The sequence below is a fragment of the Mytilus californianus genome, unplaced genomic scaffold, assembly GCF_021869535.1.
Source record: "Mytilus californianus isolate M0D057914Y unplaced genomic scaffold, xbMytCali1.0.p SCAF_68, whole genome shotgun sequence".
Lineage (NCBI taxonomy): Eukaryota > Metazoa > Mollusca > Bivalvia > Mytilida > Mytilidae > Mytilus > Mytilus californianus.
In genome coordinates, this window is record NW_026262721.1 from 363,029 (window position 1) to 435,117 (window position 72,089).

At 32.1% G+C, this 72,089-nt stretch overlaps 1 protein-coding gene across 1 annotated transcript; it reads right to left on the reverse strand.

Annotated features, from left to right (window-relative positions):
- Positions 1-747: 747 nt before the first annotated feature.
- LOC127707382 (uncharacterized) lies at positions 748-11,442 on the reverse strand. Its single transcript, XM_052211866.1, has 6 exons — positions 11,260-11,442; positions 10,097-10,222; positions 9,321-9,443; positions 7,235-7,354; positions 2,869-2,985; positions 748-821 (listed from the first exon to the last, which is right to left on the reverse strand). The coding sequence occupies exons 1-6, from the start codon at positions 11,297-11,299 to the stop codon at positions 748-750; spliced, it is 600 nt and encodes a 199-aa protein (XP_052067826.1). The 5' UTR covers positions 11,300-11,442.
- Between the last annotated feature and the right edge of the window lie 60,647 nt (positions 11,443-72,089).

The window sequence follows — 72,089 nt, forward strand, 5'->3', positions numbered from 1 at the left end:
AAAAGAAATATTTTGATAATTAATAATTAAAAAAAAAAATAAAGCCATTTAATCCACATTAAGCATATAAAATCAAACCGTAATAAGCAAGAATTCCCTTATTAGAATTTGATTTCCAAAAGGTTTTCACGAAATGTTATAACAACAATTCACTTGTTAAAAATAATCATGATAATCCGGTTTTTAGTCCTGAAAGGAAAACAATGACCGTTTGAATCTAAACAAACTTCTTTTTTTTGCCACATTAAAAAGTTTGCGAATCATAAGTTATGACTGCCACTAAGCTTAAACAACATTTATTATCAAACGGAAGTTCAAACGTAGACATCAAAATATAGATAATAAATAATTCTTAGTACAGTACTGCGGTTAAAAAATATTAGCACTAAATTTTAATGGCATTGGTCCATTCGTGAAGGTTGTATAGTGATATTCACATGATTATAATATGTTCTTTTGACTTTTTAGACTGTTGTTTTAGTGACAGTTATCCTTTATCTCTTTATTGTATATTAAACAATTAAAACAAAACAAAACAAAAATCGTTAAGTCCGACCGTAAACTAACAGTTCTAGTTTTGTAGTAAATCATGAGCAGCTATGTCATAAATAGTTTATGATAAAGATATTACTGTACAATGCCTACATCATTCTGTGTGCTTTTATAATAATTTCTATATTAACCTAATAATATACTATATTTTATTTTACTTGTATGATATGTACACAATAGAGGTCCATACATGTATTACCTTAAGATAATCATAACGACAAATAGAATGATCAAACAAAACAGTACAACATTCACAATGACGATTTCTCCTACAATTTAAAAACAGATATGTATATTTTTATTTTACGTACAACTAGTTTTATATATTATTAAGTGTGAGTGTGTTAATGCATTTAAATTGTACATGTTGTATATGATTTTGTTTCTCATAAGTATATTACATATACGCCAGAACAGTGGGAAATCTAGTGACAAAATATTATCTCCCCTGTAAACACTGAAAACTAGATCTTCTCAATGTTTGTCCCGTTTTAGAAAGGACGCTATCAATTATGAATTCACGGAAAAACGTTCTAGTAAATAGTGAAAATAGAAAAAAGTTGAAATAAGAACAAAACTTCCATTAAATGTATCATTTCCCTCTTAAATAGCAATCGACGAGTACAGCAGGCTATAGAAGCTTGATGTAAAATTGGTTTTAAATGTTGCTATGCGAATAAATTCCTGGAGTATCAAATGCAATTTATGTTTCTTCTGGCTGTATACCTCACTGGAACATGCTAATTATTCTTTATATTTATTCAGCTAGATCAGAGAAAATCAGGGGAAAAAATCCAAAGGAATCGATTGATATGCAGCAGAGACTAAACACTTTAATTTGAAATTAAGTTACTAAGCAAATTCAAACGAACCTTATCCCGATGTAAACATTAAATGTGAATTGATCGACAAGACCGCAAATACATATACAAAAATCGAGACGACCTTTTCTCAAAATTGCATGAAATAGTAGAAAGATACCTACTTTTTTAGAACAGTTTTTTTTAACGTTTTAACCTGCACAAACAGACTTTTAAATTGTTATGTTCACGAAAAGACAATATTTCTATATTGAATGTACATGTGAAGAGCAGATCGGTGTATTCGAAAACTTGGATGTGAAAAATAAATATATTTTGGAAAAATGTAACCTGCTAAGACTTTGGGGGAACACTCCAAAAATTAGTGACCGGATTCGAAAGATCTTTAGATTTTGTATGGACTTGATTTTTTCCATTTTTTTTTATCAATATGCAGCAAAAAATTATCATTTCTTAGATTTCAGTTTCACAAGCTTCTAATGCAATTATCTCCATACATACTAAACATAAAACGTCGTGTATTTGCATGTATATTTCTAATAACCCTTTTCAACAAATAATTTCTTTAAAATGTACTATTATTTTGAAATAACTTTTGATCAGTATCGTCGCCGGCATTGTTTTATTATTGACTTTCTGGACTCTATCATAAGAAGAGTGAATTTTCTTTTGTTTTTGTTCCGTAGATTTCCCACAGAGAAGAAAAACATATGGAACTTTGAGTTAACGGACATTTTTATTCAGTATTAGTAAGTGTATACGTACATGTAAAAGGCAAATTGTCAATTAACTACATAGACACAACTTTGTTAAGGTAATCAAGGATTATAACACTTTAACAGCATACTAAAAGTGAAAACCAAACAAAATTGACCACAAACCTGTCATAAGACAAAATAGTTGAGAAAAAAATTAGAAAAGAATAGATGTATTTACACTTGTATGCCATTATTTAAAACCACCTAAGGCCCAGCAAAATATGGCATCCTAATTTAAAACATTTGATATCATATATAATTGAAAAAGTTATGGTTGCGTGACATCAGAAAAATATTCGGAGACAAATATTGGGTCATTCGGAGACAATTCAGTTAAACCTCCAAAATGGTTAAATACATCTATTGGTTGAAAAGATCTCAAATTAACAATTGAAACGACATAACAATCATTTGTCAATCAACCAACCTCTGAAGTTATCAATGTTGAACTGATATCAATTTTGTTATGAGCACAAGCATTTTTTAAATTTGAGATTGGTTCAATGGTAATCAAGTTTACGAACGGAAACAGTTTCACACAAACCAGCCATCCCGCCAGCTAGCATGCTCTCCGCACTACCTAAAATTGATAAGCGGTAATTTTGTGGGAAAACGTGCTAAAAATACAGAATAATGTTTTTTCCTGATGCATTTACCAATATTACATTTATCACTTTGTTGAAGGGCTATACAGTTTGCTGGTGTGTCCAATATCTGACAGATTTAAATTATCATACCGAGTGTTTGATTCTTTTTGCCTGGATCTTGTACATTAAAAATGTTTGTAGAAGTATTTGTTGAATTTGAAGAAAACAGGCTACCATTATTCAAAGTTGTTGACGTGCTAAAAGGACCTACGAAATAAATATAAAAGAAAACTAAATTAATTATTAGCATTACATCAATCTAAGAACTCGAATTGTTTACAAGTAGAAGGTTTCTGTGTGGTATTTTATTTTTTTTTTGTTATGCAGGTAGAAACTAACGATGGATTGAGTGTTGAAAGATGGTTACCTTAGTCTTTCCTTCCTGCTAAGAACTGGTTCGATCCAACAAAAGCAACATTTAACCAGTCCAGACAAAAAAAAAGCTGTTTAAACAATCGATATCGTGTCAACACCAAACGATTTTAGATTACGACAAGCTGCGCCTAAATAGATTCAGAGCGCATATCCTGTACCAGGTTCCCAGTTTGTTGATCGTCCGTCCGTTTGTGAGATCATATCAACTTGACATTTAATACACATTTCATAATGACATGAAGTCTTGAAATATTTGTCAAATTTAGGTTCGACCTAAATTTCGTGGTTCAATTAACATAGGTATGTATCAGGTTACAGATTTAGGTTTATGAAGTAAACCATGAAATTAGGGCAATATAAATATAAAAGTCAGTACAAATGTTCAAATATATGGAAAAACTATGATTGTGTTTATTTTTCTGCGGAATACTTAACATGGAAATGATTAAGTGTGACGCGACATTGTGTTCTATGGAAACCACCTTTTTTAAAATAGTTTTAAGTTTTTTTATGCATTTTCAAGAAGATACTGTAATTAATGTAAAGCCGAGAATCATTTATCCAGTTTTTTATTGAATGGAATGTAACGAGTATCATTTTCTTCTACGGGCTCTGTACATCACTTATACATTAGAAAGGAAAATTTTCACTTGGTTGTGCAAGTACATTTTACCGATAAATAAATCAATGGCACAAAAGGTGGTAAAAATGCACGAAGTTTAAATTAACAATAAACTTTTACATGCCCCATATCAGAATAGAAATTAAAATAAGCTTTACATTATCATCAAGTTTAAACAACTTTTACATGTAAACAATATAAAAATACAAACACTATTTTCACATGCGTTATTACAGAAGTTAATGATAATTTCTATGGTAACCGTTGTAGTTAAGGAACTAGTTAAAAGCACAGAAAGAAAAGTTGTAGAACACTTACTAGAGGCCAAGATGAATCGATAGTTTACAGATTTTGTTTTAGTTGTTGAGGTAAGGACCTTCAGATGTTCAGAAGAGGCCTTTAGCTGATCAGATATGATAATGATATGATTGTTTACTATATGAATCTCTGTCGAGCACACGGACCTAAATATATAAGAATTTATAACTTCATTCTCAAGAAGTTCCGAGTTGTATTTACGTTATACCACCACCACATTGTTAGCTGCTTTGTCCCAATTAATTTCACGAAAAGAATATGTTTTCACATTAAAAAATCGCACATCAAATGACATTTTTTAAGGATAAATCCAAACAGTTTCACAATTAGAGAACAACATTTGAACTCTGATTAGTTGTCTCATTTACGATCATACCATATCACCTAATTTCTATATAAGAAATAAACAAATATATACACAAATCAAGCTAAGAAAAAGAAACCAAAGACATCGCATACACTTCAAAAAGATGCCTACCGGGTGCGTCGACAGGATAAGCATCTTCTGCTAGGCATGTATCACCCGCCATGCGAATTCACACTTAGTCAAAATATCATAATGAGGAATAGGACATAATCAGAGATTATGACACAATCAGTTAAATTACAGATCTGACTAATATAATGGTATCTAAAGATCTAACACCACGAAAGCATGTAGCTTATGGGTTAAGACACCGACACATCGTATCGGTCAACCAATTTGTGATGGTGACCGCTAAACGTAAGCAGTGTCGATTTCTGTCGTTATTTCTAATAACTCTGTTGGAACAGTTTTTGTGTAAGGAGCACAGCCCTTGTGAAAGAAGTTCGGATAGTGTGAACATGTACGAGCGTAAAATATTTGTAAATTAACTAGAGAACTCGTCATGTAAGAAAAGATCCCGCTTGCACATTTGCAATAGGCACAGTAACAAATAATTAATTTTGATACAAACAAAGAAATACATTAAATAGGGTTTCAATTAAGTTTTCTTAAACTAGAAAAAAAATCAGGATATTTTCTCAGTTAATATCAAGTTTCGTTAAAATCCTAACTGACTATGTTTTTTTTTAAATATATTGTGACAGACATTTCAAAAATGGTAGTAGACGGATAATTTTTGACATAGGGAACAGCATTTAATACCTTCAAATCAATTTGATTTCGAATCCTAGCACAACAAGATGATTTTCAAAATTTGTGGTTTGTTTTGTAACAAAAATCATTTTTTTTCACTGCAAATTCAACACCGAGAATACATTTGGAACAGCATGTCATTGTACCTATATATCAATTATAATTGCAATCCTAGCAAAAATCATGTTTCTCAAAATTTTAAATTCTTCAACAAAAAATAAGTTTTTACCACATTGAACATTATTAAAATATAGTTTATATGTAGGGGAAAATATCTCTTTTTGTAATCATTTAAGGCATTGCAATAATTTATTCAAAATTGATAAGATGTTGATGCATATCAATATCAATTGGACAGTGGTTAGTTTGCATCATCACATTGCTATCGGTGATAATTAAGGTTGCAATCCTGTAAATATAGACAATGCAATTTCCCATAGGAACTCCCTTTACGGCTAAAACTGTACCACTTTTACTAGGAAGTTTCGTAAAAAAATATATCCTAAAATGGAAATCTCATATATATATTATATATATGCACTACTATTTTTTCAAAGGTCAAAACATAGGGCTGTGCGGCATATTTTCAACATGTATATGCCCCGAACTTCTTAGAGTTTAAACTTATACTAAAATTCTGTACTACCCCTCCCTTCACTTTGGGTCTTCCATATATTTCAATTTGGACGCTATTCATGTTTTTTTATACTGATAACATTCCCAAGTTATGTCTCTACGAAGAGAAACATAGACATCATATCTGGGAACCAGTAGGTAAACAAAACAAAATATCTATGAATATTATATATCTCCCCAAAAGAGGCGTGGTTTTTGAAACAGCTGTATTTACAAAGTGCAACCTAAAAGAGTAATAAAAGATGAGTGTGATCATGTGTATAATTTCCATATATATATATATATATATAAGAAGCATATATACAATTTTAATATTTATATTTCAGATTATGTTTAAATCTATGTATTTCAATGTTTGGATTTTTACAGATAAAATAAACATTACAAAAATTAAAAAATACGCAAACTGTTTACTACATTTTTTTCTCATTTTGGCCTTGGGCTGTTTTCTGCTCTTGGTCAGGTTGTTGTCTCTTTGACACATTCCTCGTTTCCATTCTCAATTCTATTGTCACTGGGAATCAATTTCAAAAAGATGTTATTATACTGGCAATTTTTAATTTCGTTAAAACCTTTTGTACCCTCAAAATTGGTGTCATTTTTTTTAACAAATACCTAGTTTTTACTACAAAATTGACACTGGAATCAATTTGGAATAGGATATTATGCTTAAATATCAATTTCCGTTGCAAATCTAGCACATAAAAATGTATTTTCAAAAGTTTTTTTCACAATTTGTTTTTCAAATTCAAGAAAAAACAATTTGGAATCGGTATTATAATTTCAGTAAAATCGTAGAACAAAACAAATGTTACACCAAATGTAACTTTTTAACAAAAACTATGTTTTAACTGCAAATGTTTATCGACAGATATTTGACACTAGGGTCAATTTGGATGGCATATTAAACTTGCATACTAATATATCAGTTTTCATTGAAATCGTAACTCAAAACGATATTTCTCAAAATTTGTAATTTTTAACACAAAAAAATGTTCAACAAAATATCATATGCAAATATACATATTATGCACACCAACTGTGGAAAGTTTACTTTCTATTCAATCAAATTATACGTTGGATAGGTATGTTTTGTTTAAATTAAAAGTTGTAGAAATAAAATAAAAGTTACACCTTTTTTACAAAATTGCCACTTGATGTAAAACCTATCCAGCATTTTGAACATTTAAATTCAACAAAGCTTTTTACACAACAACGACTGGAATGACCCAGATACAAAAAGAGGTCTGACTATCAGACAGTGAAAATTAATTCATGCCTTGTCAAATAATGGTAACAATAGTAGCAAATATTTCCTCTTGAAATCTTCTGTGAACTTTTACTCGTAGAAATTTATAATATAAATTGTATACATGTTGACTTACTTATGTTGTTTTCGTCTTTACACAAAACAGCCAAGTGATCAGAACAGTTTCTCAACTGGTAGGTCAATGACTGAGTAAAATTGTTTCTTAGAATTGCAGCACACCTTTGATTTGCTTTGTCTAAAAGTGAAAACAAGACATTAATACTACATAGTTCCTGATAAAACAGATCTTTAATCATTACTCAATAATTAATCTATAATTATGTAAATTTATCTCTAAAACATAATCATGAACTAAAACGTAAAAGTTTCCTATCTAACAATCATGGTGCAACAATACTATATTGATTTGCAAAATGATAGTTTTTCGGTTTTTAAATGAAACGGCAACGGCAAAATCGTTAGTTCGATTCCATTGTGATAAAAATGAAATATTTTTATTTGATTTTGGGTCATGAAAAATCTTACTTTGGAAAGACCCATACTCAGTCCCATAATAAATACACCGAATATGATATCATTAAAATGCTTTAATTCTTGATGGACAATGTATTTGTTGAGTTTGGTGGATTGATATTTCAGTAGACAGTCGGTATTCCAGTTGGTACTAATTGTGCAGCACTACTTGCCTATTTGTTTTGTTCTTATGCATTTAAAACAGAATGTATACAGAAGAATCTAAAAGACAAAATTAAAAAACCCAATTCTTTCAAAGTTCATTTGTTTCACTTTCAGACAGATTGATGATATCATTTCACTCAATTACCGACATTTGAATGACGGCTTACATCATATACCCCAGTTAACTGGATATTAAGGATACTATTGAAAGTCCAAAGTCTGATTATTATCTTGATCTTTTCCTCAATATTGACACAACGGACGACTTCAAAGTTGAATCCATGACAAAGTGATGATTTCAAATTCTTAATTATCATCTTCCCATTATTTAGCAGTAACATACCATTCTGCTCCGTTGTATGGCGTTTAATATCTAATTTAATACGTTACGCTCGTGCATGTTCACACTATTTAAGGGTGTGCTTCTTACGCAAAAACAGCTCAAACAGATTTATGACACAGAATGACTGAATTCGACACTACATTAGTTTTACGTTACCATCACAAATTTGTTGAGCGATATTACAAATCATTAGTAATATGTTTTCGCGGTCATACATGTAGATATTTAGGTACCAGTATTATCATCTTATCTGTTAATTTTCCGATTGTGTCTTATTCACGATTGTGACATTTTGATTGAGTGTGGATTCGCATGGAGGGAGATGCATGCATGTAGGAGACGGTTACCCTGTCGACGCACCCGATCCAGCTCCTTTTACAGTTCATGCAGATGTATTTCCTAATTTGTTTTTACCTTGATAAGTCTTTTTTTAATTGAATTTACGATTAATTGAATAAATTAAAAGTAAGTATTACAAATATCTGATACGAGTTCTAAACTGAGTGCTAACAGTATCTCTTTATTTGATTCATGGTCTCGAAATTAGAATGGAAGGCAACGACAACTTGTACTGAATTGTAAGCCAACATTTTTGATTGGCATGATTGATACTGATGGCTATTATTTTAAAGGATCACAAAAGTAAGGTGAGTCTGACAATAACAGAAAATCATGTATTTTTTTAAGGGGATCTGCTAGTTTATTTGGGTGGTATCTTAATTTACAGACTCCATAAACAATACCTAGCCTTGTTGGCCCAGTGATCTAGGAAGCTGACACGATTTCACAGAATCATAGATTGAAACCTGCTGATGCAAATCTAAACATTGTTTGACTAAATTTCAGACGAAGAATTATGTAACTTACATAATCCCAGTGCATTTAAGTTTCTATTATTACCAACATGATCAGCAACTTTGCATTATTGAACAGAACAAATTAAAACTGAATACTATTTATATAATTTCATTCAACATGTTTACAAAGAGAGAATTCTCAACGTCTCCAGCACAAAAATTAGGTGATTAAGTCAACACTCTAGCAGTTGCAGAAATTAGTGTAATACCTGATTCTTTTCGACAAATTAAAATATATTGATAATGGTATACGTAATATGTTGATCTGCATTAATTAATGGCTTCATATTATAATGTAATGATATATGCAGTAAGTATGTTACCTTCTTCATACATGAAGTAGCCTAGCCATGTTTCTCGGAATGCGCTCTGGTTGTTCGAAACAGATTCGTTCTTTAGTAAACAGCTGTGAATAGTAAAAATCCATGTCCCGAAACGACTGTCACCTACAATATTATGTTATTTGAATTACAATTAATTTTAAAGCTTCTTGTAAATTCAAGGTAGATAAACGACAAAGTACAGTGTATCATGTATCCCAGCGCATATACCATGATAATAATTGCGATGTCAATTTCTTATGAGTTTTTTAAATGTCGCCTTTGTATCTTCCGCCACTGTATTACAAAGACGTGATCATTATTTTTTAATTGATTACTTTGAAAGATGTGATGATTACCATATCATTACAAAATCTCTATTTATTACTACAGCATTGGATAGTTACAAACCACCACGACAAACTATTGTTTATTCCATGAACATTGGTTTTTAAATGATTATAAATGAAATTAAAACAATAAAAGGGCGTATAATAATAGAAATAGTAACTGAAAGGATTCTGACACCAATCAAAGGGGTCATCAATACTGAATAAGAATCAAATGCAATAGTGCGAGGTTACATGTAAAAACCTGACTGAAGAATTGTTTTGAAAATTGTGAGGTCATGAGAAAGAAACGTAGACATTTAAAAAAAAAACAGTCAACCCGCGATAGTCGATCAACTAAATGCATTATAGACGGAACGTTTGTTAATTTTAAAACTATTCTGGCGAAAAAAATAATTTGTACACATAGACTCATATTAAAATACTAACCTCCTGTACAAACAGCCGTCATTTTTAAACTGCAATCAGCGGTTGTGAAAATACCATTTTTTATGGCGAGGCAGTGATGATTACGGGCGTCTTTATTGTCCTTTTGTATAGATTTATACCTAAATTCTAAGGTATATGCAATATATTAATGTAGCATCATGGCATACATCTGTATAAACGTAGCAATTGCATTCGTTGTAAATACATTGTACGAAAAGATAAACAATATATGACAGCCAAAACCAAACACTCAAACTTTGCAGTGATCTTCAGAGAAAATGAATGGAAATTAAATTAGCTTTTCACCTAGTACATCCAGAAGAATGTGACAAATTTAGGATACCGAACAAATTATGTTTGAATTGGAATAAACAAGTAATATGCGTAGCTGAATACACGAACGAGAGAAAACTGTTTTGTGACAATGGTACATTTTTGGTGAGCTTGCATGTTGAAAACTTTTTTTGTAAAAATAAACTACTTTAACAAATGTCAGTAAAGTGTATTTTACATACAAATATGCCAAAGTAACGCAAGAAAAATGTTCAAATAAAAAAGGTAGGTAAAACAGCGTCTGTTCACATACTGTTGTCATCAACATATGTTAGCACTAAGTAACTCGTCATTTATCTTAAAAATTTAGAATAACAAAAAGATCAACCAATGATTGAAGAAAACTATGGCAGGTAACCTGAGTGAATTTTGAGTAAATAATTTGATGTAAAAAAAAAAATTAAACATTCTATTTCGTGTAATATGTTAATTTTGGATTTCATTGGTTTTTTTTAAAAACATTTATTTGTCAACGCTTATAATACACACTGTAGTTTGGGATAACATAATTCGTTTATTAGTTATAATTGACTTTGAACTAGCTTTCAGATCTTATATCGATGCTTTGTGTCTAATGTGTTTATGTTACTTGTTTTGTGCCTCGTACCGATCTTTTGATTCAAACCAATGGCAATTTATTTTTACACGTTATTCTTATGGTGTGCTGTTACACCATTGTCCCAGAAAATGTACAAAGGTATGTCTTTAATCTAACGATGCACCGATACGTATTTCCAAAAGGCATAAAAAAACAAGGTAATTGTAATCTGTGTTTCAATCAAATATAATTGCAAGCGAGTAGATTTTAAAAATAATCTGCCATGGCATACCTGTTTCAAATTTGAAGATTGGAAGTGATGAATGTGACATTGAATAAACTTCATCAACATTTCCTGTATTTGTTGAAATTGGGTTAATGCATACTGGAAGCTTCTCTAAATCTGACTTCAAATCAGTCTTATGAATACACTTGCAAACATGTTTCTAAAATAACAAAGCTGAACAGTTATTTATAACATAAAAAAAACCAAGTCAAATCTCTATTTACTGAAAACTAAATTAACAAGTCACTTCTTTTTTTCTGAAAAGAATGTAAAGTAAATTATTCGTAGCCTAAAACTCAGGGTAATTTCTAATATAACCGCAATTTATGAGCTGCCTTAAGATCGTAATTATAGGTACGTGTATATTCAACATGTTTTACAAGTCCTTAGATAACAGAATACTCGTCTAATCTGTAATTTTACCGACTTTGTCATCTTCCCGATTGTAATGTTTTAACTGAGTGTATATTTGCATGATTCCCCAACTTTCTGTTTGTTACACTGATTCTCTTCTTAATCGATTTTTGAGATTTGAACATATAAGCTACTGTCGCCTTTATAAGTATACATTGGGAGGTGAAGTTATTCTACAAACACCTCGTGTCAGTAATATCCGACTCGGACAAGTATATGACATAAATGTAACTTTATTTTGAATTGCATAGCATAATTAAGCTTGATAGCATCTTGAGTTGTATAAGTAATAACATACCGTGAACTGAAACCATATAATCATACAGATGTAACTAGTTCTTAAAATCAAAATATAAACATGAAAAGACAATTATGAGGGTTATCATATCACATCTTAGCTTAAGGTCTCCTCCGACCATTTATCCTGAACTTAATTATATCTTTCACTTTGTTTCACCAGGCTTGTTAGTTGCGCCGTTTATGCAAATATTTAATTATCCAATCATTCGAGTGACAAAAAAACCTAAGAAATTTGAATACAAGTTTTCCATCCCTCCAATCATAAACTGATACTTTTACCTTTGTATTCATCAAATGTGTTTTTGACTTAATAAATTTAAATGAATAAAACAACGGAAATCAGTTAATAAATATCGAATCGACGTCAGGGAACTCCGGAAAATATTTTTGGAAATATTTAAGTTTACTCAATAATGTTTTTATTTTCCGTAATACGGATACCGAAACTTTTGTATGGAAACTAAAAGATAACTGAATATGACATCTTTTTGATAACTGAATCTCTTACCCGACTGGAAAAACTAACCTTGTGGAGCACAATGAAAGATCGGATTTTAATACGTTAGTTGACTACCAAAATGACACAAAAACAAGTAGAATATCGTTTTAGATCTGATTCTAGTTAATGTTCAACAACTTATCTTTCTGCCTTTTGAACAAGTTTACGGATTATCATCACTGAGCTTGATATTTAACCTTGTAACAAAGCATAGAAAAAATAGTTGAAGACCTTTTGACTCACTACACTACACTTCCAAACAATATCATCAAGCAAAAATGTATTTAATCAAATCTAAATGCATGTTTATTTGTTGGAACACAGTTAAAACTTTGTTCTGTAATGAAAAAGATATATATGCGAAATATAATTACTAGAAGTATGATAATAGGATTAAAGATATACACGTTCTCCTGAACAATAACTACATACGTTTCGCCAATTAAGTTAATCGATATGTTATGTATTATAGATACAATGGATAAGGGTTGATTTTTGAAAAAGAAACCATGAGCCTAGAGGACAAATTGTTTGTTTTCCATTGATCAATGCTTATCCATTGTGTATTTAACTTAAACTATTGTGTTGTTTTCTTTTCAAAACTAAACCCTTTTATTAATTAGAAGGTATTGTAAGTGTTTAAATAAACATGTTATCATGTTCAACGATGCATTAATAAATCAAAGTTCACAGTTAATTGGTTAGAGAAATAAAAATAAAACATACCACGTCTGTCTTTAAATTATTATGCATCTGAATATTATCCGTAATTTACACAATAAGACATATTCGAACTTATTTCTAAGTATATATAATAATTATGTTACCGCAATTTCTAGCAAGAAACCTAATTCTAGGCGCATCACGATTTACTCGCGGGATTAGCGGATAAAAATTTGTAAAGATATGAAGTAAAACAGATAAAATCCTACCATATTTATAAAACAAAAATGGACAAATTTAATGAAAAACTTTTCTTTTCAAATACAAGTTTTTGAAATAGCCAATAATAATCTATGTATAAACGGGAAACCCCACTATTATAACAAAAATATCCAAAACAATATACAAAATAAGAAAAACGGAAAAAATAAAGAATAGGGACAACAAAGAAAAAAACAGGGATTTGAACCTAAATCGACAAGTCTCTACTTCTTCTGGGGGGTTCGATTCCCAGTGAAGGCATATAAAAATTACAAAAGTTGAAGGTAAGTTTTTGAATTAATAACATTAGTGAACAGAAATCAGTAAATTAGCCAATTCAAACTTAATGAAATTAGACACAAAGGAAACAATTGAATATAATTTGTTGAGTCCATTTCAGCGACAGATTTAGGAAGAGTTGATTCTAGCAAAAGAAATGAGAACCAATTACTCTCCTTTGATAACAGACTTGTATCTTTATTATTATGAATGACACAATATTTCAAGAGCTTGCGTTTCCTATCACGATTTCCTCGATAGAGGGTTGTTGCTTTTAAGTAAGACATTGAACCAAGGGTTCCTAATGGTAATGTTGAGGTCGTCCTTTTGGAAGTTTTTCGGATGCAATCATACGTTGGTTGACCATTATAGAACATATTCGCCACAAATATCTACATATATGTCCCATTGTCGTTGCCACAATCCCTACCTCTCATAAAAAGATTACTTTAGTTGTATTTGGCCAAATCTATCGGAATTTTAGACCCTGAAAACTCTTCAACTTACATTTGTACTTGATTTTGGCCTTATAACTTTTTTGATTCGAGCGTCATAAATAAAACCCGTTGATAAAATTTTGAAACAAAGATTCCAACTTCCTCATGCAAAGTTGACTGTAGATGAATTTGTCTATTTTTAGGTCCCTTTTGGTCATATAGCTCTTAACATGTTTAGGTGTTATACATCCTTAGCTTTCAAATGTTTGGGTTTGATCGGTCCTGATGAAAGGTATATCCAGAAAAGCGCGTCTTTTGTAGACGAAACGCGCGTCTGGCGTAAAAAATTTCAGCCTGGTATCTTTAATGAGATTTTCCTCGTCTCAGTTCTGACATCAGTAAAATATAATTATCATCGCCGAATCTGCACTTACTATGAGCAACATGAGGGTTGCCACATGTGGGCGAGGATCTGCTAAATCATACGGAGCACCTAATATCAACCCGGTATTTTATTTGGGTTCATGTTTCTAATCAGTCTTTAGTTTTCTTTGTAATGTCCTTTATTATATTCCGAGCCTCTTTTTTCGCTCTGACTGTGTTTATAACGACGTTTGATATTTCAATAAAAGTTATAAAGATAGTCATTGAATTATTTTGTTACCAGTTGCTTGGTTGCTGTCGGCGATATTTATTTTTTTTTTGTATATTTGAAGTTTTAAAAATGTCACTGGTTGCTTTTTTGAATTGTTCACATTTGTCAACCTTAGTACTTTTATAGCTTATCATAGAGTATGGACCTTCGCTCATTATTGAATGCCGTACGATGATCTATATTTGTTTACATCTTTGAGTTTTGGTCTTTATGGATAGTTATCTCTTGTGCAATAATACCACATATGCTTATTCTTATAATGAATGGCTGTGTTAAAAAGGTTCCTTTTAATCCTTTTATGGTCAATCCTTTAATAGTGTCCGTTAAGCGAAGTAACAAAAACAAAACTTTATTTGAAATTATTTTAAACATCTGTGACAGAAAGTAAAATATGAAATCTGCAACATTGCGTTACAATTATAAAAAAATGCAGATTACTTTATATATTTGGTCTTAAAACCGTGTTTAATCTCATAGATTTTTGCTTTTAAACAACGAATATTAATAAAGGTTTCCAATGGGATAATGTATGGTTTTTTTTCAATAAAGCCATTCAGAACTTTTAGATTGAAAGACAAGTTCATCTTCTAGTACGTAAAATCTTCTCTGGGGAATTTAAGCGCAACCAAGGTTCCAATTTCCTAGGCAAAGTTGACCTTAGAATAATTTGGCTAATCTTTTAATATCATAAAACTTCTACGTATATTTACATCCCTGGCTTTCAATTTCTTTTTAAGTATTTCAGCGTTCCTGACGAAGATGAATCCGGAAAAGCGATTCGGACGCACGATACTTATAAAGAGTTATCGTCATTATATAATTGAAATAGAATTTATTTTTCTTTGATAGCTTTTCTGAAATTTAACATTGCAAGCTTTCTTATTTCTGATGCTTAAAATCTGATTTTGAAACATCACTAATCTTAATGTAAAACTTAAAAGAGTTACATTAAAAATTGAACATGGTTTTACATAATATGTGATACCTATGATTTTGTTGTATGGGCTGTGTCTGTAAACATTAATCATTGGATTTTTATAAAATGTGATAATTTTTCTATAAAGACACAGAGCTCCACATTGAGGGAAATTAAGGCTGCTGAAAAAGTAGTTCGCTCGTTAATAAAAAAAAGTGATTCAGTTGTATACAAATCAGCCTATACAAATGAACGACTTTCTTTGGAGGAAATGTATAGGGCATATCAAAATCGGTGAAAGTAATTATTGTGTATGTATTTCAAAGGACATTATATGAACTTTTGAATTTTTCGTAACGTAAATGCAGTACCAGATCAAATTTTGACCTAACGAAATATTGTTTATTGCTTAAGGTGGCTCGGGTGTCTTCCTCCATCTTGGATTATGACGTAGCAGATAACGTTGGTTAGATCTTTGATTAAATGTGCAAATTTTGAGAGTAGTATGCAATTTATGTGTAAGACTTTTGATATAATTATAGAAAATTGTATGTTTTATCATAATTATTGCTATAATTTCTCAAAAACACCTTATTTGTGTTTGATAAATTTTTTTTCAACTTTGCCAAATAAGGGGAGATAACTCCGATAAAGTCATTTTTATAATAGAAAGTGTTGTGAATTTACATTTGTATGTACATTAAAATAGCTTAATTTAACATTTTGGAATACAAGCATTCTAAGGATATATTCAACGTGTATTATTATAACTTTTAATTCTTGATAATAACAACGTTTTATCACGTATATATTTACCCTTTATATAATCATTTTGAATTTCTGTTTCGCGTCGTACCAGAAAATATATCTGTTTATTTATGTATTGCATCATGTTCACACGAAATAAACTGATTACAGTAGAAAAAAAAGATAAATTCATTGGAGTAAACACTATCGCAACCTGACACAATACCTACCGTGAATAAAGTTACCAAATGTTTTGGACAAAATATCAACAATTATGATAGTAAGCATCAGTAATAACATAACAAAGTAATTCATCTGTCTAAAAGTAATAACATATAAATTCGACTTCAGAATAAAACATCTGGAAATTATTTGGTTGTTATTCTTTACAAGGTTGATTGATTGATTGGTGATTGCTTTACGTCGCATCGCACCGTTCTTTACAATGCCTTTTCTTTGAATATCAATACTGAATACTTACAAAATATGTAAAAAAAACTGATTTTGATGTACAGAAATATGCACATTTGAAAACACTTCTTGAGTCAATGGCGCGTGAACTGTTTTCAAAATAGTGGTTTAAAGTTATTTTTATATCAGTAGAAGGAACAGATACGTCCAAGCAACCTGAAAATAAGTATGAATAGTGTGAAATACAAATGTAAAAAGCATGTTATATATAAAGTAATTTAGATGGACAATTCTTAAATCAACTTTTGCACAAGAATATAGTTATTTTAAATGTCTTATCTTAAAATATGCGGTATTTTGTATTGGTACTTTTATAATGTTGACAGGGGTCAGATATAATTCATACAATGCCAATCAATAAATTTTGCAATGAGGGAAGAGATCTTTATGAAAAGATTTGGTGTTCTTCTAATCAGGTGAGTATTTTTCACCATCCCCTTTGAAGAAGTGGCTTCTCAACAATATCAGTTCCCTGAAATAAATAATTAGCTTTGCATAGATGTGTTCAAAATTATTTGACAGTAGGCAGCTGTAAAGTTTAAAGAAATAATGTGCTGAAAGAGGTGGCAATTTCAAATGATTTTTTATCTTATTTACACAAATGAATAAACTTTATATTCGTCTGAGCAGAATTTTTTTACCGATTGTGTCCGATTCCCGATTGTGACATTTTGACTGAATGTGGATTATCATGGCGGGTGATGCATGCATAGCAAGGGATGCTTAACTTGTCGACACACCCGGTCTCGCTCCTTTTGAATTTCGCGCGATTCCCTCAGTCAATTTTTGTTTGTTACCTTGATTTGTCTTTTCTATCGCTTTTCATCGCTGTGGATAGTAAGAAAACAATTGATAGTAAATAAATGTTATTTCTGGCATATTTATGTAAGTGTAACAGAGAAAAGCACGAAAATAATTAAAATTAAAAGAAAAGAAAACAATACCGTTATTTTTAAAAGAGAAAGTGCAAAAAAATTGTCCTTTCCCCAAACACTGTTTCCCTTATTGAACATTAGATTATTTGTGTTTTATTACACTTCCCTATGGGATGAAGAACTAAAATTATAAATGTTTACGTGAAAAAGGTAAAAAAATATAAATTATGGAGTGTTATAAAAAAAAACTTGTTGGAAATATTAAATAAACTGCACTCGTTTGAAGGGTATTATCTGTCATTTGACAGTTTTGATGTCTGCGGTTTGTATACTACCCTACAATGCAATCTCATTAAAGAAATATAGAATTGTTCTATTCATTAAATTGTCATTCTGCAAATTTGGAATTTGTACGAGATTTTTTCATCGATAGTTACAGTATACATTAACACACCATAAAACGTTGCCCAGTTTGATGTACGACTCATTGAAGACGTCCATGCGGTGAAGTTATTGGGCAATTCTGTAGATTCATAATGATTCTTTGTGTACATGTCGACTACAGATGGAACTTTGTAGGTTTTCTGTGCGTCCGTCCATGTTACTGTATGAAAGAATATATTAAAATTCTGTTCAAAGTACAGTAAATGTCAAGAGAAATAAGATCACATGGAAAGATCGTTATTTTGAGACTACATGTTTTTCAAATAAAATGTTATATGATTCGCTAGTGAATAATAAAAAAGAACCGTCAGTAGGGATAAACAGGTGGCTTAAAATTCTACCAATGCAAGAAGCTCCAAATATGAATTCACTATATAACTTTATTTTTAAATATTTAACTGAAAATAAATTAAAAATATTCAGATGGAAATTACTACAGTTTATTGTACCAACAAAAAAGCTTTTATTACAATGGAAAATAACTAATAATGATATGTGTAATTTTTGTAACATAGAAGAAGATTATGATCACTATTTTTTCAATTGTTCTTATTTGACAAGATTTTGGCAGCAAATATACGATCTCTTAAAAAGGAGTAATATAGATTTTTTAATAAAACTACAACACCTGATATTTGGATACAAAATCACAGACAACAAGTATTACTCAATAAATTTTTTAATTACAATACTTAGTTTTTCAATATATAAATCATACTATGTATCTGAGCAGAAAACAAAAAACATAGACGTCTACAGAATTTTTGTCAATGAATACACTAAGAGAGTAGACACCAATATTAATGGACATAAGACAATAAGTCCAATGTTACTAACAATTAAAAGGAACATAATCAGTGAATAATTTTTTTTTTATGATGAACATATGATAGACATCGTTCATCATCAAAATCTGCCAGGAATCCATATTGATAAATCTCTTTCGTGGGAAAATCAAATTGACAAACTTTGTGCAGTAATTATAAGCAGACTGAATATTATGGGCCAACTCAAAGCATATCTTCCAGTAAGTGTTCTCAAACTATATTATGATGGATATATACGTTCATTTGCTGATTACTGCTGTACCGTTGGGGACAATGCTTCACATATATTGACAAATTATATAAGTTACAAAAGAGTGCAGCAAGAATCATTTTGAATGCAGGTTTTGATATATCTCCATCAGTTATGTTTAAAAAGTTAGGATGGCTTACCAGTTATAATAGAACTAAATATTTTATGGCAGTGACGGTATATAAGTGTATGAATAATCTAGCACCTGAACATTTATCTGAACTATTTTCAAGTTCTTCAGTTGTTAATAACTACGCATTAAAATCATCTTCCCAAAATAATATATTTGTTCAACGATTTGAAACTAATGCGGTATGGGCTTTGTTCATTATTGAAGGCCGTACGGTGACCTATATATAGTTGTTAATTTTTGTGTCATTTGGTCTCTTGTGGAGAGTTGTCTCATTGGCAATCATACCACATCTTTTTTCTTATACTATATGTATTCTGGAACCTTGTTGTGGAATTCCTTGTCTTTGACTTTGAAAGAAAGTAAAAGTATAAATGTTTTTAAAACAAAATGTCAAGCTTATCTCTTGAAAACACATGAAGAGACTTTTTCTCATTTTTACTACAACAATTAATATACTTTTAAGTCAATGGTATTTGTCTACTGTACTATATTTGTGCTCTTGTATACAGTTTATTAGTATGTTTTTGCTTATCTATTACCCTTTTGTTTTATTATCTTTTAAAAATTATGCTTTCTTGTATGTAGATGAAGAAGGGATTAAATTGAAGGTCACATGAATACGGAATCAATGAGGTCGAATTATTCACTTGCAAGTAAATAATTTTATAGCGATGTTTCTAAGCTTATTTTGACAAAATTAAACCGAATTGGCTGCTAAAAGCGAATTATTATTTCACTATTTCACTTTCATTAATGATTGAACAAAAAAAATCATATTTTTTTTGTTTATATCTCGTAGTTAATGCCCCTTTAACAAAATACTTGTTTTTAAATTCTATGTATGATTGTAATTTTATCAGTTAACTAGATTGCATTATATACATGTACATGTATATTGCTTAGAACAGAGAAGCTAGAAGTTGCTTATCATTTTCACGATATTCTTAAGTGAAAACAAAATCAGAATTTGAGGACTGATTTTTTGAGACCGTGTGGGGTCATATTGTTACAATTTAATCATTTAATTTAACTTATCTAATATCGGGCGATTTGGCAAGAATGCGCGTTTTTCATTGAAGACTGTATAAGATGACAATTGTCTTGTTCTTGCTGTCTGCCGTACGAAAATAAATCGGTGCATGGTATTGAAATTTATTGAAAGGTGCATTTCATTTGAGCAAACATTCAATATATTGAACTTATTCAAATAAAAAAAAATCTTGCCAATTTAAAACCTATCATCTGATTCAAACTGATTAGGTAAGCGTACTAGTTTAATCGACATGTTAAAATTATTTGCTACTTGATTTGGCGGCATGATAAGTATCATGCTTTAAGACAGACAACATAGCTGATCTGAAAAGTACACCATCTACGTGCCACTATACAACATGTACTGTGTTTCAACCCTAGGTAAAGCCGACGAGGAAAGACATTACTCAACCAACGAAAAAGTCATTTGCGCTGGACACAGAGCAGGCGGTGGTGACACGATGGTATAGAAGCAAGGGTACGAATCCCGCTGAGGGAAGAACAAAAATATGCATTGCAGATCTAACATTGCTGGGCTAAATTTTAGACGAATAATATATATTGTGGTGTTAGCCCTGTATAATCACGTGTTATTCGATGGAGAATGTCTGTCATAAAATTGTCACATGTTTAAACGTATATATTACTTCGTCTCAAATTTAGCGAAACAATGTTAGATCTGCAAATTTGCGTTAGCACATTTTTGTGCTTCCCTCAGCAGAATATCTATACATATAATATATATAGGTAAACAGAAAAAAATATGAACAGTGGAAACTAATGAATAAAAACAGAATACACACATGTTTTGAATAGTAAATGCATACATACAAATTCTGCAACTTATAGTTTAGCAACATTTAAACAATAAATCGGACTATATAAAAAGGGGAAGACGGTATAAAGACTGCAATTAAAAATCACGAGAACGGAGAAAACAGATAAAACCATTACCAAAAAGAAAAAAAACGAAAATACATTAACCCTAAAAAAAGTAACAGTAACAGCCAAAAAAGCACTGCACGCCACATACAAACAATGGGTGAACTCGTGTGCTCGAAAGGTATCGTTTTAAGGTAGATTCAATAGATAACGCCATCTTGGATTGTACAATAGCAGTACACAATCGGTCTAGTTCTTTGCCTAAATCTGCAAATTTTGAGACAGATTTGCAATTTATGTGCAAGACCGTTTATTTGTATAAGGAAAAATATGTGATTCATTGCATTCTCCAAAATGTTTAAACAAATACATGTACCAAATATTTGTGTTTTTTAAAATCAATTTTTCAACTTAGCAATTTAACTCTAATTATAGTAAAACTTTTATACTGGAATGATAGTGAAATTTTCAATTTTTCCTTGTAGCAAGAAAACAAGTTTGGTGACACCATTTTTCTTCTTATTCTTAAAGCATAGTATAAAACCTATCTTCTCATATTTTATTTCAAAATTCTATCTCATACATTTCTTTTTATTCACAAAAATTTGTTTTTTCATAAACAATCTATGCAAATTTGGGCAATTTTGCCCGACTTGTAGCTTGAAAAATAGCACGGTGACACATATTTTTTATTATATTTTTGAAAAAAGAATATTGAAATCTTCATTTTGGCAAAGTATAAGAAAATTCTATCTGAGGAAATATATACCGATGATCCACCTTAAGAAGAGAAAATAGACCTACCTCGATGTGTATTGAAATAATAATTTGCAGTCACAACATCGGTTTTTAAAAGTGAAATAGTCATTAATATTAAACGCCACATTTCTAAAATGGTGTAGGAAGTAATTATAAAACAGTTTATTTCCTGGTTGAAAAACGGATTTGAATACTTCTATATTGTATCATTGAGGATAGCATGTATAGAGTATTAATAACTTTTTTTTCAATTATTACTAGTTTTTATTAAAATGTTTTTTCTACTACTCAGTCGTGTATTGTTTAGATGTGATAGTGTGTGTGAGAGATTTTCCTACGCAATACCAAGTAAATGTTAATATATACCAAACATTTTAAAAAGTACTTGTGATTTGAGAAAACATTGCAGATTTGTGAAAGAATAGTAGAGTCATTCTGTTGCTAAAATTTCTCATTTTAAACTTGACAATTCTTACTTCAAACAGACATTTCTCATTTCCAAGTTGAAAGTTATGAATGAGAAATATCAAGTTCGATATGAGAAATATCAACTTAAAACTGAGAAATGACAAGTTTGAAATTAAAAATTAACGGATGTGCTACAAGTCCTTCCACGAATTTTCTGATGTTTAAAAAAGCCAAGGGCACAAGTCTACTAAAGAAATTACATTTAATGGAATTTCTGACGATTTATTAGATTGAATGACACATTTAATAAGTAAGCATTAAGAAAACATTTATGTAAAGAGTGCAATCATGTCTAATCTGGTCTTTATTAGGACTTGGAACCCCAGGGTTTTGTTTTGGGTTCTCTGCTGTCTTTAAAATACATTTTAAAATGATATAACTGACAGCCTTAATAGATTCTAATTTAGCTAGACTTTTTGGACATGATTCTTTGCTGTCATATTCTAGGGACAATTATTATTAATAAGTTTAAAATGAGATAAATACTGGCCTAGTAAGTGCTATACATTACTGGTCAAACGCCTGGCTTTTTGATTTTCATTTGGTGAAATCTAAAGCCCTGATTTTCGAAATTGATGTCATCCCTAGAATGGGGGTCTCCTTTGGGGGGGGGGGGTTCTGATCCCGGATCCCACTTACTGTCTTGTCAGATTCCCGTATCCCGCTTACACTATGTACGTAAGCAATTCTCATTTTTTTGTAATTTCCCGTGTCCCGCTAGACTTCATTTCCCGTTTTCACGGAACAATAATTTGACTTTCACGTGTCACGCTTACAAAAAATCGGCAATCCCGCGTCACGCTTAGACCCCAATGAGACCCACTAGAATGAATAAAAAATTCAATAATAAAAATGTTGAACTTGTAAATGACCTGTGTCGTTTTCATTTGATGGAAACTGGTTGACACATATAGATAATATTACTGATTCAGCTCTCAAACAATTAAATGATATCCTACAATTAAGGTTGACATGATAGAAATGGATTTATTTATAACTATCATTGGAAAAGTTTTAGAGTATGCTTTCGTCGTTTGGTGTGGATGTTTCGAAAGAGACCCCGGGCTGACAAACCAAAAGAAATACAGCTTAAACCTGCTCGAATAATGAATGACATATCAAATTTACAACTGATGAAGTCTTAAAGTATGAAACGTGGTTGGATATCTAAAGTTAATTTTATTTTATAGACAAAACCAAGGATTTTTTTATTATAAAATGCATTATGGAATATGTCTACATTATTTAACCAATTGTTTATCTCCCCTTATATCAGATGTAAGTGGCTTTTACTTCCAAAGTACCCAAAGGTGCAGGCTTAGAATATCCGCTAATTAATTTATTCCATTATCTGTCCAAATTTTGAATAATATGGACAAATTTATTCGTGATTATTCAACCTTATCTGTCTTCAATTAAAGATTTACAAGCCTCTGATGTAAAACCCCAGAGTACGTACAATAAAGAACGTAATCGAATTCTTAATGTTTTACATATGACATCGACTCAGATGTGGATCACTTTACGAAGACGCCTTCCACTGTCTACTCGAGTGTCCTTTGTACCATAAAAGCTTCAAAAAAGATCTTTATTTTCAGATATTGATGGAGGTATACCTTAGAGTTTTGTTATTTAGGGAAAATGATTATAATGATCAAGACAATTCAAGTATTTTTTTTAAATCGGGTCATGAATAAAACAAACCAAACGGTTCTAAGGTACAGATAAGCTCTCAACTTGTTTCCAATTTGCGTTCATGCTATTTTTACTTATATATACATTTGTACACATAATTTCCATTACTAATTTTATATACTTAAGATACTTCAATAGTACATGCAGGCAGTGCTAGACAAAACCACACCCAAAATGATGCAAACAAATACGCTAACACACCTCAGAAGTTATTACGACAGAGTAGAAACATGCTTTAGAGGATACGAATCTCTTGGGCAAACTCATGACTCGTACGGCTCATTGTTGATACCAGTAATACTCAACAAAATGCCTAGTGAAAAATACCAAAACTTGACACGTAAACACGGTTCTACAGATTCGTTTTCTCGGTGACCTTAGATCTATTTTACAAGGAGCTGGCCATTTGAGAGTCTGATAATAGTACAGAAACAGTTGAAAGTTCGAGTGCCACACCTACATTTTACACAAACAAAAAATCGCTCAAAATCTGACAGAAGAACAATTCAACACAGAAATCTAATGGCAAAATATGTATTCCAATGCATTAATCTATCGACCTGATAAATATGCAAATTTCCATACCGGAAGTCACTTAGAATGAAGCTGCTAAGGTACTGGCGCCAATCAGTCACATTGACAGACGGGAATAGCGCACATGTATTGTTAATAAGTTTCTAAAAAACCGCATGGCAGTGATAAACAATGCTTGTGTGTGCTCCCGCTGGATACAACAATAGAAGTAAAAAGAATAGTGACATGATATGTTCCGTTTTTCGATTGACACGAGGACTCTGTACCAATCCCAAACAACACAATTTGTTCACCCACTTTTCCAAGGCAAAATTTACAATATTTAATTACAAGCATACTGTTTTAGAATCAGTAAATCAATTTAAGTTCTTTGGTAACTTTCACTCACACATGTCACAGAAAGGAAACTTATTATCATCTGCTGAAGCTCTTTCGAAAAAAGCTCTTTAAGCTATGTACTCTATCAAAAGTTATACACGTAGTCTGAGGAAATTTATCTGTTCATTTATTTGATTCTTTGGTTTGTCCTATTCTTACATACAATTGCGAAATTTGGTATATAGATGTGTACAGATCATACTATAATGCAATTGCTAGATCCAGAAAATTAATTATCCTTTGGATAAACTCAATTTTATAGATATGAGTCCCCCTGAAAAAAAACACCAATAAGTTTTGTAAATTTACACTCGAAATAAAGAAATGTGTCAGTAATATCGCCTCTAGATCTGAATTAGGAACATTCCCCATTGTTGTTTTATTGCCTTACAGTCACTTTATATGTAGACCACCTTTTCAGTGAAAACTCATCTGATTTACTTAAAAAGTGTTATTCTCTTTCATAGTCACTCATGGTACTCATACGTAAATCATATTAGGTCCGACAATAATATTAGCAAACCTAAAGATGAATCTGAAAACAAATAAAGAGCATGTAAGAATATTAGTAAAAAAATACTATAAAATGAACTTGAACAAAGTTAATTATACAGAAATAAATGACAATAAGATATCATCTCTTGATCAAAGTGGTAAACTTCTTTTGTTTAAACACATGAAAACTGAATATAAACAAGGATTTTATTTGACATACCCTAATTTTGATGGAAAAAAACTTATATGCAAATTTAGAATAAGTGATCATTTCCTCGCTATTGAAACAACAAGTTAGATACAAAAATATTTCACGCCCTCAAAAATTTGTAATACGTGCAAAGTTCTGGTTGATGAATTCCCTTTCTTTTTATTATGTAAAATAAATAATGATTTATTATAATAAGACCTGTTTTTTACCGATTTAAAAATCCTATACAAAGATTTTTCTGATAAGAAAATGAAAGATATTCTAAATCCAACTTCAAGACAGCAAGTGAAATCTTTAGGCTCCTTTATTAAGCAGTCCATGGAACTGAGGAAAGGGGACACTAGATGGTAAATGGTTGTGTTGGGTGTTCAATATTTTATTTTATTTTATTTTTTATGTAAATGTCATGATTAGATTGTTGTTACATGTAATTGTAATTATTATTATGCCTTGGACCCTCTTATGTGAGTAATTTGTGCTTGGGCTGTTTTCTGCTCTTTGGTCGGGTTGTTGTCTCTTTGACACATTCTTCGTTTGCATTCTCTATCTATTAATAAAGTATAATGGTATAATCCGACAAAAAATATTCTTTCATATACCCAATGCGTTTAAGTTTTAACATCCGCCAAAATGTCCAAATCACACCTCTAGATTAAGTCCTTAATCATGTAACTGTCAATTTTAATACGAGTCATAAAAGTAAACAACAAAGGAATAACTGACGTAACGGGGACGTTGTACATGTTGTTATTAAACTGGATTCTACAATTTCTAGACAGTGGAAAATCTGTAAAATTTAGCATGCTAAGGACTATGTGGAACACTCTGAAAACTGGTGTACGGAAAAAACTAAAGTATATTTAATATGTACAGTATTATTGTAACTTTGTTTAAATCTGAAATAACATATTTAGTTTAAAATTAACAGATAATATTTAAAATGTGCGATTGTGGTAACGAAATAACTTTTAATAAATTGGTTAACGGTATAAATAAATTATTGAACTTGTAACTTCATCGACAGAAGAGTTGCCTGTATTCCCACTAAATCAGTTCATACACTGTGTACTTTCAATGTATTTTTCAACCGTCTGTATATTACGTTAATAGAATATGCCAATTGTCTCCTTATAATCTCAAGGATGATCTCTCTAGAAGTAGCAATTTGTTTTACCCATTGATGTTTTCTTTGAATTTGCATAGATGTACATGTACTTTGCATTGACCTCTATCAAAGTTTGAGCAGAAAATATGATGTATTCAGGTTCGTTTCCATGGTAACGGTAACCAAAGTTGGCATTTCCATTGTATGAATAGATACATACCTGACGTAACTTTCATTGATTTTTTCCAAGCCTTCGAGATTAAAATGAAAGGTTTGTTCTGTAGATATCACACATATATGGTACAAAATGTAAATAAAACACAAACAATGGCAGTTGTATGCATATTTATTAATTTTGACCAAGAAACAATCACCATAGCAACATACAAAAAACGAAGTTTTCTTAAAAAGATTCTAATTTTCTTGAATTTGAAAAAAAAATTGGTTCAATGATTTTTTTTTTAATTTGACATATTATAGTCCAAACAATGTGCTTTCAAATAATAAACAGAAATATATGGGTATTCTGACTATTTTGGTAACAATACAATGTTTGTTACACCTAATTTTACACAAATAAAAAAGCAAGACTGGTCCTTAAGAATATTTTAAAAATAGTTTTGAAAAGATAATCATTCTTGTAAAAATATTTTCTTTGAATTTTAACCTGAACAGACATTTTTTTTAAGGATGTTCGCTCCTCTCTTTCAAAATAACAAGCTTTTTAAAAGACTGTATTAAATTGAAAGTATATAAATAAAGGAACTTAAAAAACAGAAAAAAATGATAGGTCTTTAGATATAATAAATTGAAAATTTAGCGGGAAATGATTCTCTCTATATGTTTCATAAAATTAACATTAGCTCCTTTTTTCTTATGATAACTGTGCTGAAGTAACAAGGATTTTATAAGATTTTGAAAAATTGTTTTTTAAACTATATATAATAAAATTATGAAAAGAAAAGTAGGTGTTAGCAGGCAAAATTTGTATTTACTTTACATGGATAAAACCAGAGGATTCCGAATATCTGACAAAAAGTCAAAAACAAGAGTAGCATACATCCTTAAAACGCGATACATGTTTTCATACACAAACAATATTTTATTTAGAAAAAAAACCCGTGACAATGGCGTGCTCGAAAAATTGATAGTTAAAAATTAGTAGATTTGGGGAAATTGTACTAGTATGCTAGGAAATATGTGGAACACTCTGAAAAATTGGCGAATGGAAAGAACTTTACCTTTTGTGTACATGATTTATTTCCCATTGTTTTTCAATATGCAGCAATGATGTAGGATAGTGGAATTCAATGTTCATCACAAAGTTTATTGAAAAAAAAATAGAATAGAGACAAAATCATGATACTGTTTTTGTGAACATCCTTTTGTAAGGTCCGTCGACAATTAAGGAGGGAATCGAGATGTTTTAAATTATTTGTGTCGTTGGTTTGCTGTCTCATGAACCAGAAACCATAAATAGGACATAATGCTTAAGCAAAAATGAAAGAAAAGACAAGACAAAGATAAAACATACAGAAGCAAACAAAAAAATGATTTAAAAGCACGATGCTTATCGGGTAACAGCTAAATGATATGAGTAGAATATGTTTAATAGTCAAATAACTCAGTTTGTCTATAATCCACAAGTCCAGCACACAATTCAATAATTTGATTTGATTCGTGTCTTGGATGTCTCCACAAAGTTTCGACAACCCCAAATGTTTTTAAACGTCTAATGGCGTGCTCGACATAAACTTGGCATTCTGAAATTCTTCTATTTAGTTTTTTGCATTTTCTTTTTTCCCTTTGCGGTTTTGTCTTATTATGGCGTAACAATTGCTGGACGGTTCCCATAAATCTTATCACCTAAAATAACACAGTTTTGAGGAAAATCCAATTCCAAGTTAATGCAAATTCTTGGAAGAAGGTTGTCTTGCTGCGCATCATTTTAATGTTCAAGAAACCACCTTTCACGATCTGTATGTGATTCGTATTGTCTACTACTATCTGAGTATGAATGCAATGAATGGACAGAAGGACGAACGAACGAAAGAACGGACGGATGGACCCATCCACCCATCACTATAAACCGTCCAATTGAGAAAGCAAGGTGTATAGTGAATGTTAGGCAAAACAAAATGAAGCAAATCGAAAACAAAATGCCAGACATATAATTTAGCAGGCTTTGCAAGAGGTGACCATGAATATTCCATTTTCAAAATATCCTACTGACCCAAAGATAATACAAATAACTTCTACGTATGAAAGTTTAACGCCACTTTCAACAATATCTTAATTAAATCGTGGTGTTCTGTTTTGTTGGTGGAGGAAGCCGTGATACCAAAAAAAAAAACCTTTCGACCCTTCACCGAAACTTAAATTTAACATGCTTGAATAGTGCCCAAATGTGGTAATCTTTTAAAACTTATTTCGATAACCTCTTCTGTCCGAAAAACTAACAGACAAAAGTTGATAGAAAGAAAATATCAGTTAAAATGTTAATTAGAATAATTAATTGTCCCTTTTCAGCATTACATTAAATTGCCAGAGTGACCTTTCTAGATAAAATAAAAAGATAAAGATAATCATACGCTTTTGTTTCATTTTGTTTTTAATTGTAAAGACTTAGTACACAAATTTCTAGTTTTTTTTTTATTAGAATTTAAAGCTACACATTTCCCTATTCTAGAAAATCATATAAAATAAGGAGACGTGGTATGATTGCCAAAGTAGACAAATATCCACCAGAAACCAAATAACTAAATGTTTGCAACTATACGTCACCGTATGGCCCTCAACAAGGAGCAAAACCCATCCCGCATAAAAAGCTATGAAAGGCCCCGACATGAAAAGTATATATTAAATAAATTTCAAATAAACGAACATTTTATACAAAGATTGATGTAGAGTAAAAAATCGGATTCGGATGCGATTTGATTGCAGCGTTTTTTTATTCATTTAATTTGATCACTTTGCGGATTATCCTTGTAGTCGTTCAACAAAATAGTAAGAAATGGGGGAACAACGATCCTAAACTTAATCGATCACTACATTTAATGATAATGATATGAATAATGATCGTGTTGTTTTGCTGGATCCTCCTCGGTGTATTACGGATTATATTATTTTGATCTATTTTATTGTGTAAAAATCATCTCAGCATTATCAAACAAACCCATACAGGTAACTTTAATAAATGATTAGCTGTGCTTTTTGAGATGGTCCCCACTATAGCCTGTAGTGGTATTGGTATTTAACATCAACGTCAAAATCGTATTGACTTTCCTAACACGTCTAATAAAGTGGCTGTCATGTAAATGTTGCTTAATTGCCATGGCGTTATCACGACTTATGAGTTTTAATGTTTCCTTATTATATTCCGCCTCTTTTCTAACTCGTATAAAAATCTAGTGATGAAGCAATGTTTAAAGGAGCTAGTAAAAATATAGTAGATATTATAGACTTAATAACTCTATTTCATTATCTCCCGGCTTATGCGAGTTATTGTCATTTTGTATTAAATTTCGATTCTTCATAATAATATGCATTTTTACATGAAATATGAGTCATAAAAATAAGAAGATGTGGTATAATTGCCAATGAGATAACTATCCACCAAATGACGTAGATGTTAACTATAATAGGTCACCATACGACCTTCAACAATGAGCAAAACCAATACCGCATATTAAGCTATAATAACTAATAAAAAATCATGTATCTATCTACTGTCCTACTTTTTTTTTCAACTTACGACTTTCTCAGATAGTACTAATTTCTTTTCTATTTTCCTTTTCAACAGTATTTTTCTACTTTTCTCAAAATAAAAAATAGCACAGAGATTTTTTTATAAATCTTCTTTAACGATTGTTTACACACCTTACAATCAAAGAGAGCATCGAAAGAAAATGATAACTTACAAAACATATTACTAAGTAAACTGTCGTACATATCAATAAGACAATTAATTTACATGTGTAATTGAGATGCGAATATTTACAAACAAATGTTGCAACATTTTCAATTTAGTCTGCGATTGTTTGATAGTCTCCACTTGTCTCCAGCATACTAGAAGGAATAAGATATCCAGAAGTATCAACGTGTTGTATTTGATATATGTTCTGTTGGACAGTGGGTTGACATCCTGAAGCAGGGAATTCTGATAATGGTGACAGCTCATAATATTGCCCTGTTATAGAATCTGACATTTGATGTGGTATATCGTTGTCATTGTTTTGATCTCGTCGTGCTGTCAAAGATGTGAAAGAAGCTTTTATTAATTTTCTTCTTTGGATATAAATACTGAAAAAGAAATCAATTATAGATGAAACGAAGCAAACAGCTGCCATCGACAACAACTTTAAAGCCGATAGTCACATTACATAACAATGTCAACTTTATGCACTCTGCTGTGAAAACATCAACGAATCATGTCAACTCTAACAATAGTAACTATATTGTTATGAAAAAATTGCCGTGGAAGAAATGAATAAAGACGTACATAATTCTGGCTTTCGAAATTAGATGAACCTGTACCAGGAGAATGAATTACTGTAGAGAATTAACTTATTAACTGTATTTATAACTATAACTAAAAACAAGTGTTATTGCAGATACAGAATTTATTTAACTTGTCAAACAGAATTTAGATAAAAATTAAGGGAATAGTTTAAACGAATGGCAATCCTTCTTAGTTTAATGAAAATATAGGTAAGTTTTACTTATATATATATAACTTTGCAACTTACACGACCAAGAGAAAAATTATAATAGTTACAGAGAATGCAGCGCCTCCAGTCGTAATTTTGATACACAGATCTGCATTAACACACACATCTGCAATATAAATACTAAGCCTCTTGTATGGAGAATACAAAAGCTCAGCATGTTAAAAAAAGCTTGCATATATTCTTTTCGGGGTTTGTAGACTGTCTTTGACAGAGCAAACTTTCTGCAAATATTCAAAATACCCCTTTCTCATAGATAACCGTAATCTACCGCCCTCCATCCCGACCTGACCCACTTTGATAATCCTCCTTCGCGACTGAGTGATATTTCTCAAAAATACGATTTGGGTAACATGTGAATATATTCAGGTATATGGGCAACTTTTTCACAGACAAGTAAGTACCTGTGCAAAGCCCAGAGCAAACTGTACATAAAGTGTATGAAGAAAAACAAACGAAACATATAAGCCTTACTTCATAAACTATAAATAAGATAATTGATGTTCACAACCCCTTCAAGCCCCCATCTCTGAAAAAAATAGACGCAATGATTGGTTAACAAATTACACAGCTACTTTTGCATAGGTACTATTTCTGTACCAAAAATCTGTAGTACTGGAAATCTACTTTTAATATTCAGTACTATTTTGTTGCTTTAAAATTATTGTAATATTTAGGTACCTGTATTTTACAGTAATTGATTTGTACTATAAATGTAAGTACTACAGAATTTTGGTTACACCGTTACATTTTCAGCATTTTGAAAGTTTGTCTATTTCAAATCTCTTAAAGTTTTGATTTTCAAACATGGAATATTGTGATCACTGTTGGTATTATTTCTGTACCAAAATTTTAAGTACAAATCAAGTACTGTAAAATACAGGTACCTAAATATTACAATAATTTTAAAGTAAAGAAATAGTACTAAATATTAAAAGTAAATTTTCAGTTCTACAGATTTTAAGTACAGAAATAGTACCTATGCAAAAGTAGCAGTGTATAACTATACTTTATAAATAAGTCTATTCAACCGAAAAGCAAGATTCGAAGGACAATTTCTAAATTTGTTAGCTTGATGAATAATACAAAGTTGGATAAGAAATGCGACCCTTTTCCATTAAGTTCCCTCTGGTGGAATCATTCTTCCACAATAGAATGTCTTTATTTATATGTGATGAAATATGTTTCATCAGTTTATGATATAAATTTATATCCCTGTTTTAATGAAATATTATGTTAATTGAAATCTGAGACATCACTTCAAATACACAAATATCGATCCGTATTATGCTGTTTTGCTTAAACAATTCAGTAGTGTTCACATTCAATAAACATTTGTAGGAACATTCCTAAAATAGAAAATGCTAATGTTTGTGTGAATAAGCTTATTTGATACAAATTATAGATAAAATTTAGACCATGGATAATTCTAACAACTCAATGTATGCATTATTTCTAAGTCACTTTTAGATATTTTTTTATATTATTTTTTCGATATTTATACATGTATTCAGTTTCAAATGCTCTAGTTGAAATCCGTGAGATCAACCTTTTATGTACATGTACCTATTACCTTAAATTAAAGTAGGGAGTGGATCATTTTACAATCTCAAAAAGACTTACGTACACAAAATTTACGTAGAGAAATAAAAAACCAAGACTTTTTTGGTGTTCATGCAAGGCCTTATTTGTATAATATATAGAAAAATATGGCGCACCAAATGTATCTGAAGCGAGCCTGTAATTCAGTGATTGCCGTTTGTTGCTGTGTATCATATTTATTTTTCGTTCATTATTTTGTACATAAATCAGGCCGTTAGTTTTCTCTTTGAATTGTTTTACATATGTCATTTCGGGGCCTTTTATAGATGACTATACGGTATGGGTTTTGTTCATTGTTGAAGGCCGTACGGTGAACTATAGTTGTTAATTTGATATACTTCATTAAAGACCGCCCATTTGGGGGAAAGATTTCTGTATAACACTGAAGTCCTGTGCTCCATTTATTGGTAGATTATGTTTGAAATTGAATGTTGAATGCATTTTTTTTTTCACTACAGGGTTGAAAAGTTATGGGGTCATTTGTAATTTAATGAATGATAAAAGAAACATTCTAATTTCTAAAGGTAAACCAGGTATAAATTTAATTCCAGCAATAGACATTGAAGTCGATGGGAGATTTTATTTTTATAGAATTTGAACTTATACTTCGGTTTTGTTTTAACAAAATAGACCCAAAGACCCTTATTGCAGAGCCATATCTGTTCTCCCAGAATATAATACACGTAAGAATTCCTATACATTGACAAAAACAAATAAAATGTCTATACTTACTTGAGTTGATGTCGTGTGTACATAAAGCAGGCAAGTGGTCTGAACAAGATCTAAACTGGTAAGTCATTGGTCGAGTTATGTCGTTCCTTTGGATCGCAATACACCGTTGGTTTGCTTCGTCTGAATGAGAGAAAAAAAAACATTTATACAATATGAGTCACTGATTAAACAATACACAATATATAGAATAACAAATACTAACTTATAATTTGAACTTCATTCTCAAACAATCAAACGTTGTAAAACTGGACCAGAAGGATAAATACAGTTTAACTTATTCATATTTAGTCCAGAAAAGTAAAATGGTTTCTGTTAGGAAATATAAACAAGTATAGTTACATTCTACTCAAATAGTTGGTATTTGTAGGACAAAGGAAGTAGCTTTACCATTTGGTAAGCGGACACGAATAAATAACCGAATAATGACTACACGTCTGCTATACAATTGTATTAAGACATCTAACCTAAAATAACCATGAAATTAAAGATGTTAGTTCTGATCTGTACATATATTTTCTGTAAAAGTACTTGAATTAAAATTGAAGTCCAATTTACCGCAAATTACAAGTACACTGTATTTTGATTGAGCCCCAAGAAGGATAACAAGATAAGCAAATGAAATGGAATTTGGAACCGGTAGATAAAGAACAACAGTTAAGATTATAGGTCCTGGTACATACACACCACAGACACTAGGCTTAAACAAACAAAGTACGCGTTTCGCTTCAACAGTTTCATGAGTGACGTTCCAATGAAAACAGTTAAAATACCAATTCAATAAGAAATTTTAAGACCAATGAAAACCGAAAACACCAAAAATGTTTAGCCAGAAATAACAACAATGGAAAATTCATTAACTTCAAACGAAAGTAGATGATGTGCTTCAACATAGTAACTAAGTACCTTGGCAAGTTAAAGACAGTCACTCATTTTTCTAGACTCGCGACAACTGTAAGATTTATTAAGAATTGTATTTTGCTAAAGATTGTATCTTGACATCTATGTGTCATTTAGATATTTTATCTTTTGATTTCCTTTTGATAAACCTATACTCGACATCTGTTTTTTTTCGTATCAAAAGTCATAAGGAATATAAATTTCTTTTTGACAATGTTTTCAATTTTTGTAATAAAGAGTGTTGGAAGGTTAAGTTTTCCTACATTGTCATGCATCTACGTTTACAGTTACAGGTCCTTTCTAAAAGTTAACATTTGAAGGATTAAGAATACTCATTATTACTTTAATATTTGCATGGCATAATGTAGACTTTTTTTCACTGATGACAGTAACTTTCGTGAATCGATTTCAAACAAGAATAACGATCTTTAATGTCAAGCCGTTCTAGTCTCAACTATGTCGATGGTCATGCTTATCGCAGACTATTTATGATGTTCACTAAATTCATTGGATGTGTAGTGGTTGATACTCTAGTCTGGGAAAACCTGATTTATTGATTTTTTCCTATTTAAACTAGCTTTTAGTGACTGCGATCAGTTGTTTTGTGTCTTTTGTATTTAATTGAGGATTTCAGTTCACATGGCCCAAAGGGTCAAGTTTGTATTTCTCATCACATGGCGTCCGTCGTCCGTCGTCGTTTACTTTTACAAAAATCTTCTCCTCTGAAACCACTGGGCCAAGGTTAACCAAAGTTTGCCACAACCATCATTAGGGTATATTGTTTAACAAAATGAGTCTGATGTCCTCGCCTTCCAACCAACATGACCGACATGGCTAAATATAGAACATAAGGGTAAAATGCAAGTTTTGTTTATTATCTTGAAAACCACTTTAAAAGGTGAAAATCTGACGAGAGAAGGGCGGGATGGGATGTTCAGGATGATGAGATCTAGCTTTTGTCAATTTACATTAAACTGTCGGACGACTTCTTTAAGATGGTATTGCCCTTAAATGACAAATATTACAAATTTCTTTCATTTTTCCCTATTATCTTGAAAGTTAAAATAGATAGAAGGAAACTTGATCAGCTAGACAAGATCTACAAATAAGTATAATGGTCGATATCGTCAGACGACTCCTTATGAATGAAGATATTAATATTTTTTTTTCTTTCGTTTTTTGCCTCATTTCTGAATATCTATACTAGATAGATAGAAACTTTAATCAGCAAAAGTGATCAAGTAGACAAGACCTACAATTAATTTCAATGATGAAATTGTCTGACGACTCTGTACTGGAGTTATTGCCCTTTAATGACGATTTTTACCAATTTTTGAGTTTTTGCCTAATATCTGAGAAACTATAATAGATAGATAGAAACTTAAATAGCCAATAAATGATCAGCAAGACAAGATCTACAAATTAATCAACATGCTGATGAACACTTATTGGATTTGGGACCCTTTAATCAGTGTTAATGACGATTTTTTACCATCTTTTTTGTGTTTTTGCCTAATATCAAAAAAAAAACTATCATAGATAGATAGATAGAAACTTAAATAAGCAAAAATGACCAGCAAGACAATTTCTGCAAAAAAGACTTCTTGCCGAAATCGTATCTAAACTCATTATTGGTTTTATTGTTCCTTAATGACGATGTTTACCTATTTTTTGTGTTCTGCCTCTTACCTTGAAAACTATTAAAGTTATTTACCCACTTTAAATAGCAAAAATGATCAGCAAGACAAGATTTACAAATATGTCAACATTGCCGAAATCGTCAGTACACTCCTTTTTGAGTTCTTGAACTTTAATGACGGTTTTTACCAATATTGTTTACCTATTATGTCAAAAACTATAAGAGAAAGATAGACCCTTTGAATAAAAAAAATGGTCAGCGAGACCAAATAAGACAAATTTTGCAGAAATCGTAAGTAGACTCTTTATAGGAGTGATTGCCCGTAAATGATAATTTATTCGCCCTTTTTGGTGTTTTGACCAAAATAAAAGAAGATAAAGAGAAACTTTAAACTGAAATTATGATCAGCAATACAAGATCAACAAAATAGAGAAATTTTTCATGAATTCTTTAGCAATCCACAATGGCTTGGAGAGTGTCCATTGTTAAAGATGCACATATACCTAGGTGAGCAACATAGGCTATTTAGAGACTCTAGTTTTAGCTTCGTGCCAATCCGTTAGGTCAACCTATTGACAACTGATTTTTATATACAGCTAGTTTATTAGCATGTTTCATCACCGTTCCAGGTTAGGGGAGGGTTCAGCGCTCTCAAACATGTTTTACGCTGCAACATTATATATCTACCTGTCCCTAATCAATGGCCTGTAATTCAGTGGTTGTCGTTGGTTGGTGTCATATTATTTATGTTTATTGTTTTGTCATGGGAAGGCCTTTTATATCTGACTTTTGTTTATTAAAAGCCAGGTATCTTTTGTGAGTTTATATGGTATGATTTTTTTGCGCCTTGTCAAAGAACGTCTGGTGACCTGTAGTTTAAATGCACATTATTTGAACTCGAATGCATTGTATCTCTTAATTTTATATTAAGCCGTATTTCGAAAAATGTTCACACTAAGATTTGTAAAAGCACACATTTAGATTAACAAAAACACTGAGATGAAAAAAAAAAAAAAAAAAAAAAAATACACACTTGATATGTATGCTGTTCTGAATTTTTAAAGTAATTTTTAATTTTTTATATATCAAAAGTGTATTTATTCTTGAGATAACTTCTCTTATGTGTGCCACATCATTCTCTAAATTTTAGGCCAGTTTGTCAAAATGAAAGCACCCGGTTTTGTCAATGTTGTTTACTACACAATGACCCGGTTTTGTCTATGTATAGAACCGGGTTTTGTTTATTTTATGAAAAACAACGTTAACACTGGTACCCTGAAACAACAAAAAATAAATTTACAAATGGCTGATTATGTGGGTTTTCAAACCAGATACCTCAATAAAGCGTGTGGTCAAGTTTGATCAAATTGTTAAAGAGGAGAAGATTTTTGTAAGATAATTGGCAAAAACGCAAAGAAATGGTAAAAATCGTAATTAAAGGTCAATAATTCTTACAAGGATATCGACCAAGTCGACTTATTCGTATATATTGTCTTGCTTATCATTTTTGCTATATAACTTTTATATTTTTCAAGATAGTAGACAAAAATGGAAAAAAAGGAGAAATTTGTCATTCAAGGACATTAAATTCTATAAGAATTCGTGTAAGAGTTTTGATGTGTATGAACAAAAGGTAGAGCTCAACATTAAGAACATATCTGCCCCTGTTAAATTTTCTTTATCGATAGCTGTTTTCAAATAATAGACAAAACTTGCATCCCCCTATGTTCTATTTTAAGCCATGTCGGCCATTTTTGTTGACAAGTGGGGTCATCAAAAACATTTTAAACTAGATACCTCAATTATGATGAAAATCAGTTAAACATAAGTTCGTTAGACCTTTTAAACCCGACATAAGGTTGTGGATAAGGTATGTTAAATGTATTGTAGCCCAGTAAATTCGGAGGAGAAGATTATGTAAAAAATTAACGGAATACGACGGACGACGGGGGCCAAGTGATGAGAAAGCTCACTTTTCCCTATGGCTCAGGTGAGCTAAAACCAACCAAGAATTCCAAACAAGATTGCACCGTTCTTGAATTAAAAAAAAAGTCTAAAAATTCATACTTAAGGCTTACACGAACGATATAAACTAATCAGACATGGCAAAACAACTTCAGTTGCGTTTTTTTTTTGAACAAAAATAAATACTACGTTTTATTTATACAATAGTGACTGTACGCACTGACACGTCGCGACTGCTGGAATGATCGTTATCGAATTTGTTTTGATGGTCTGTAAGATAAATAATTTAATAAAAGTATCTCATAAAATTAACATTGTTCATGGAACCAAAAAAAAAGTCAAGGTCTGATGAAACCTGCCAGACGGACATGAACACATTACAATCATTAAAACCAACCAAAAACAAAACTAAACATTCACCAATTAATCAAGAAAAATAAGTTCAAGGTCACTTAAATAGTCATATGCGCCATACGAGCAAATATAGTTGACCTATTACTTATGGTTTTAGAGATACGGACTTGAACACGAAATGTAAACCTTGATCATAGACATCAACCATTATCAGCTATTCATTTTGTTAGGAATTCGCTGACCCATGAAAATGAGGTCAAGGGCAATGGACATATGACAGATAGAAACATCGTTACATAAAAAATCTGTGTGCGAGGTATGTTGCAGTCAGGCCTTCTAACTTCTTACATATGAAGCTTCATACAAATAGTTCAAGCCGCAACGAATTTGCATCCCTTGGTCTCGCATTCCGACAATTCCAAAATATCAATGTGAATTTCTAGAATAAACATGATAATCCTGGTCACATACATCCAATTTCGCGGATGTCCCTGCTTTCTTATTTCTTATACAATTTTAAGTTGGTATACGATTTAGTTATATAACATCAGTGGCGAATCCAGTCGGCGTATAGGTCACACGCCCCCATCCTCACCTTTGATGGCCCAAAAAATATTAAATCTTTTGTTTTTTAAAGCTTAATTCGTCCAAAACATTGTTCGCTTCGCTACGCTCTGCGGTATGTAAGCTGTTTGAATTACGACCACTTTGAAAAAACCTGAATCCGTCCCTATATATTGTCACTAATATATTGACCAACGTCAATCATTCTTCAACCGTTTATTTATACAACTATTAATAAAATAATCATTATTGCATTTTTTCGATGGCCTGAGACTATTATACTAATTTATACTCAGTATAATAGTTACAATTAGGGATAGATGGATTTGATTTTTAATGCATGCTTATTGTAATCCTTTTCTCACCATAAACATTCATTTTCTATGGCGATATGCAAGCATATATACATTTGTCTGATTATCATGCCATATAATGAACATTTAGCCTTAAGAAGATTTATTTTAAACGATCATAGGAAATATTACACCCCTAGGTAGATTGGATTACTTATAAAGATAACCATCCAGTTGTGCAAGAAAATCACATATCAAATGAGCGTTCTTCAGTTTTAAAGACCATAAACTCTAATTTTAAGTTTAAACGCTAAAATTTACATAATTCATATAAAAAAGTATAGAGAGCTTAAACCTCAATTTGCGGTTTAACTTTCATTTCTATCTATTTCGCAGTTAGAGTATTTTTTTAAATGCAAAGCAAAATTAATTGTTCCAATAAAGTAGGAATACAAGTGTTTACAGATTCAAATAAATAATAAGTTGTCCTCTGTAAGAAATCGTTTTCCAACCAGCCACCAAACTCCTTTTAATTGCTAAAGTTCAATTATGTTATGCGATTATGCCTTTTTTTCTTTGACAAAGCCGGGTTCTGCCGAGTGAAATCTAGGACAAAACCGGGTTGTACACATTGACAAAACCGGGTGCTTCCATTTTGACATGACCCATTTCTCTTTCGTTCCATACGTAGAAATATTGTATTGATGTGCTCAAAGTGACTAGTTTTGCAATCTCCATGTCAATATCTTTCTTTCCGTACCTTTCTTTCCGTACCATGTGAACAATTTAAGGAGAAATTAAACAAATTCGAGGCAAGGTTCACTCAATTCGTCATTTTGACGTGCATTTTGACTTATTTCTCCGTTAATCTAGAACGGTTGTAGAAAATATTACATCTCACAATAGAAAATAGTTATATATGTATAAATATTCTTCGATATCATAACAATAACAAATAAATAAACAGAAAGCTACCTTTTCTCTATCTACTGATGTTCCGTCACCGTGCCGGATATTAGATACCATCGAGTCCAAACATTTTTTGCCGGGGTAGTTTAGACACAGTGTACATGTTGCAGTGTTGATTGTAAGCTATTTAAACAGATCATGATCGATCGATCATTACCTACCTACCTACAATGGTAGACTGAAGTTGCTGGTGTGCATTTTGAGCTGACTTTTTGAATTGTTTCTTATTATTTTCATATTGGGGCATTTTACAGCTATTTATGCGGTATGGTTATGCTGTTGTTGGTGGCCGTGTTGTGGCATATGTAGTTAACATCCTCGTCCTTTGGTCTGTATTGGAAAGTTGTCTAATTGGCTCAAATCAACAACATCTCCATATTTTAATTTGTTTACTGAAATGGTATATTCATAATCTTACCTTCTTCATACATAAAATATCCTAACCAGTAGTCCGAACTGTTATTCCGCTCTTTTAAAAGTGATTCATTCCTGAATATGCATAAGTTAATAGCATAACTCCATGTTCCGTATGCCCTATGACCTACAATTTGAATGATGTAGGAGTGATAATGTATTTCCCTCTAATATAGTGAATTATTGATAATCAATTACGTTTATCATTTTATGGAAATACTTGGTTAGTATTAAAGTCATATGATACTTCAAATCTAAAGACAAAAAATTCAATATGTTTAGTACACTTGAACGGTTAAGTTTTACTATAAAACAAGTCTGCATGGACTTTCTTGTAAAAGAAAGTCCTTTATCTATTTTAGTTTAGTTATCCAAATCTTCAGAAATGTACTGCTATTGAATTATATTGTCTTCCCGTAATCTAAATCGCCGATAGCTTTACCGTATGTAGTGACCTTAACCACGAGACCTCTCGTTAGAACTTCGGCAACCGCACAGCACAAGTGCGCGTGAAAATCCGTTAATTAAAGAATGAAGACAAATGTGGACTGGACATTTATTTGTAAATTGATTCTTATCGAAAGAATAATTAAATACACCAAATCATCGAACAACTGTTATGACAAAATGTTGACATTTGGAAAGCATGGAAAATATATTAAAAAAAAACGCACTATCAACTCACTTATTTTTACGTGCTACTTGATTCAGTGTTGATTGTGAATCATGGTCACAGTCCGGTAAACTTCGGCAATAAAATCGAAAATTAATTAGTTTGCTATCAACAATCACTGAATGAAATATGTTTTGTCAATTACGTCATGGGTTTAGTATATATGCATGCATTGGTTCAATAATTTTCTTAACGTTATAATTTCAGGAAGCTCGTTTCATATGTCTTTAATCAATTTGAATTAGAAGCAAATACAATTATATAAGGAGACAATTTTAATGATTTCAGGTGTTGTTTTCAAGTATTGAAAGGGTATAGGCACTACATAAGTTCGTTTAACTGTTTATTCAAAATGATAATTGGCAACGCACCTAAATGCATGTGGATAGCTGAGGATATTTGCAAATAGAAACTCGTCCACTGCTCCAGTAATAGTGAGTTTGTCGAGAAAATCAATGCATATTAATTATACTTTACGTATATTAAATTTTTAAAACCTATTGTGTCATAACGGATCAACTTAAACTCGTTTTAAATACTTGCCATCTGCACAATATATTATGTTGTTAGAGCTGCAGTTATTGCTTATGAAAGTACCATCTTGTCTTTTTGTCAGGCAATTATACCTATTGCCTTCTGTTCTACTCTTTTGAATACTTTTAGTCCAAAATTCTAAGGTAAATGAAAGATATTAATATAGAATTACATGTATGTCATTATTCTGTATGAACTTAGAATCGGATGAATCTTTACGATAGTCAATAAAATATTGTGTTTGTATTGTTCCATTAACTATTTTGTTATAACAAGCAGAAAGTAAAACCAATTTACATGCTATTGATTTCAGATTTTTTCATTTTTAACTGATGTTAAGGTTAGAAAAAATGTAGGTAATAAAATGTAAGTAGAGACAGACACTACTAAGAACAATCAATTATTATAATTCTAAGACAAAAAGACAATATCCTGACAAAAAGAAAAACTTCGACAAGGCAAACAGCAGTGTCCAAACTTTAAACAAATAACATGAACATTTCATTGATACAAACCCATTTTTATACTGCCTTTCTCTAAAGTTGAAATATAGTAGAGTATATTTAGGGTATTGGATGCTTCTTTTTTTAATTTTATTTCTTTTGTGTTAAAGCCGCAGTAGTTTACCGATGTGCAAAGCTCGTTAATCAATTAAGAAGAGCAAATCTATTTAACAAACAAAAATGAGGTATTTGCCTAAACTCATAAAGGAGTGGGATCTGGTACGTCGACAGGGTAAGTGTTTTCTGCTATGCATTCATCACCAACTAAGCGAATTCACAATCAGTCAAAATGCTACAATTGGAAAAAGGATACTATTGATGAAATTTTCGATCAGATACCTTTACTTATATTTAAAGATATAAAACCGCGAAAATATATCGCTTTTAAGTTTAGACACGCTGATCGACACAAAAGTTCGGTCAGCCAATTCGTTATGGTGACCGTAGAAAGTATGTAGTGTCTATTATAGTAGTTCTTCATCATAACTCTGGAGCAGCACAACCCTGTAAATGAAGTACCAAGTTATACCCAGTTTTTACAACCACTGCCATAGTTGGTGGACGTTTCATACCCGAGGGTATCACCAGCCCAGTAATTGTTATTTTTTTGTTGACATGAAATAGCATTGATACGTTTTATTTTCTGTGAATTAATAGATTCTGAAACAAAATCATTTTTCTACCAAGAGGCAAAATATACCGTAGCTGTATTTGGCAAAACTTTTCGGAATTTCGGTATTTTAATTTGTTCTAAATTAAGATATGGCCTTTTCTACATGTCTTGAATTAATCGCCGCAGATGAGTCTCATATAGGCGAAACGCGCGTCTGGCATACGAAATTAAACGACTGTTATCTTTGATGAGTTATGTATTGCTTCGTACATGTCAAACTCTAGAGATAATGAAAAAAACGGCGGTTCAAGATTACTTATCATATTTCGTTGAGGCTTATCAAAGATGGAGTCAACTCAATTTTTAAGCGAACAGTTTCTGCAGATAGGGGCATACCTGTTTCAAATTTGAAAATTAAAAGTGAAGAATGTGAATTCGAATAAACTGCATCAATTATTAGCGCGTTTCTTACATCTGATGACATACACACTGGACGTTCAACTATATATGACTTCAATTTGTTTTGATGAATTCACTTACAAACTCGTCTCTGAAGAAAAAACCAAACAGTTATATTAGTTAAACAGTTTTACAAAAAAAAGACAAATACTTTATCCGATATTTTAAAAGAAATCATTCAAAAGATAAATAAGGATGCCGCATATTCAGACCAAACATGTCAATAGATAAACAGAGTAGAATGGGAATCACTTTGTAATCGGGTTAATGTAAATTGACATGTAATATTAGTTACGAAAAGATCGAAAATGCGTGTTCATAGTGTATTCGTATTATCAGAAATATGTAGTTGTTTGGATTAAGTGTTGTTCTTTATTGCTAATGTATATTTATTTCAGAGGAGTTAGATGTTGTTTGTTGATAGGATCGATCGTTTGGAAGTTCTTGTTATCCATTTAAGTCCCCTTGGTATCTGTCGCGTCTTTTTCAACGTTAAGTAATATGAGGCATATGAAACAATGTGATCATTCGAATGTTATTTGTTTTTAACAAGTGGATTTGAGTACCTATCATCATACTTTTTGCATCAACAAATTTTCAGGAAATTGTTATTAACTATTTACAAAACTTTGAAATGTGCGAAATGCTAAGAATGTTTTACCCAAGGAATACACCTTACCTGTATTAGGATAAAATCTTACGGAATTTTGGGTCCTCAATGATCTTCAATTCAGTACCTTTTTTGGTCTTTTAACATTTTTAATTCGAGTGTAACTGATGAGTATTTTGTAGAAAAAAACGCACGTCTTCGTACAAAATAAAAGCAGTTATCTTTGAAGAGTTCTTTTTGATACTGCTTAAATACAAATTTGCAGGAAGTCTTTGTTCTTCAGGTAAAACATTTGAAAGAAATCATCCCTATATGGTCTTATATAAGCGGGAGATTTGGCAAGCCATGAAACCAGGTTCAACCCGCCATTTGTTCTTAAAATGTTCTGTACCAAGTCAGGAATATTGCAGTTGTTATCTACAGTCCGTTTCGATGTATGTTGACTTTAACTTTTGTTGTAGTTCAGTGTTTTTGTTGTTCCGTTGTTTTCCGCTTATAGTTGATGTGTTTCCCTCGGTTTTAGTTTGTTTCCTTGATTTGTTTTTGCTTAATCGAATTATGACTATTGAACAGCGGTATACTACTGTTGCCTTTATCTATGTCTCTTTGTTAGCATCTTCTGTCTCATTTTAAACGTATTTCAACAGACAACATAAAGCCGGTGACCCGTTGTATTTGGATCACTTAACGAAAATTAACAAAACAATTAGATAACATTAAAAAAAGATGGAATATAGAACTGATGAAAAGTTTAAACAATCCTTCTTTGTGACACTTGTTTCGTTCATTCTACGCTTTTACAGAAATAATTCATTATTGAATTTATCTCTTAAAAGGGCATTAGCTACGAATTATAGAAAAGATAAAATATGATATTTTTTTTGTTCAATCTTTAATGAAATGGAAATAGTGAAACAATAATTCGCTTTTAGCAGCCAGTTTAGTACAGTTTTGTCGAAATAAGCAAAGAAACATAGCTAATGAATTATTCACTTGCAAGTGAAAAATTCGACCTCATTAAATCCGTATTCATGTTAACTTCAATTGAAGCCCTTAGCTTGGGATGGTTTACGCATGAACTAGGCGTGAATCAGCTACTAAAAGGAAAAGAATGTCAACATTGGAGGTGAAACAAGGGTAAACAATTTGGTTGACTGATTCGATATACAAAAACTCATTCTTATACAGGTAAAAACGATAATAAACATATTGTTTTAACCTATAAAATGAAATCAAACAGACCTGGAGAAATCTTATTGCACGATTTCGGCAGTCTTCGGAGGTCACCTCGATTGTAAATTTGATGGCGTCTAGACTAAAATACACACGTATGCTGATACATAATATCGAGTTCTATCATCGAAAATTGTTTATTTTCGTTTTATAATTTGGATATACGTTTTAGTATGTTATAAGTCGAATAAGAGAATTTAATTCAAATCGATGATTACGAATTTGACAGCTAATTCCCCTTTAAAGTATAAATTCTATATCTATCATTTCATCGGTATTAAAGTGCAGTTCAAAGCGTTCTAATTACTAAAAAAATGTATCAATTTCGGAAATAACGCCCAATTACGCATATGTATACTTTGTGTCAATTTAAATTTTTTTTTAAAAACGTTGCATGTAATGTTTGATCTGGTCAAGTTTATTTTATATCAAATTGGTATACGTACAAAGAATGTAAAAAAATCGCCATTTGTTGTACACACATAAGCACATTTGAATACGCTTTCGGATTCAATGGCGTATGTACTGTTTGGAAAATATCGGTTCAACTTTCTTTTTATATCTTTTCTTTTAACCATATTAACTGATACATCCAAGCAACCTAAGAAATAGATTAAATAAACAAGTGTTAGGTACAAATATAAAAAGCAGATGAAAGTAATTTTCATGTAGCAGTTAAACATCTTTAATAACAAGTTTTGCAAAGAAGTGATGAAAAAAACAAGATTATTTTTTTGGCAAAATGTATATCAAGGATTTTATTTTTTATGGTAACCAATAGAATATGATCACACACAGATAAATAAATTATCGGCATCTAGTTGTGGTTATCTTTGAAACGATGATGTAGGAGTAATACTATTACATGTCTAATTTACGGATATAAATACAAAGAAATGATTTAAAATTTTATATTTACTTCTGTTAAGTTTCAGTTTAAAAGAAAAAAAATTAATAATAATAAGTAGACCATACCAAAGGGATAATAACGAAATAAGTCGATGAAAAACACACACAGCAAACAAAATCCTTAGTAAAACATAGAAACAATATACGGAATAGGCAACACAAACCCTATCTGAAGCCAGGTATAATTGCAAGTGCTTCGGAGTGGTAAGCAGATCCAGCTCCACTACAGGCACTCATCGTTCAGCTCAAGGAAATAAAAATCGATGATGTCATAATCGAGGGAAAAAGACGTGATACAGGTAGTAAAAACCACGAAGTTGTTTATTCGAATTCTGAAATATTTAATGCATTATAACTCTTCAAATGTTAATATGACATTTAGAGATATCTTTACAAATTCAGCTAGTCCGTAAGGCAAACCTCTGTGATTGGAATAGAAACAAAATGATTGCAAGATGCAAGAGACAAACCAAAAAAAAAAATATAAGAAAAAAAAAAGAGAAAAAACCTTAAACCCCAAAAATCTAGATAAGATGTTCTCTTTCAATATAGATTTTAAAGGCAATGAAACACTTCTGATATTTTCTATGCAAAAGTATATTAGATCATTCATTTTACATTCTATGAAAATGAACCAATGCGATATTTTCACATGGTAAAAAATAGATAAGTTATTCCGTTTGTTATAAATGTCCATATAGGAAATCCTATGTGAGATTCTAACATTATGTCAAAGATAGAACATTGGTCACCATTGATGTGGAATGAAAATAACACTACTGAGCTGATGATACCCTCTGGGACTTACAGTCAATCAGTAGCGATATCGACAATTTGATAAAAAAAAAATGAAAGTAACACTGTAGCGTCCGAACTTATTTTCTGGATTTACCTTTATTAAAAATGCCCACACCCAAAATTCGTAAGCCAGGAATGTATACGTACTTGAATACGCGAGAAACTCCATGATCAAAAAGGGACGTAAAAAGAACAGCAAATTTCAATTAGAATCAACACTGCCTGAGTAAACATATTTGGCCGATTTGGGATTCAATTGCCACAATATAATATAGAATATAATATAAACCGATTTGGACGACTTCCAACGAATTCCCTTAAATAGTTCAGCTTCATATACTTTAAATTAAGATCCGTTTCTTTACCGGACATTTCTCTTTTCAAAGTAAATTTGATCAGTGTCCCTTTTTTAGACCTTGACTCAGGAATTTCTCATGGCTATCTTGGTACCAAATCTAGTTAATCCTTTGATTCCAAAGTTTCCTACGACGTCATCGATTTAGATCAATTGTCTTCACCGGTGCATAGATTGATTTTGATTTTCATAAATAATTATTATTTTAGTCTGGAAAAATATGGTTAATTATTATAAGTTGTAAATAAAATTGAGAATGGAAATGGGGAATGTGTCAAAGAGACAACAACCCGACCAAAGAGCAGACAATAGCCGAAGGCTACCAATGGGTCTTCAATGCAACGAGAAACTCCCGCACCCGGAGGCGTGCTTCAGCCGGCCCTAAACAAAAATGTGTACTAGTTCAGTGATAATGGACGTCATACTAAACTCCAAAATATACACAAGAAACTAAAATTAAAAATCATACAAGACTAACAAAGGCCAGAGCTGCCTGACTTTGGACAGGCGCAAAAATGCGGCGGGGTTAAACATGTTTTTTGAGATCTCAACCCTCCCCCTTTACCTCTAGCCAATGTAGAAAAAAACAAACACACAACAATACGCACAGTAGAACTCAGTTCAAAAGAAGTCCGAGTCGGATTTCAGAATAGGTAACAAAAGAAACTAATCAAAATGACAATGATACATAAATTAACAAAGGACTACTAGCAGTTACTGACATGCCAGCTCCAGACCTCAATTAAACTGATTGAAAGACTATGTCTACATCATATGAATATCAAGTACAATCCCTCCCGTTAGGGGTTTAGTATTATACCATCATAAAATATATGAGAAGAACATAACCCGTATCATGCTAACAACTGGTTTTAGAATAAATGTGTTTATTTCCGATGCAAAGACCCTATAAGTGAATCAATATTAAAATATGGACTAAATTTCAGTAACTGCGATCTGTTACTGCACCATGTGTTCTATCTTATGGTTGTTGTGTGCTTAGTGCCGATCTGATGAGTAACACCATTTTCCAATGTGGTTTTCTTTTATGATTTGATAGTTTAATGGAATGGCTTAGCGCTCACAAACATGCTAAACTCCGGCACTGTGTATGTTTGAAGTCAACATTCTGTATTGGTTGTCGTTGGTAACTGTATGCCTTACTTGTTTTTCGTTTGTTGGTTTTCATTTTCACATTTTGTCATTCCTGGGCTTTTTAAAAAGCTTACAATATGTGTGGGTATTACTCATTGTCTCATTGAGAATCATACCTCATTTCCGTATTTTTATTTTATATATTGACTAAATATTTCAGCTGATAAGGGTGTAGCTCGGTATAATATCAACAACAAAAATATACCCAGGGCGATATAATATCTTGATATATTGTTATAGTAAAACTCGCCAATATATTAACTTCTAGATATCTTTAGGTCCTTGGCGCTTTTGAATTGCTATCGCAAATATCATATAGGAAGTCAGTATGGATATATTGTCTTCCTGAACACCAAACACATGTTGCCTGCGGTATAGTTATATAGTCTTCTCTTGATTTCTCCCTTTCCGGCAGTAAAACTTTTGCTAAAGTTGGTTGTCAGTTTTGCTTTGTGGTATTCCTTGTGTAGAACGGGTGTCACGCCTATTGCAACAAATGTCTAAGGGGTTGGTGAGTGGCCTGTTGCAAAGCAAAATTTCTGCCCCTATTTAACATATCTTAATTTTCCAGTGGCAGTTTAAATTTCCCTACTTTCATCCCAGTCTCCCCACCTTGCAGAACCTACTTATTGTATTACCCGTTAATTTATTCTCGTTCGGAATATATATTAAACAATTGCCACTGGATGCTAAGCAAGCAAATAATAATCCATCAATCTTCCAGCACAATTTGCACTTCTGACGAAACGATTTGAATTAGATATTAGACAAGTGTACGAGTATCTCAGGCTGCAATATTTTCTCAGCTGTCCTACAAACTTGCAAAGGATTTGTAATGGTTGTTTTTATTGATGAATTTAAGTAAATCATATTTAAAAATGTAAATGTTCTTTTCTTCAACATTGTTACATTGGCCAAACGCCTTTCATGCATACACGCATATGCTTTGCATAACATCTGGATATTTTCCAGATTTGATATGGCTCGAAACAGATGTATTACGAAATTAAAACACGACAGGACTAGTATCATGTTAATTATACCATTCAGTTTACATCTGATGGCATTATACACATTTTTTCTTTCCTGGTATCAAAAACTATTACTATTGTTTTTTACATGTCCGTCGAACCCTGTTCGTAAGAAATTGTGAATTTACAAAGTCTTTAAGGTAAATTTTTAGTTTTGTTTTATGATAAAATGTCAAATTACCATAAAAAGATGCCCAATCTGATGTACGACTTAATGAAGACGTCCATGCGGAGAACTTTTTGGGTAGTTCGGTATAATCTTTCTCCGTGTACATGATGTCATTGAAATATGTAACATTGCAGATATGTTGTGCATCCGTCCATGGTACTGTGCAAAAGAATATATTAAATATCATATATAACGTACTTTTTGTTAACACACATTTTCGAATGATAATAAAGAAAATGTAAGGTTCATGTCAATCAAAAGGAATCTAAATGCCATAAATATCTAAGCTTTTCAGATGGTAATTGCTAATTAAGTTTAATGAATCCTATATTTGCGATCCTCTTTTACACGTATGGTAAATGACCACACATGCCATTGCAGATGGCAATCTTCATGGCTATTACAGTACATTTTGGTAAGATATATATACTGTTAAAGTTTATGAAATACGGAATACATAAATTACGCAATATTCTTACTTATAAAATGTATTATCTTCTTTACGATTTAGATTATTTAGAACCAAACTTCTAACCTCTTTTAAAAGTGTAGTTCTTAACTGACCTTTATGATCAATATCTAGGTGCTAGTCCAGTTTAGCATGCAAATTTTACTGCATCTGTGGTCTCCTATTTGTCGACTTCTTTGATATAGATTCAGTGAACATAGTAACAAAACTTTAAGTTCTTTAGTGAAAAGACATCACCTTTATATAGCAAAAACGTGAAGTTAAATGTTAATGTGAGTTTCTATACATGTTTTTTAAGAAGTTCTGTATGAAGTCTTCTTTATAAGATGTTAGGAACACGCAGGCCAGAAGAGGGTCAAAGTTGTTTCCCATAGGTATACCGATAGTTTGTTAAAAAAAAAGTTCTCCCAACGTTACAAATATGTTGACAGCATCTTGATGTCAGTTTGGTGAAATTTTTGTTTGAATCAGAGTGGGTTATTTTAATAACAATTATGATTTGTCCCTTACTTAAACAAGACATTTGTGTCTGTGTAATACAAACAACGTTGGACTCATTCTTTAGATGAGTCTTTAAATTTATAATGAGGAATTTTTGTAGAGAGTTAAGTCAATTGGTTATACTACTGCAAGAGGAGGTACACGTAGATTGTGCATCCTGTAAAAAATGTTAAGACAATGATAGTATTCACCCCTGATTTACAACGGCCTAATAGTATGTAGTTCCACAGTATCTCAGCAGCCCAGTTTTGGTTTACGATACAATGAATAATAATAATTTTGAAAATGGTTTTGTGAAGCATTTGGCAGACCAAGCAATATAAAATGGTTTGTTACGATCTCTATGTAATTTGGGTATAATTTGATGTAAAGGATGATGGTGATGATGGATTTGTGCACAGCATCATTTGGGTATTCAATGATTGATGTGATATGTGTGTTTATATATCCATTAGGTTTTCCCCCTTATTTATATCAACGACTTCACAGCCTTAAACCATTCAGAATAAGTATCTTCGTCTATCCTTTCACGAATTATAGAAAAGATAAAATATGATATTTTTTTTGTTCAATCTTTAATGAAATGGAAATAGTGAAACAATAATTCGCTTTTAGCAGCCAGTTTAGTACAGTTTTGTCGAAATAAGCAAAGAAACATAGCTAATGAATTATTCACTTGCAAGTGAAAAATTCGACCTCATTAAATCCGTATTCATGTTAACTTCAATTGAAGCCCTTAGCTTGGGATGGTTTACGCATGAACTAGGCGTGAATCAGCTACTAAAAGGAAAAGAATGTCAACATTGGAGGTGAAACAAGGGTAAACAATTTGGTTGACTGATTCGATATACAAAAACTCATTCTTATACAGGTAAAAACGATAATAAACATATTGTTTTAACCTATAAAATGAAATCAAACAGACCTGGAGAAATCTTATTGCACGATTTCGGCAGTCTTCGGAGGTCACCTCGATTGTAAATTTGATGGCGTCTAGACTAAAATACACACGTATGCTGATACATAATATCGAGTTCTATCATCGAAAATTGTTTATTTTCGTTTTATAATTTGGATATACGTTTTAGTATGTTATAAGTCGAATAAGAGAATTTAATTCAAATCGATGATTACGAATTTGACAGCTAATTCCCCTTTAAAGTATAAATTCTATATCTATCATTTCATCGGTATTAAAGTGCAGTTCAAAGCGTTCTAATTACTAAAAAAATGTATCAATTTCGGAAATAACGCCCAATTACGCATATGTATACTTTGTGTCAATTTAAATTTTTTTTTAAAAACGTTGCATGTAATGTTTGATCTGGTCAAGTTTATTTTATATCAAATTGGTATACGTACAAAGAATGTAAAAAAATCGCCATTTGTTGTACACACATAAGCACATTTGAATACGCTTTCGGATTCAATGGCGTATGTACTGTTTGGAAAATATCGGTTCAACTTTCTTTTTATATCTTTTCTTTTAACCATATTAACTGATACATCCAAGCAACCTAAGAAATAGATTAAATAAACAAGTGTTAGGTACAAATATAAAAAGCAGATGAAAGTAATTTTCATGTAGCAGTTAAACATCTTTAATAACAAGTTTTGCAAAGAAGTGATGAAAAAAACAAGATTATTTTTTTGGCAAAATGTATATCAAGGATTTTATTTTTTATGGTAACCAATAGAATATGATCACACACAGATAAATAAATTATCGGCATCTAGTTGTGGTTATCTTTGAAACGATGATGTAGGAGTAATACTATTACATGTCTAATTTACGGATATAAATACAAAGAAATGATTTAAAATTTTATATTTACTTCTGTTAAGTTTCAGTTTAAAAGAAAAAAAATTAATAATAATAAGTAGACCATACCAAAGGGATAATAACGAAATAAGTCGATGAAAAACACACACAGCAAACAAAATCCTTGGTAAAACATAGAAACAATATACGGAATAGGCAACACAAACCCTATCTGAAGCCAGGTATAATTGCAAGTGCTTCGGAGTGGTAAGCAGATCCAGCTCCACTACAGGCACTCATCGTTCAGCTCAAGGAAATAAAAATCGATGATGTCATAATCGAGGGAAAAAGACGTGATACAGGTAGTAAAAACCACGAAGTTGTTTATTCGAATTCTGAAATATTTAATGCATTATAACTCTTCAAATGTTAATATGACATTTAGAGATATCTTTACAAATTCAGCTAGTCCGTAAGGCAAACCTCTGTGATTGGAATAGAAACAAAATGATTGCAAGATGCAAGAGACAAACCAAAAAAAAAAATATAAGAAAAAAAAAAGAGAAAAAACCTTAAACCCCAAAAATCTAGATAAGATGTTCTCTTTCAATATAGATTTTAAAGGCAATGAAACACTTCTGATATTTTCTATGCAAAAGTATATTAGATCATTCATTTTACATTCTATGAAAATGAACCAATGCGATATTTTCACATGGTAAAAAATAGATAAGTTATTCCGTTTGTTATAAATGTCCATATAGGAAATCCTATGTGAGATTCTAACATTATGTCAAAGATAGAACATTGGTCACCATTGATGTGGAATGAAAATAACACTACTGAGCTGATGATACCCTCTGGGACTTACAGTCAATCAGTAGCGATATCGACAATTTGATAAAAAAAAAATGAAAGTAACACTGTAGCGTCCGAACTTATTTTCTGGATTTACCTTTATTAAAAATGCCCACACCCAAAATTCGTAAGCCAGGAATGTATACGTACTTGAATACGCGAGAAACTCCATGATCAAAAAGGGACGTAAAAAGAACAGCAAATTTCAATTAGAATCAACACTGCCTGAGTAAACATATTTGGCCGATTTGGGATTCAATTGCCACAATATAATATAGAATATAATATAAACCGATTTGGACGACTTCCAACGAATTCCCTTAAATAGTTCAGCTTCATATACTTTAAATTAAGATCCGTTTCTTTACCGGACATTTCTCTTTTCAAAGTAAATTTGATCAGTGTCCCTTTTTTAGACCTTGACTCAGGAATTTCTCATGGCTATCTTGGTACCAAATCTAGTTAATCCTTTGATTCCAAAGTTTCCTACGACGTCATCGATTTAGATCAATTGTCTTCACCGGTGCATAGATTGATTTTGATTTTCATAAATAATTATTATTTTAGTCTGGAAAAATATGGTTAATTATTATAAGTTGTAAATAAAATTGAGAATGGAAATGGGGAATGTGTCAAAGAGACAACAACCCGACCAAAGAGCAGACAATAGCCGAAGGCTACCAATGGGTCTTCAATGCAACGAGAAACTCCCGCACCCGGAGGCGTGCTTCAGCCGGCCCTAAACAAAAATGTGTACTAGTTCAGTGATAATGGACGTCATACTAAACTCCAAAATATACACAAGAAACTAAAATTAAAAATCATACAAGACTAACAAAGGCCAGAGCTGCCTGACTTTGGACAGGCGCAAAAATGCGGCGGGGTTAAACATGTTTTTTGAGATCTCAACCCTCCCCCTTTACCTCTAGCCAATGTAGAAAAAAACAAACACACAACAATACGCACAGTAGAACTCAGTTCAAAAGAAGTCCGAGTCGGATTTCAGAATAGGTAACAAAAGAAACTAATCAAAATGACAATGATACATAAATTAACAAAGGACTACTAGCAGTTACTGACATGCCAGCTCCAGACCTCAATTAAACTGATTGAAAGACTATGTCTACATCATATGAATATCAAGTACAATCCCTCCCGTTAGGGGTTTAGTATTATACCATCATAAAATATATGAGAAGAACATAACCCGTATCATGCTAACAACTGGTTTTAGAATAAATGTGTTTATTTCCGATGCAAAGACCCTATAAGTGAATCAATATTAAAATATGGACTAAATTTCAGTAACTGCGATCTGTTACTGCACCATGTGTTCTATCTTATGGTTGTTGTGTGCTTAGTGCCGATCTGATGAGTAACACCATTTTCCAATGTGGTTTTCTTTTATGATTTGATAGTTTAATGGAATGGCTTAGCGCTCACAAACATGCTAAACTCCGGCACTGTGTATGTTTGAAGTCAACATTCTGTATTGGTTGTCGTTGGTAACTGTATGCCTTACTTGTTTTTCGTTTGTTGGTTTTCATTTTCACATTTTGTCATTCCTGGGCTTTTTAAAAAGCTTACAATATGTGTGGGTATTACTCATTGTCTCATTGAGAATCATACCTCATTTCCGTATTTTTATTTTATATATTGACTAAATATTTCAGCTGATAAGGGTGTAGCTCGGTATAATATCAACAACAAAAATATACCCAGGGCGATATAATATCTTGATATATTGTTATAGCAAAACTCGCCAATATATTAACTTCTAGATATCTTTAGGTCCTTGGCGCTTTTGAATTGCTATCGCAAATATCATATAGGAAGTCAGTATGGATATATTGTCTTCCTGAACACCAAACACATGTTGCCTGCGGTATAGTTATATAGTCTTCTCTTGATTTCTCCCTTTCCGGCAGTAAAACTTTTGCTAAAGTTGGTTGTCAGTTTTGCTTTGTGGTATTCCTTGTGTAGAACGGGTGTCACGCCTATTGCAACAAATGTCTAAGGGGTTGGTGAGTGGCCTGTTGCAAAGCAAAATTTCTGCCCCTATTTAACATATCTTAATTTTCCAGTGGCAGTTTAAATTTCCCTACTTTCATCCCAGTCTCCCCACCTTGCAGAACCTACTTATTGTATTACCCGTTAATTTATTCTCGTTCGGAATATATATTAAACAATTGCCACTGGATGCTAAGCAAGCAAATAATAATCCATCAATCTTCCAGCACAATTTGCACTTCTGACGAAACGATTTGAATTAGATATTAGACAAGTGTACGAGTATCTCAGGCTGCAATATTTTCTCAGCTGTCCTACAAACTTGCAAAGGATTTGTAATGGTTGTTTTTATTGATGAATTTAAGTAAATCATATTTAAAAATGTAAATGTTCTTTTCTTCAACATTGTTACATTGGCCAAACGCCTTTCATGCATACACGCATATGCTTTGCATAACATCTGGATATTTTCCAGATTTGATATGGCTCGAAACAGATGTATTACGAAATTAAAACACGACAGGACTAGTATCATGTTAATTATACCATTCAGTTTACATCTGATGGCATTATACACATTTTTTCTTTCCTGGTATCAAAAACTATTACTATTGTTTTTTACATGTCCGTCGAACCCTGTTCGTAAGAAATTGTGAATTTACAAAGTCTTTAAGGTAAATTTTTAGTTTTGTTTTATGATAAAATGTCAAATTACCATAAAAAGATGCCCAATCTGATGTACGACTTAATGAAGACGTCCATGCGGAGAACTTTTTGGGTAGTTCGGTATAATCTTTCTCCGTGTACATGATGTCATTGAAATATGTAACATTGCAGATATGTTGTGCATCCGTCCATGGTACTGTGCAAAAGAATATATTAAATATCATATATAACGTACTTTTTGTTAACACACATTTTCGAATGATAATAAAGAAAATGTAAGGTTCATGTCAATCAAAAGGAATCTAAATGCCATAAATATCTAAGCTTTTCAGATGGTAATTGCTAATTAAGTTTAATGAATCCTATATTTGCGATCCTCTTTTACACGTATGGTAAATGACCACACATGCCATTGCAGATGGCAATCTTCATGGCTATTACAGTACATTTTGGTAAGATATATATACTGTTAAAGTTTATGAAATACGGAATACATAAATTACGCAATATTCTTACTTATAAAATGTATTATCTTCTTTACGATTTAGATTATTTAGAACCAAACTTCTAACCTCTTTTAAAAGTGTAGTTCTTAACTGACCTTTATGATCAATATCTAGGTGCTAGTCCAGTTTAGCATGCAAATTTTACTGCATCTGTGGTCTCCTATTTGTCGACTTCTTTGATATAGATTCAGTGAACATAGTAACAAAACTTTAAGTTCTTTAGTGAAAAGACATCACCTTTATATAGCAAAAACGTGAAGTTAAATGTTAATGTGAGTTTCTATACATGTTTTTTAAGAAGTTCTGTATGAAGTCTTCTTTATAAGATGTTAGGAACACGCAGGCCAGAAGAGGGTCAAAGTTGTTTCCCATAGGTATACCGATAGTTTGTTAAAAAAAAAGTTCTCCCAACGTTACAAATATGTTGACAGCATCTTGATGTCAGTTTGGTGAAATTTTTGTTTGAATCAGAGTGGGTTATTTTAATAACAATTATGATTTGTCCCTTACTTAAACAAGACATTTGTGTCTGTGTAATACAAACAACGTTGGACTCATTCTTTAGATGAGTCTTTAAATTTATAATGAGGAATTTTTGTAGAGAGTTAAGTCAATTGGTTATACTACTGCAAGAGGAGGTACACGTAGATTGTGCATCCTGTAAAAAATGTTAAGACAATGATAGTATTCACCCCTGATTTACAACGGCCTAATAGTATGTAGTTCCACAGTATCTCAGCAGCCCAGTTTTGGTTTACGATACAATGAATAATAATAATTTTGAAAATGGTTTTGTGAAGCATTTGGCAGACCAAGCAATATAAAATGGTTTGTTACGATCTCTATGTAATTTGGGTATAATTTGATGTAAAGGATGATGGTGATGATGGATTTGTGCACAGCATCATTTGGGTATTCAATGATTGATGTGATATGTGTGTTTATATATCCATTAGGTTTTCCCCCTTATTTATATCAACGACTTCACAGCCTTAAACCATTCAGAATAAGTATCTTCGTCTATCCTTTCACGTTTTACCCATAGTATGGAATAGTCCTAGACTAAATTCAATAATATGTTTAAGTTGTTTTTCCAGCTTATGGATTTTGGCTTAAGGTAGTTCGGCACTTTAGCTAACACATTTTTTAGATAAGTGTTGTTGACAATGTTGAGGTCCCAAGTTATAACGTGACAATACAAAAAAAAAAAGAAGATGTGGTATGATCCTTAGCCAGGATTTTGGATTTAAACTTAAAGTCATCACTACATGTATTGAGGTTCTGTAACACTATTTTAGATTTCAGTAAATTATGATGAAGAATATTGCCTAAATTGCTGCTATCAAGACATTTGTTTGCAAAAGAAAGTTTCAAAAACAATCGTTTCCCCGTTTCATCTTGTCTTTGCCAACCGGTCTGAGAAGTTTGTTATTAGCAATTTCCGAAATGATAGATGTTTGATTATGTTGCTTACAATGTACAGTTGTAATAGGGGTGTTGAATTAAATTATCATTTGCATGAAAGTGGTAGTGAACATAGGTTTGCTCGGATGAGATGCATACCCAAAACCTTTTGTATAAACGATAGAAGTCATGTAGGCTCTCATCACGAAGAATATGAGATGCATAATGACCATGATAATGGCTGCTCAACGCCGCGTGAAAAGTTGAAAATATTCATCCCATTCACCCAACTACACAAGGAACTATATAATAGACAACCTATACAATCAATTATGTCATTACAGCCGTAAGGTGTCGCAGTTACCAGTTCCCGAATCCAATAGTTTTTTTTTGTCTACGGTGAGGTGTTGCAAGGTGAGAATTGCTAGTCGTTTGGTATATGTTTGAGAATGCAATATGGCATTGAAAGGATTTAATAAACTGTATGATTAATATTGTGATACATAATGGCATTTAACTAGTTGTTAGTGTGTGATCTATGACATCATATTCGTTTGTTAGCCCGCCTTTCCTTTCAGCGAGCAACGTATGCTAACCCACTTAGATTACACTCTTATCAGAAAACAATTCACTTGATTTACAATTCAGATCATCACAACTGCTGGTGAGCTAATGTTATAACATTTATCAAAAACAGACAAAATTCTTAAGTTTTTATGACTGTTTTAATAGCCAGACAAGTGTTAGTATATACATGTTATCATGTAACGAGTAGCTAGAGATTGCCTATTTAATTGTTATTAATTTTGCTTTAGTGATCCATGATTTAAAAAAGATGAACAAAACAAGTACTAGTATGTGGTAAATTGCAAACAGTTACTTCACACTGGATTGCTACATTTAATCAATTTTTGTCATGTCTTCTAAATAATATATGCATATTTGTAATCAGAAATTTATGTGAGTACTGAATGTTTGAGACAGTGTGGTTCTTTATAAATACGATTCCCTGAATCAAAGAAAAAAGCACGAAACTGGTTTTCACGATTTCCGATTAATGGGTATGTGTTATTTCTTTGGTCATAGTGCACTAATTCTATTGTTAATTCACTTTCAATTGTTCTATAAACGGTCGATTTATGTTTTATACTTCTTTCGTTTAGCCCTTTAAGTCAAATCATTCTAAACAATCGATTATGTTTTAAAAGAAATAAACTTACCCGCACTAGTAGTAAGAACATAGTAGGCAGCCGCAATATCAGTATTTAGAAATAAAATAATGTTTGATATTAAACGCCACATTTCTACAATCTTCACGGAAATAATTATACAATGGGTTATTTCCTTGATAAAACGGATATAAATGCATGATTAAATATTTCATCTTATGAAATAGAATAATGCAATGATCACTTCATATTCGTCTTATATTGTTATTGATTTCAATTTTGTATTTACAAAATGCTATACCAGATGATAATTAGTAGCGTCGTCACTTGTCATTATCATGACCAACTACAGAGACATTACAGTTTTAGAATTGAATTGAATTTTTTTTCTCAAAAGAATAATTTCGATAGTCTCCATTAAATTTCGTAAAAGCTTGTCTAGTCTATGCCATTGAGCATTTAGTATCTAGAATTTGAATATGATGTTTCAAAATATCTTTTAATCATCATGTTTTATTAAAATTCAGTAACTGTAAGGACTGTCATGTTATGTTGCTGAGGACATTTCTTAAGGAACACAAAATATAAATTATGTAATGTAAATTATTACTAATGATTATATTTGTATACAAGTTTATATAATGAAGCGTTATATTTTAGTGTAAAAAAGGATACAAAAATTAAAATGAAACCGATGTAGTGATCTCTGTCATTTGATGTGGTATTTCGTCGTAATTATTTTGATCTCGGAGTGCTATCAAAGATGTAAAGGCAGCTTGTAAAAAACTCATGATATATACTAGGATTTTAATTGTGTACGGCAGACGCGCGTTTTGTCTACAAAAGCCGCTCAGATCAAAAAGGTTAAAACTAAAAAAAGTATGAAGACCATTGAGGACCTACAATTCTGCAAGGTTGTGTAATGATTTTCTTTTTTGGATAGAGATACTGAAAACAACTTGTAAAAGGACACACAACCTGATGTCATCTACATGAACACAGTAGCTATATAGTCACATTACATTAAAATCAACTGGCTGATCTCCATCGGGGGAGAGGAAGGACTTTTATGGAAAGTCAAATATATCGATATGGGGTTATTTCTTGGAGGTGATTTAACAATGGAAAGAGATTTATATTTCAACGGGTCATTAAAAGGTATCAACACATCAACAAGGTAAATTCAAAAAGTCCATAAATCTGAACAATCAAATGCCCGAATATATCAAGCAACGAAAGGACTTGCTACATCATTTCCCGAAGAAAATGGTAGGTTAAACCTGTTTTTATAGCTAGCTACACCTCCCACTTGTATGACAGTTCTTTATAGTTTCGTTTTATTAAGAAAATTAGGTGAGCAACCCAAACAGACAATATTGGTTACACATGACTGTTTACTGATCTTTTGATCAATTATTATGTATGATTCCATATCATTCACAACTTATTAAGATGTCCCAAATTGTTTTGCTGATAGGTGTCAATGGGCAATATATAAATGGGCTATGATTTTCCTGTATATTTATGGGTAGGGATTTTCGCAAAAAACAATACATGAATGGATGGTAATTCGTAAATCCAGGCCGAACATCTGAACCCAAATTTGTATGTTTAGATTCCCGTAAGTATTCATAACTAAATAAGAATACATATTTAGCTATGTTTTGATTTTTTAAATACACAAGAATGCACACGTTGAAATGTCTCGCCTGCTTTATTGATCAATGATTTTATGTTGAAAGTCTTAAAGATAAAGGTTGTACTAAAAGCATTACAGAAACTTAACATTTTAAAAAATCTATGACAATGACGTCAAGGTCAGCTAAATTGAGTCAGACAGACATATACACCTTACAATTTTGTATACACCAAATATAGTTGACCTTTTGCGTATTCTAATTGAAAATCAGACTTAAACACAAAAACTTAACATTGACCAATGAACCATAAACATGAGATCAAGGGTAGATGATACCTGCCAGACAGACATGTGCACCTTACAATTATTCCATACACTAAATATAGCTGACCTATTGCTATGAGTATTTGAAAAACAGACCAAAAAATAGCATTGTCCATCGAACCATAACAATTAGGACAAGGTCAGATGATACCTTCCAGACAGACATGTACACCTTACAATCATTCCATACACCAGATATAGTTGACCTATTGCTTACAGTACTTGAAAATTAACATTGACCAAAGAACCATGAAAATTAGGTCAAGTTCAGATGATACCTGCCAGACAGACATGTACACCTTAAATCTTTCCATACACCAAATATAGTTGACGTATTGCTTAAAATACTTGAAAAACAGACAAAAACACAAAAACTTAACATTGACCAATGAACCATGAAAAGGAGGCCAAGGTCAAATGATACCTGCAAGACAGACATGTACACCTTATAATCCTTCCAAACACCAAATATAGTTGACCTATTACTTATAGTACTTGAGAAACAGACCAAAACACAAAAAAATAACTTTGACCAATGAACCATGAAAATGAGGTCAAGGTCGGATAAAACCTGCCAGACTGATATGTACCTATTACAATCATTCCATACACCAAATATAGTTGACCTACTGCTTATAGTATTTGAGAAACGGACCTAATGACGTAACTTTAACCTTGATAACTGATGATCCATTAAATGAGGTTGAGGTCAGGTGAACTCTGTCTGACTGACATTTAGACGTTGCAAGGAACCCATATACCAAATAGATTTATCCTATTACTCATAATAAGTGAGAAATTCCAATGACAAAAAAGTCGCTGAACTTGAAAATGAGGTCAAGGACAATAGACCTATGATGGACGGGAACTTCGTAAAATAAGGTATCTGCATACAAGATATGAAGCATCCAGGTCTTCTAACTTCTGAAATATAAAGCTTCATACAAATAGTTAACGCCGCCGCCGGATAGTAATACCTATGTATCGCATACTGCGACTTTCGTCACAGGCGAGACAAAAATCAATGTTAATACCAATAAAAAAAAACAATATTTAAAGATCTTATTGCAGTGTTTACTGTGTATAACATTTACGATGTAACGATGGTAAATAAATTTTGTAATCATTACTATGCAAATAGGATTAAACAAAGAGACATTTAAAGATGACGCATCGCATTCTTGGATCTTTAGATACCAGAAAAATAAATGTGTGTCCTTACCGAATGTGAAATTTTGACTTATTGTAGGTTCGCGTTGCACAGAAGAGCCTCCAGTCCTGTTGATGTATCCGGTCTCGCTCCATTTTGTTCTAGGCGTTGATGCGATTACCTTGATAAGTAAATTCTAAATAGATTTGCGAGATTTGATATGATAATCTTTGAAGGAAAGGTGAAAGATACCAAAGGGATATTCAAACTCATAAGTTAAAAACATACTGACAATGTCATGACCAAAGAAGAAAATTGATCAAAAGACAAAAGACAATACACAAAAAACAAAATGGAAAAATAAAGACGGAGCAACACGAATCCCATCAAATTCGGGAGGTGATAGCATTTGCTCCGGAAGGGTAAGCAAATCCTGCTCCACATGTGGCACCAGTCGTAATGCTCATGCAAGTACAAAAAGTAATAAGTCTGATTCAGTACGTCACATTCGAGGTATAGAGGACGGGATTGTATTTACGACAATTTGAACAAATCTTACGTCATCTCTGACACAGAAATTCTATAGCGATCCACAGACCTGTTATAACGATCGTAAAATTGTCGAATGGATGTTTTCAACTTCACCATTTTGAAGTCTTGGTTCAATAATATCAATGTAATCAACACTCCTCTAAAAAAGAAATCATGATAGGGAATGCAAACTCTTGAATATCGTATCGCCAGGGAGATATATATTCCGTATGCAGGCGCTAGTGAAATTTTGCTACTTAGAAATGAATAGTTCACAGTTGAGAAGATGAAATCGTCTCTTTTGTCTGAAAGTTTTGCTCTCATTGTCAATTTCTAGCTGTGAGTCAAGAAATGAGGCAGATTTAACTGTATCTATTTTGTCCTTTATTTCAAGTTCGATTGGATAGAAACATTCAACACAGTCACCAAAATGGAATTATTTAGTGAGAGGACATCTTCAACTGTAGCCTCAAATTTAACATATTGGTTAAACACTTGTCTATTGTGGAGACCATATTTTGACCTGTAGATGTCTATTTATCTTCTTTATAGGGTTACTGTTTCATTGGGATATACCTCACATCTCATTTGATTTTTTTCAATTGTATTATAGTTGCTTGAATCCTCTCCACTTTAATTTTGGTGGATAGTTGTATCATTGGCAGTCATATCACATATCCTTACTTTACAGTATGCAATCTATGTAAGACTTAATAAGTTGAGTTTGGTGCTTCGGAGTTTCAATTTATCTTAACTGCTCTTTTCGGGGTATCAACGTATGAACATGTATCAATACATAATAACAAATTAATAATATGACACATAATGTACATGTACAATTATCTATACAGATCTAGAATGAAAAGTAATGAACAATAATATATTCAGGAACAATTATCTTTACAGAATGACAAGTAAGGAACATGTGTCTATATAGAATAATAATTAATGAACAATTATCTGTTCAAAATGAAAAAAAAATGGATAGTTATTTATACAGTAACAGTTATCTATACAGAATGACAAGCAATAAACAAATGTAAATACAGATGGACCACCAATGAACAAGTACTTATAAAGAATAACGTATTTATACAGAATGACAAATAATGAACAATTATCTATACAGAGTGACTAGAAATAATAGTATATACTGATGGACCAACAATATATGGTTTGCTACTGACCCCCTACGGATCCATAGAGGGTTAGTAAAATTCATAAGGGTAAGGCAGAAGGCCAAATCTCTTTTGGATTTTACTAACCCTCAATGGACCGTAGGGGGTCAGTAGTGAACCATATAACGTTTTTATCGCACACGGGTCTTTTCTTGTCGCGTTTTGTAGAAAAATAAACAATGATCTACCACAACATCAATAGATGACGTCACCATTTATAGTAAACGTGACGTCATGAACCCCATATGAAATTTACTACCCCCATATGGATGATATGGGGTCACCACGTGACAGCGTTAAACCAATCATAACGTCAGAATTTTTCCGAGGTGCGATAATAACATTTATTTATACAGAATGACAAATAATGAACATTTATTTGTACAGAATGACAAGTAATGAACAATTGTATGTACAGATGGACCCCCAAAAGAACATGTATTTATACATAAAGAAATATAATTGTGAACAATTATCTATACAGCATGTCAAGTAAGGAATATCAATCTTTACAACATGACAAGTAATGAACGTTCATGTATACTACTAAAATACGTTCATGCATTTGTTTATTACTCATCTTCTTTATTTATAAGGGCTAGACATGAGAAATAATTTGATTGATTTGAAATATCTTCTGTCTCGTACTTGTCTGTTTACCTTATGCAGGAAAATGCATGTCATAATAAACAAAATAGTTTTGGTACTTAACAAGTAATTTTCAAAATTATTCAAATAAAATCTTAGTTGAAAACGTACGGAGCCCTGTTGTTCTCACACAGATTATAAAGTGTCTTTTAAAGTCCTGCACTGAAGATGTGTAAATTCTAGCGCTGGAGATGTAAAGTCTAGCGCTAGAGATGTAAAGTCTAGCGCTGGAGATGTAAAGTCCAGCGCTGAAGATGTAAAATCTAGCGCTGGAGATGTAAAGTCCAGCGTTGGAGATCTAAAGTCTAGCGCTAAAGATGTAAAGTCAAGCGCTGAAGATGTTAAGTCTAGCGCTGGGGATGTAAAGTCTAGCGCTGAAGATGTAAAGTCCAGCGCTGGAGATGTAAAGCCAAGCGCTGGAGATGTAAAGTCTAGCGCTGGAGATGTAAAGTCTAGCGCTGGAGATGTAAAATCAATCGAATTATACGAATTCCAAACAAAAAGAAATTAAAAAATTCAGCAAATAGTCAGAAACTCACTAAAATAAGTAAGAAAATACCAAAACGAGAATAAAAAAATTTAAAGACGGAAGAAGAAATGAAGCACACTATGACCAGCAAACAACCATTAGATAGCTGATAGTGGGGGCATAAAGAACCCTCAGATAGCTGATAGTGAGCATAAAGAACCCTCAGATAGCTGATAGTGGGCATAAAGAACCCTCAGATAGCTGATAGTGGGCATAAAGAACACTCAGATAGCTGATAGTGGGCATAACGAACCATTAGATAGCTGATAGTGGGCATAAAGAACCCTTAGATAGTTGATAGTGGGCATTACGCAGCAAAGAACAAAACACCCTCAGATAGCTGATAGTGGGCAAAGCGAACCCTCAGATAACTGATAGTGGGCATAACAAACTCTTAGATAGCTGATAGTGGTCATAACGAACCCTCAGATAGATGATAGTGGGCATAACGAACCCTTAGATAGCTGATAATGTGCATAACGAACCCTTAGAAAGCTGATAGTGGGCATAACGAACCCTTAGATAGCTGATAGTGGGCATAACGAACCCTTAGATAGCTGATAGTGGGCATAACGAACCCTTAGATAGCTGATAGTGGGCATAAAGAACCCTTATATAGCTGGTAGTGGGCAAAGCGAACCCTCAGATATCTGATAGTGGGCATAACGAACCCTTAGATAGCTGATAGTTGGTATAACGAATCTTTAGAAAGCTGCATTCTGGTACAGGATTGTGTGAATGTTCGCCAACGTCGCCAACGTCGCCAACATTTACAAAATCATTACTGTTCGCCAACGTCGCCAACGTCGCCAACATTTACGAAATCATTACTATTCGCCAACGTTGCCAACATTTACGAAATCATTACTATTCGCCAACGTCGCCAACATTTACGAAATCATTACTGTTCGCCAACGTCGCCAACGTCGCCAACCTTTATGAAATCAATACTGTTCGCCAACGTCGCCAACGTCGCCAACCTTTATTCTATTATATTCGCTATCAGCTATCTAATGGGTTGTTATGCCCACTATCAGCTATCTATGGGTTTTTTATGTCCACTATCAGCTATCTAAGGGTTCTTTATGCCCATTTTCAGCTAGCTAAGGGTTCCTTATGCCCAATATTAGCTATCTAGGGGTTTGCTATGCCCACTATCAGCTATCTGAGGGTTCGTTATGCCCACTTTTAGCTATCTAGGGGTTCGTTATTCCCACTATCAGCTATCTGAGGGTTCGTTATGCTCACTTTTAGCTATCAAGGGGTTAGTTATTCCCACTATCAGCTATCTGAGGGTTCTTTATGCCCACTATCAGCTATCTGAGGGTTCTTTATGCTCACTATCAGCTATCTGCGGGTTCTTTATGCCCCCACTATCAGCTATCTAATGGTTGTTTGCTGGTCATAGTGTGCTTCATTTCTTCTTCCGTCTATAATTTTTTTTATTCTCGTTTTGGTATTTTCTTACTTATTTTAGTGAGTTTCTGACTCTTTGCTGAATTTTCTAATTTCTTTTTGTTTGGAATTCGAATAATTCGATTGATTTTACATCTCCAGCGCTAGACTTTACATCTCCAGCGCTTGACTTTTCATCTCCAGCGCTTGACTTTACATCTTCAGCGCTGGACTATACATCTCCAGCGCTAGACTTTAGATCTTCAGCGCTTGACTTTACATCTCCAGCGCTAGACTTTAGATCTCCAGCGCTGGACTTTACATCTTCAGCGCTGGATTTTACATCTTCAGCGCTGGACTTTACATCTCCAGAGCTAGACTTTACATCTCTAGCGCTAGACTTTACATCTCCAGCGCTAGACCTCACATCTTCAGCGCTTGACTTTACATCTCCAGCGCTAGACTTTACATCTTCAGCGCTTGATTTTACATCTTCAGCGCTAGACTTTACATCTCCAGCGCTTGATTTTACATCTTCAGCGCTAGACTTTACATCTCCACCGCTTGACTTTACATCTTCAGCGCTTGATTTTACATCTCCAGCGCTTGATTTTACATCTTCAGCGTTAGACTTTACATCTCCAGCGCTTGATTTTACATCTTCAGCGCTAGACTTTACATCTCCAGCGCTTGACTTTACATCTCCAGCGCTAGACTTTGCATATCTCCAGCGCTAGATTTTACACATCTCCAGCGCTAGACTTTACATCCCCAGCGCTAGACTTTACATCTTCAGCGCTTGACTTTACATCTCCAGCGCTAGACTTTAGATCTCCAGCGCTGGGCTTTACATCTCCAGCGCTAGACTTTACATCTTCAGCGCTGGACTTTACATCTCCAGCGCTAGACTTTACATCTCTAGCGCTAGATTTTACATCTCCAGCGCTAGACTTAACACATCTTCAGCGCAGGACTTTAAAAGACACTTTATAATCTGTGTGAGACCAACAGGGCTCCGTAAAAACGTGCAAAGTTTTGAAATTAAAGTTATGCACACTTTTTAACTTTAGTTCTATGACCATTTGTTCATATTATAAGTAAACTACTTGTATACTTTTATTAAATTATGAACTTAATCTAAAAAGAGTTATAATGTGGATATACATTGCATTACGCTCGATAACTGCAACACGTGTACTTACATGTACTTAATCATTTCTGAAAGAAGTTTTAAACGATTAGAAACAAGGCTTGTGTAGACGACGTCAGTGATTTTTATGAATTATACGAACAGTTAGATATACTAATATAGACAACAAACGATACAAATGCAATCGATGTAATAAATAATCTAACAGAGTATTCATTGCTGATTATATGTGTTCTTCATTTAATATTTACTGATTTGATCACTTCACTCAAGAGAAAAAAAGAAAATGGCACATTAAATTTACTAAAGTTTGATGGTTACAAACTGTCAACGGACTTAGTTATATGTATATTACTCATCAACTTACAGTTAATTTGTAATTTGATGAAAATTTAAGCTTTTTGTGTTCTCTTTTTGTGATATATTGACTATGCCGCAATTTCGGTTCATACCGCTCTTGTCTTTTCTTATACAACTTTCACCGTTAATTTCAGCTCCTTGTATTCTTATCTTGAAGATTTAAAGGAGTCTTGTGAAGCCTTTCCGTTTTATTAAGAGTTAACCCACATTTGATTCTTGAGTTTATCATTGACCTATTTGTTTTGCTGAATCATTTTGCTAGGTAGTATATATTAATTTCAAAAACGATATAAAACATGTTTAGAAATTACTCTCAACGGACCAGTAACCTACTCGACCAAAAGGACTGTTCTCCTACGTCACGTCATACAAACGTACCTTAGACCGAATAACGCCATTGTACACTGACACACTTAGTAGGATTTAACGCGCTAGCTAATTTGATAAGACGTTTTACAGTATTCTGAGCAGAGCCGACTTGTCGTTGATCTAACTCGTAAATACTGAGAACGTAGCAACGCAGTAGCAACTATCAACTTTTCTTAACGCATCCGATTATTAAACAACTATCCACCAGACTCTATGCAAGAACGCTATCACGAAGATTATACAGCGGAACAAGTTAAAAAAAAAGTTCTACCAAATGAAACAGAAAAGTTCGATGTTACCGTTCTGTTCTTCTGAGTAATAATAACATATTAAGTGAAAGCAGAATAACATTTTTTAACAAATCAGTCTGATATTTGATATTTTAAAAACTAAAAATAACAAGGTTATGTGTCCTTAAATATGACACCCTGTACCGCTAGCACTAATACATTACAATATTCAATTACCCGCGAAATCTTTTAAAAAGCCATAATGTGCCATATATTCGTCGAAATGCACATTATAATGTACATGTGTTTCAATTTGATGTGACCACAACTTCATGATAAATAAACTCTTCATAGATACCAGGACTAAATATTTGTACGCCAAACTCGCGTTTGGTCTACAAAAGACTCATCAGTGACGCTTGAATAAAAAAAAGTTATAAAAGCCAAAAGAAGTCTATCACATATTGCTGGTTGCATTACTAACATTTTGAAAAATAAACATGAATGTAAAAAGGTACCATAACGTTCATGTTAATGACGAATTCAAAACGAAGCTTTTGACGTTACCAAAACTAGCTGTCACCAATGCCGTTCGTAACGTCAATCAGAATAGTTTCCATTTACATATTTTACTAATTACATAAGTTCAAAACGGTTCAAGTTTCCGTTTCCTCCGTTTGAGCATCCATGATATCTTGCTGGTAAAGTTCATCCATATGAACAATGTTATGACGTAGTTCCCAAGGCTCAGTATAGCTTTCACGCACAACATTGTTTTCATTTTGAGGTACTGTATCATTCCCCGTGCTATTTTCGTCTGTTTGTTCCATTGAATTTCTCTTTATTGTATTCCTTCGAGATTTCTGTTTTGCTTTTTGACAGAATAGTCGATTTAAGCGCTTTCTAAAATTGAAGTCGAAATTTTACAGGATCAATGATTACTATGATCAAAATAGGTGAAAAAACGACAATGATATTATGATTTGTATATTTATGATGCATACAAATGAATTGCGTGTTTTTATTTTCGTGATTTGTGTACTGTAATGCAATATTTATCAAATACTAAAACAGAATGGTAAATATAAACGCACGATACCGTTTTGTACAGAATGCAAATAAAAGAAGAAGTGATGATGACGTCAATGAAACAAGAAAGCAACGACAAAAATACATCTGCAGGGCAAAAACTTTAACAATAAACAGGTTTCTATTAAATATTTCAAGCTTTAAAACATCTTAAGTCTATTAAAGTAAACGCCAGTTTTTTTTTAAAGAGGTACTAAAACGCAAAATACATTGTTTGAATAATTTTAAAGTTCGAAATAATCGTTGAAAAACGCAAAAAAAACTGAATAAAATTTCTTCTTGTGATTATCGAGATATTTGCAAAATACTGTCTGTTCGTCATTTGCACACCTGAACGATTTTGTAAAACACGCCACTAACGCCCTCTAATTCTACCCAACGGAAGTGACGTATGTTGGGTCACTCTGATCAAATACGTATATTATGTAAACCGGTCAAAAAGTGAAATAACATTTTGGATATATCGGTGACAATTACTAGTATTAACCGAAACTACATTGAGAATAGTGACATACATTTATCAAAGCTAAATAATCGCGCATATTTATTTTATATAAATGTTTATTATTAAAAAAAATATTGAAACCGTGCATGTGCAGTTCCCCGGCAAGAAACTGATTATAAAATAGGACACTCCCAACGCGTGCTTCCAAAAGACGACGGAGGACGTAACTTGATTTGTTTTGTAAAGTAAAACCATGTGAGTTTTTTCTGCGCTAACAAAAAACTGCCGTGTGAGAAGCTCACTTTTTAGAAGACTGATATAAAACCGAGGTTATAGTCGGTTAAAAGGCTTATATAAGCTGATGTTATCGCTACCTATGATTAATATCATACACATTTTTACATTCATTACTATGTTCTTACCAACTTAAACGACGAACTTACGACTTGGTTATAGCAGCAGGGATATTTTTGTGTTATTGGAAAATAAGATATAAAAGCTACATCGTAGAAATATAAGAGCAAAAAACGCATTAAATAAGTTGAAATATCTAAGAGCATTTACAACAACAACAAAAACCACTGAAATAAAATGTTTAGAAAAAGTAGTGTGCATATCCAGATTGCCCGTGTCCTAAATTGAAAAATGTTTTAATCATAACAAATAATTTTTTTTTTAAGAATAGAAAATTTATCACATACTGTTTTTAATTAAAAATACTGACATTTCATTTCATTTGAAAATTTAAGCAATGACAATTAAAATATTTAAACCAGAAAAAATGTTAATTTATTTGGTTGGTAATTAAAACAGTCCATAATTTGACACTTATTGATAAATAAACATCCTGCAAGGTAATAATGATCAAACAGTCGGGTAATCAGTAGCTTGTATCCCTCCACTCAGGTAATTAACAACTTGGTCATGCAGAAATGCCACCTGTTTTTTATAAATTGATGAACTTTATAGTTTAATAATTAACATCATTAAAAATGTATTGTAAATACCCGGTTTTTAAACGTGGAATTTTTATTACAGGGAAAAGAAGCCCTTCACATCTTGTCAAGTTGTTATGCAACTTCACATACATGTAAACACAAACAATATTTATTCTCGACTCAATAAACAAAATATTAAATAGCTAGAATATAAACTTTTGACCGTTAATTTCTCTCTTTCCTACCACCAGGAACATTTTTTATTTGTTGAAAACACAATGTTGAATTACCCTCCCCCTTTTTCAATTGAAACGTATTTATTACACTTCCCTTGTGAAACACCTTTGTTTCCTTTTGATAAATTGCATTGGTCATAATAATGAGTTTTAAAAGGATAGCAAAATTCACTGACAGTGCTTTTTTATCCACGAACAGGAGAAAGTTAGTATTCATCATAATTTAAATAAGCCTAAGGAGGTACCAAGTGTGAGTCACTGCCGGTAGATTTATTTCTAGGGCTGTTTCCAGAAGTAGCGTTGATTGGATTTCCCTATGGTAAAAATAGTTGAACTTTACAAATTGCATCGG

Bases quoted from the DNA above. Each gene is read 5' to 3' on its own strand.
- LOC127707382 (XM_052211866.1), bottom strand. From the start codon at position 11,299: ATGTCACATTCATCACTTCCAATCTTCAAATTTGAAACAG. The intron at 2,986-7,234 runs GTAAGTCAACAT...TTTATTTCGTAG, and splicing joins TAAAGACGAAAACAACATAA to GTCCTTTTAGCACGTCAACA. The intron at 822-2,868 runs GTATGATAATTT...TTTAAATTGTAG, and splicing joins CAAAAAGAATCAAACACTCG to GAGAAATCGTCATTGTGAAT.